This window comes from Opisthocomus hoazin, chromosome 6 (assembly GCF_030867145.1).
Source record: "Opisthocomus hoazin isolate bOpiHoa1 chromosome 6, bOpiHoa1.hap1, whole genome shotgun sequence".
Taxonomy (NCBI): Eukaryota; Metazoa; Chordata; class Aves; order Opisthocomiformes; family Opisthocomidae; genus Opisthocomus; species Opisthocomus hoazin.
Genome location: NC_134419.1, coordinates 50,629,912 through 50,702,000, shown reverse-complemented (window position 1 = coordinate 50,702,000; position 72,089 = coordinate 50,629,912). Strand labels below are relative to the sequence as shown.

At 41.2% G+C, this 72,089-nt stretch overlaps 1 protein-coding gene across 1 annotated transcript; it reads left to right on the top strand.

The window, feature by feature from the left end:
- The first annotated feature begins 29,849 nt into the window (after positions 1–29,849).
- On the top strand, positions 29,850–43,857 carry TMEM26 (transmembrane protein 26). The gene is made up of 6 exons (XM_009935103.2): positions 29,850–30,040; positions 33,306–33,384; positions 39,136–39,249; positions 39,781–40,001; positions 41,040–41,116; positions 43,415–43,857. Exons 1-6 carry the CDS (start codon positions 29,850–29,852, stop codon positions 43,828–43,830), a joined length of 1,098 nt encoding a protein of 365 aa, XP_009933405.2. The 3' UTR covers positions 43,831–43,857.
- Positions 43,858–72,089: the final 28,232 nt, after the last annotated feature.

Below are 72,089 nucleotides of genomic sequence, written 5' to 3'. Positions count from 1 at the left end.
ATTTAACATGATTCTTTAGATCGCTTCTGTAATGCAATGTCCTAATTACAGTAAACGTTCTCTGTACTTTACCAGTAGCTTGATAAAATTGATTTGATCTTTCTTTTCATTAGCAAAGGAAACAAAAGAATTAAAACTATGGTTACAGACAGGTTGGAAGACAGAGTTGCATTATGCTTAAGAACTGCTATGAAGAGAAAAGTGGAAAAGAAGGAGAGGCCTAAAGAAATCAAGTATTTGTTGTTACCATAACAAACAAATGTATAACCCACTTATAATACATTTTGGGTACATATTAATATACTTTAAAGCTTTCAGGAAGAAAAAAGTGCTTAATTACAGCTATTTGGTGCTGCATACTCACAATTTCATACAGAAAAGACGTACTATAAAGACACTGGCTGTACAGTCAAATACTCTCAGTCCACTGGCCACAAGGAGAAACTCCAGCTGGTGATCCACCTCTCGTGGGGGATTGTTTAAAATGGTGACATGAAGGCTGTTGGCCACATTCTTTGCTTTGGAAGATAAAAGGAGCTCAGTAACAATTTCAACAGCGTGCAGAACACACTCCACTTGCGCTGTTTCATTTCTGCAGATGTGTCCTTAGGTGCAACGCCTACAGCAGCATTTTGGCTACGAGTGACCGGGACAGCACCTGGGTTCTGTGCACTTCCCCATGGACAGGACAAGGTGCCTCACTCTCTCATTCTTACGATGGTTGCTAAACCACCAGGTAAGGTTTCTGATGTAGAGTCTAAGGTGTGTTTTTGAGTAGACTAAAAAAATGTTAGAAAAATACTGTCCAGCAGGTGCTGCTAGAAGGGAAGAAAGAGCATGCACTACATCTCTTTTGCTTTAGCTCCTGTTCACTACTAGATCATAACACTAAACCTGGTTAAACTGGAATGTTCCCACTTTCCATCCAAGCCTCAAAGGCCAGACATTTGCCCATACTGTCAGCAGGCTCAATATTCACTTTTTAAAGGAACGGTGATGAGTTGGTGGCTTTGTGTTCCACATGTTCAATGGCCTGTCATAGCTTCCCCCGCCATATGGGGAAGATAGGAAAGATCCTCCTGGCATTTATGAAAATCACAGCCCCTTTATAGACAAGCAAAGACTGGCTTCTTAGCAACAGGTAGCTGAGAAAAATAAGCAAGGCACTTCATTTCCTCTCTCCCCCTCTTCCCCACCTATTTTTCAGGGTTGAAACTTTGTCAGCTCTTGCTATTGTGAAAATAAAGTCCATTTATGCTTATGAAGCACTCAGTCACTGCAGCGACAATGGCCATATGTTAGATAAGTGCTTTCTGTGAGAAAGCATTTTTTAAGTTGTGGATCCCGAACAACTATTGAGCTAGGAATAAAGAAACAGGGTAAGATAATTTCTCTACTATCACATTTTTTTTGAGTGTTACAGTAAGGAGAGAAAAAAAAAAAAGTCACTCAACTCTAACACATCTGACAAATAAGTATTACCCAATTATCTCTATAAAATTTTTCCATTCTTCTAATTGCTTTCCCTTTTAACATCCAAACTTGCAAACTTTTCTCAAGCACAGCTTGCTCTACAGGATAACCGTGTTTTGTTGGGGAAAAGATTTCAGGTCCTGGGCACTATAGTCATATAAATGAGGAATAAAGTGCTCCATGTGAATGAGTTCAAGATAAGAAATAGAGCAAGTCTTATGTTCCATTCTGGCCTATGATTTGCTGTTCACTTTAACAGTGTCAAATCAAGACAGGTATTTAAAGACATTATTAATTTCTAATGCAAAAAGATGATCCTGAGGTGGAAATGAAGAAAATAGTTACAAAAGTTGTTGTTTTTTCCTCCTATTTCTGTATTATTGTGTTATTTGATTAATGAGAATAAACATCAATTTCATCTGTGTATCCAAATATGTCCAGAATTATCACAAGTTTACCTGATGTCTGTGTCCCCCAGTGATATATTATGTACCTTTATTTCTGATGACACTAAAGATGCAGCCAGAAAAGTGCTATTGGCCCAACAGCTGAGGAGAGTCAGGAGGGCAAGTTATCCCAGCTAAGAACAGAAATAATTTGTCAAGTCCAGTTTTTTTTAGTTGTGTTTGTTGTTGTTGGAGTGTGGCAGATGAGCTGGCTGCTAAAAGCTCCCTAAAGACAGAAAGAAATATCAGTGTTGGGGCAATCCACCCTAGAGATGTGGGGCACAGAGCTTGACCAAGGGAATGTCAGTGCTCCTGGGGTAGTAAACCTCTGTAGGAAGAGCAATGTGTGGCATGGTGCAAGGCACCAAAACGCTGTCTGTGCTCATCCGCCACAGCAGAGCTCCTTTCCCAGCCCACCCTCCTGGCGCTGGTGCCTGGACTAGAGAACCGGGATCCAAGGTGAGCCTCCGCTGCTAAAAACAAGGAGAGGAGTGAGCTCTTGCTCCTTACTCAGCAAGCACACTGTTGCTTCCCTCACTTTTTTCTCACCAATAACACTGCAGCAAGTAAGCCTGCAAGCATCTCAAAGGGCTTTTGCCCTCTCAATCCTATGCAGAAGCATAAGGGTAAGGCAAGGCAACAGGGATTCAGCGATAGAGCTTTTTAAGATGAAAACCTTTGGAAAACTGCTGCTGTACTTTCTCTGGAGCTCTATTCCTCTCGCTATAGAGAGAACATAAATATGAGCTCATTTCCTATTGAAGCACACAAAATGCAAAATAAATATTGCTCTATATGCAGAGGATTTCATCTCCTGTAACAGCATACAAACACCCTTACTAGTGTTTACCTCACTACCCCAGCTCAATTTTATTCTTGAGTAACAGAGTCAGGTCATCAGTTTTACAGGATATTCTCTCAATGAGTTGTCAGACACATGCCAGGATATTTCAGGTGGTGTTACTGAGCTATTTGCTGGCCTGCCTAAGCTTCAGTGCATGAAACACAAGCTGAGGATAACTAGTTCAGCATGGTGCTCCCTACCCAAATATAGACTGCATTGAACCAAAAGTATTGGGGTTTTTGATTAATTATCACCATTCCATGAGCTGTTTTATCTGATGCTGACGATCTTGAGACAATGACCATTACCGTAAGTTTAGCCTACATTCTCATCCTGCACACACACAGCCCTGATTTCACTCTGCGCATTTGGCAGGGCTTGGTGCCTCTCGGCTTGTTTCACTGTCCGGAGGGCTCTGCCTGGCCTCCCACAGCAGCCCCCGTCCCTCCTCGTCTCCCCTCCAAAGGCACAGGGCTGAGATGGCCCCGTGGCGTTTGGATGGAAGAGGATCTCCTGCCTGCGCAATTAAAGGCTGCAAGAGAAACTGACTGCCTGGGATCCTTAGCCCTGGCTCTGCTCCGTAGTTCCCGTTAAAAGATCAAAGGTGAGGGAGCGAGAAGAGGCTTTCGCTGGATCTTGAGATGAAATGGCAGGCCCCAGACCTGAACCATTGCTGCTCTCATCTTCTGTAATCATTCAGCTACTTTGCACCTGCCCTGCCTCTCTGTAAAATCAAGGAATGTAAAGGAATGCATTTGGCCCTAAGCTATTACTTTGCTTTAATTCCTTTCCCAAAGAAAATTCACTTCAACAGTTTGATATGGATTTCTTTTTTTTTTTAAGAATAGATGATATTAGCTGCCTCCTGCAGATAAGACTTCTGAGTTTTAAAGCTCCCTGTTTTCATTCCAATACTTTGATTAAAGGTTTCAAGAGATTCATTTTGGTCATTTTAACTTCTTTTCTCTGGAAAGTGGTAAAGGCTACAGTGAAAAAAAAAAAAAAAAAAAAGAGACAAAAGTCTTGAAACAGGACTTCCATTCCACTTTTCTGTGTTAGATACAGTAAATTTTCAGTTGGGCTGATAGCACACTTGGCAACCCACATTCACCCTGTGTGAGTCTTGAGAGGCAGCCTGAGAATGGGAAGATATAGGTCAGCTGAAATCACTGGAACTGCACTGGTTCAAATCAGGAATGGCCAAGAAGTGGTGGACTTACGTGCAAGCTTTTGTCAGACTTGAACTGCTGGTAGAACAACAACAAAAACCACCACCCCAAATCTTGAAACACAGAAAAAGGACCTATCACTCTGGGGCGATAAATTCAGGACCTTGTCAGGGTAGGAAGAAGAAATACCAGGTTACAGGGTCAGGCGCTGGGATGTGTAAAGACAGTGCCGCACGTCCCGCTCCGCACTCCTGGCATGGGAACAGAAGATATCTCAAGACGTGCAAAAAACTGGCCATTCTTGCCGTAAATCTAGAGAGTCCGACTGACAGTGTTTCACGTGTGTGTTACTTTTTTGATTCTGTTCACAGGCTTAAGGGTTGGGTAGCACCTCCCAGTTTCATCTTATATAGCTGCCCTGATTTCTGCAATATTAAACTTATTTCTGATAATAATAAATTAGATTTTGCATGTGAGTACATGCATGAAAGTCTGTCCTTATCAATGCTGTTTTTAGAAAAGTCTTTAGCCTTCCCAGCCCAACATAAAAACATATCTTAAAAATTGCTATAGAGGAAAAAAGTGCATTGGAATGAAATTATTTTTTAAAATCGTCTTTTGGAAATATTTTGCTTAAAGTAACATAAATTGATCTACAAGTGTTATTTCACAGCTTGCCAATAATAGCAAATATAGCATGCTCCCCACTAGTGTTGCATTAGCATTCAAATATTTAAATCCAATCCAAACAAAGAGTAAACAACAGCAGCTACTACTTAGTTCTAATGCAAATGTGGTTTTCCTTTCCTTGATCACAATGTTTGCTCCTTGCAATGAAAAACGGCTTATCAGTTTCACGTCAAGTAAATATATAAGTAACCCATGTCTTCCAAATGAAAATCCACTGTGAAACTTCAAAATTTTGATGCATTTTTAAAATTCCATACCAAAAGTTTTTCAGCCTGGTATTTTAAAGAAATTGCTTTTTGAGAAATTCACATGCCACTGCTATACAAAACAAAAACATCTTTTGAGATACCTATTGTATATAATTTCTTCTATAAGTTCTATGAGTACTTTTCTCTTTAGCTTTTATTTACCTCATGACATGTATTTGACAACTTAAAAGGGTTCAAAAGATGCTGTTTTCTTCCACAGCAAACAAGTTTTCTATCTAATGGATGGCAAGATACCCACTACAAATTCATATCCACCATTATATACAGGAAACTGGAGTACTTGCATTTAACCTGAAAATCCTCTTTAATCACCACCATTCAAATAGTACCTGAAAAGGTATCCCTTCATCTGGGAAATGAGAAACACATGTATAATAGTTTTCTGGCTCAACTGCTGTGACTCATTATTCCCACACATTACAACCACAGTTCCTTTGGCCCAGAATATCTCCTGCATTATTATGCTGCTTTTCTCTTTCAAGAAAGCCATCCGAGTACTACAGTAATAACTGCAGTGCCTGTGGCTGCTGAGGATTACTGCCTCCTTCCAAACACCAAGTTAAGGCAGACAACAAAGATGAGAGCAAAAGGAAAAATAAAAACAAAAAATGAATAAGCCAAACAAGGGAAACAATTACTTTGGGGAGTGTTTCCATTTAAGCTAGTATGGCACATATCGGCCACCCTCCCCTCTCTCCCCACCCCTGCCTACCTTCCTGTCAAGGTGTTTTCATTGCAGGTCCTGTTGTTTATATGTTTTATATCATTTGCATGATATTGAAACTAAGCCTCTCATTATATTCCGACTTCGCTACTGTCACCAGCAGCTACATCTCTCCTTGTTTGTTTCATATGGGTAATCAACTTTTTTACCTCTCTGGTTGCTTTTTTCCCCTCCTGGTTCACAATAAGAGACATGAGATTTCTTAGGCCAGCAGGGAAGGCAGAATCCATCAGAGCAGAAGGAAGAGGTTACAGGTATCAGGCAAAGCTGCCACCTTAAGCTTGAACAATTATAGTTGTTCTCCACTGGTGACATGGCTAACTTTCTGTTGCTAGTGTAAATTGGCCTAGCAATAAATACTCCTCATTTACATTTTTGTGATGCAAAAGCTGTACGATCATCAGAAGGTTTTGATTTTTATCCTGGTAACTTCATAAGGGATTTTTGTTTTCCTTTAAATGCTCTCTCTTCACTTTCACTAAACACTTTCATTGCTAAATTATTCCTGGATGTTTTGGTTTAAATAAGCATCGCATAAGTTAAGCCTTAATATCTATTTATTTGATTGTTTTCTCTTATGTTGAACACTGTTTCCAAATTATATTCAGATGTTCCAAGGCCTGCATATTTCAGTTTTAGGGCACAGATATGAACCCCTTTTCATTTTGGTGGGTGGTTTTTTTTTTTTTTTTTTTTTTTTCAATCTATGACTTAGTTTTTTCCTGGTGGTTTTGCTGGGGTATTTTTAAAGTCATAGAAGTCCATAAAACCATCCCCTAGATACATGGCACAGAGCTTTGAGAAACAGGTTATTCTCTTTTGCACCCTATATCACAACAAATAAAAAATTCACAGTTCCCAGACTTACTCATATAACTGAAATTTTCCCTGTGGGCACAGGACTGCAGAACCTTAGTTACCTTCCTTGACGTTATTTTCAAACAAGTCTGTCTCATATTTTTCCGGGTTTATTTTTCCCCAGCTGTCTCTGGAAGTCACAGACTGTCCACAGCAGGGGGACCTGCAGCTCAGGAGCTCTCGGCCAAACACGGCAGAGCACAGCCAGAGGACGAAAGCAGTGGTCAGGCTCGGAGCCACCATTTGCCGAGGAGGCAACAACCAAAATTACTGCCCCGGTGCATTGCCGGCCAGTGCAGGAATCGCTGCGTGTCAGTGTACTCTCCCTCGCTGCTCCCTTCTCAGTAACGTACTGTTGGGACAGACCCTGTTGGTTTGGCTTACAGATCTCACACAGCTCTAACCTTGCAGGTGTGCTTTTCTACAGTTCAAACCTATGTTCTTAGTGAAGATCTCAAAAACCACTACCTCTGAAGACCTGGCAAAACAGCTGCTCTGATCCGTGCACAGATGCCCTCTCTGCACTGCTCTTTTTTCCGCTGCTGCTCCGCAAGCCTGCCATGAGATTGCTCGTCACTCATAAAGACAGCATGGTTTGTTTCCCAGACTGGAGTTCGGCTAGAAGTCTGCCGAAGGATATTCATCCAGTGATGTTCTCAGAGAAAACTGACAGCATTTTTATTCCCATCAGAACTGGTCACTTAGTTGATTGTGCTACACAATGAGTGATAGACTGAGCCACATGTTATAACTCGCATTCCCCAGTGACTCAACATCAAGTCTTTCAGTCTCTTTTCAAAGCTTGTAGAAAAAACAACCCTAAAAGCTCCACTCCATCAACAGTCCGTTTAGGCCAAGATGAAAAGCAGATTCACATTTATCAATCCTTGAACAAGAAGACTATCAATCACTGAAAATACTTAATGCAGAGCAGCGAAGAATGTTTGCTAAAGGCAAACAGTAGTGCTCAGAGTTACTCAGGAATACAGGGGGAAGTCAAATACCGATTGTCTCTGCAGATACACACAACCTATACATAACACAAAGACACACTGCCCTTTGCCTAAACAAATCAAGATCTATAAATCATGCTGATGCTCACCACAGTTTAACTCTCTCACCTGAGAAGTTACAGCATTCTTGCTGTTTATGACTTGCAGGGGTACAGTGGAATAGGGTTTGCCCTTGTGAAATTTAACTGTTTGCAGGGTATTTTCAGAGGTCTGGTAATATCAGAGAGCCTTACCATATTGCTGTAAGGAAGGAGTGATGACAAGTTGTTGCATGGTATGCAGTGTAGTTATTGCTGGAACAGAGTACTCGCAATTTTTGCCTTGCTGGCCAGCAAAGGCAGATTTAAGACTGCCTGTTTATATGCAGCAATGTATTTCTCTAGAAGAGTTTGCCATATTAACTCTCATTAGCCAATTTTAATGAGATCAATTTGTACTGAAAAATGGATTAATGATACAAGGCAATTACTTAGCACTGCATGTGTGCAAGTAAAACAACTTTTTCAGGAAGGGAATAAAGTCAGTCACCTCCAACAAGGCCTGTGCACATAACCTAATCTCGTTTGTTCTGTGGGGTTCCTAAGATGTCTATTATAATGATATCCAAATTTGGATTTCAGTTATTTCCTGCATTCAAAGAAACCAGCTTTCTATTGACTACACTGATATCTCAGAACAGGAAATGCAATGTATTGCAAATACTAAGGTCCACAGACAATTACCATGAGCTACATTTACTCAGTAAGTCACATACTTCAGTTTCCACAGTGCCACGGAAGTCTTTGAAACGTGTCCCAAGCAACTACAACAGTATTTCAAGGACCTCCTCAAATCCCCACCAATTTTGACACAGTGATACCGAGCAACTGACATTCTCCAAGAGACATTCCGTAGAAAAGAACTTTTAGACAATTAAATTATCAGAAAAATAATCAGGAAAATAATCAGAAAGGGTAGTATTAAGAAACCAATTTATTCTGCCCAGGGAACACTAGCAGGGTAAGAGACTTATTTAAGATTGGTATGTTGCAATTGATTGACTTCAATATCTGGGAAAGTATATCCCAACTTTGGTTGTAGCTCTTCCTACTTTCCTGTGACTTTCCCTGGTATCTAACAAGCTTGTCTCCTGGTTGGTGAAACCTGTGAAAACTTGATGATCTCTGACTTCCTTAATTCCATCAAATTTGATCAAAATTGGCTAACAGTTATTTGGTACAGAACAATAAAAAATCAGACTTGTTTGTGTAAGTGTAAAACCAATCCAAATACCACGGCAACTTTTAAAAGAACTCCAAAGGTTAGATTCAAAAAATGTTGACATATATACAAATGATGACACATTCATGATTGCTTGCAAGCTATCAGGAATATTCTCAACAAATCATTGAAGTACAACAATTTTTCCTTCATATTCAGATGCTCTCTGACCAGGCATAAGTTTGCTCTCAGCCCTGGATGGTTTAGATCGGTCCTTCTCAGCAGATTGGGTTGGAGCAGTCTAGTATACAGATGGGGCTGTTCTAACAGAAGCCAACTAGCTCTAACCTGACTGTACTGCCAGCTAGCTAAGGACCATAACTACCTCCAATTCTGATTACGTTCCAGTCATGACTTAAATGAAGGCACTGGTGTAGCATCAAGAGAGGCGAGTACTTTGTCCGCTGGGAAAATACAAGAACTCTCTTATCAGCACCTTGCTGCAAGATCAGTAGAAACAGAACAGAACAAGAAAAGCATTGGCATGCTAAGTTGATTTTTGGGTATGTGCCCCCCGACATTTATGTTGATTTTCTCCCTGCATATGAATCACACACACAAAAACCCAAAGCACAGCTCTCATTCTAGTACTGCATTTTGGGGCCAGCACTCAGCTATGATTTATTCATTCCAAATGAGCTATGAGCACAACTCAAATACAGCCACATGGCAGCACAGTTGAAAAAGAGAAGCCTATACTATCAGAATGTGAGGAACTAGCTTAGTTAAGTGAGAGCAGCTGCATTTTTGGTCTAAAAACTAAAACAAAGTGAACATGCATTACTGTTGTTGTGGAAATACTTGTTAAGATACCTATTTGCTTTGGTTCCAATTTTGGCAAAGTGTCTAGCGGCAGCATTACAAGAACAGCTTTTGTAGCAGAACTTTCAATGAAGTCGAGGTGGGGAAATGCTGAAGTTCTCATGAGTAATACCTCACTCTCGTGACACTTCTGCCTTATGTTTAGAAGAGAAGGGACTGAACAGGCATCTAGAATGACTAAAACCAAATATTTGATTTGTTTCTTCTAAATATAGAGAAGCAGAGAGAGGAAGGTGCCACACAATGGTCACTTGAATCGCTTTAGTTTTCCTCATTATTCACTCCCAATTAAGTCAAGAAAACCGCCAAAGGGAATGCCTAGCAGAAGTGTTTGAAACGTCAGCTCCCTGGTGACCTGTATATCCTTATGTGGTTAAATAGTCAACTCATGTCAATCACAGCAGCACTGATTTTAAAGAAGACGCAATGTTCAGCATCTGTCCCAAGGATTTCACTTTTTTTTTTTTTTTCTTCTTTTGAGCAGAGCCAGTAGCACCCATTTCTTTCCTTATGGTGGGTAGCAGCTTCCGGTAAGTAACAGTTATGGTGACAGTCACCCGTCATGACCAAAACTATTTATTACTTGCATCATTGTGCAAATATAAGTGGAATCCAGGGTATGTCAAAGTAACCAGGGAGATTCTTCTTAGGCTTCAGCGCTGCGTCATACATAAACCAGCTTCACTTGCTAAAGCTGTGCAGTGAAAGAACGAGGTCAACACAAGGAGAGAAAGGCAGAAAACAAGTTTACAAGACCCCGAGGCTACTGAAAAGGAGAGGGCAGGCACACAACCACTTTGTACAAAAGGCTCATTTAAAAAACACAAATTCAGTTTGTCTTATGTTTGATAAGGTGTAGAATAAGAAAATTTTAATCTGTCAAAAGCACCTGGCCTTTAAGCTGGGAGATAAGGAAACATCAGCAAGAGAAACAGAAAAAATCTTCATGCTTTTGAGCATGATTGTCATTAGGTGCTCTGTAATTTTCATTGCTGTTTGCTGAAACTACACTTTCGGTCAGTTTATCAATCATAGAAGAAATAACCAAGGGGAATCTTTGATGGGTATTGCATTTCATGATGCCAACATTTTGTTCTCAGTGCATTTCCTGAGGGTGTTGCTCATCACCCCCTCGCTATGCTTATGCATTCCATGGCTACCTCTGTTCCAACGATGGGCATCCTTCCTTTGCAGGGCTTCAGTGTGCACCTCCATGGCTCGCATGCCTCAGGTCAAAGCTCTCAGTAAAATATTTGAATTTAGATTGATTTCTATTAATCTGTTATGAAAGAATTGAAACTCGTGCCTATGTATTATCGAAACGTGATAAATACGTCATGTAAGCATCATATTTGCCTTCAAATTGTCACTTTATACAAAGCAGGAATTAATCACAAAGGAGGGTTCATCACAGCAGACCTGCTCTGCCAGGTACTCGCATACAATGGAACCTGAAGATACATGGATGTTCGGGCAGAACAGCATCAGAGAAGAGGAACATGGCTTTGGCTGCCATGGCTGCTTAAGGCTGACTTCAACTGTTGCCTTGATAGTAACCACACAAAACACTCTTAGATTCCTCTTCAACCCAGGCTAAGATCTAAAAAACGCATAGAGTGAAGAGGCCCAGAATCTACTGTGTTTAATCCCTAGAAAGGTCCTGCAGAAACAGCTTCCCCAGCCTGCCTTCCTACCATCCTCATCTGCAGCAGCACGTTCTCCAGGTGGGCTCCTGCGTGGAAGCCCAGTGCTCCAAATGAGGGGGTGTTTCGTAGAGAGGCACTAAGCTCATCTCACCCAGAGCTCTCAGTAGGAATTTCCACAGCACTGTTATCAAGGCTGGCGATTGTAACTTTTAGGACACAGGCTATTATTACCTCATTTACTATCTTCATAAAGCTTTGAGAACATTTCAGGTGCTAGGCTAGATTTAAATGGTAGCTACATGTTGTCTGCATTTCACTGTAAGGGATGAAGTAATCTAAGCAATATTTACTAGCATTACCTGTTCATCAGCAATATAGTAAAAACTGTAGACTTAATTTCCAAGTACATTTTTCTCTAGGAAGCTAAAGGGTTATCAGAAAGGGGTTCTTCCTTACAGCTTGGATGATCTGGGAATGAGGAGGGTCGTTCACCTATACCTTCATTTGTATCTCAGAAACATGTGAAAAATATCTAGCGCTTTTTTTTGTTTAATTCCTCCGCTAGCTGATTTACAACCTTTTTTTTTTTTCCCCAGCTTTGTCAAATCTTAATTTCTGGCGGTTTTCATAAGCTGCACTACAGAGCTCTTCCATCCATGTAGTGACCATCTCAGAACAGCCAAGATAAACAATTATAGCTATTTCATAACATTTCATGTATCTCTTGAGAATTTCCAGATTTTCCAATTCTTATAAAGCTGGTAACAAAGTATCATGCATTTTAGTGATCTGCTGTTTCTCTCAACAGCTGTAATGACATGCTCTCCAATTTAGATTCTTCCAATTTACATTAAAGCTGCCAGGCCTCTGATTACACAGGACTAAAAGCACTCCTGAATTGGCAAAATTTAAGATCTACTCCAACCCACAGTTAGTGTAAAGAAAAAGATTTCAAATAACAGCATTTATTGAACCATTAATTAGTATTCTGCTTCACTGCCCTTTTCAGAATGTTTAAGGCCCATGGAAATAGAGACTTCTTGAAAAATGAAAGACTAAAACATCCACTTTAGTTACACACCAGTGCCATAATACTCCCTCACATATTAATGTATATATCGAGAAAGAAGCAGAACAATTCTGTTCCATAAAGCTGGGACAGACAGACAAGTTTAGGCAATGACGTTAATAACACTAAATATTTTTTCCAGCATCAAAGACCAGTGTTTTCAGATGATGGGAATTACCCTATACCCAATACCTGAAAGAATTAATAAGGCCATGGATTTAGTCTCCTAGCCTTCAGATTTAGGAGTCTGAGTTTAGGGTCCACTTTGGAAAAATGAAAAGAAAAAAATGAAGGTAAAAATAATATTCTGTACATAGTTCATGCTCTGAAAGTCTGAGACTTCGATAACTCTGACTCTCTGATAGCTTTGAGAACAGATACTACCAGTTAAGGCAAAAAAATTCCAACTCATACTGAGTACATTAGTGTAACTTATGCATTCATAAAACTGACAGACGCATTTCTGAAAATCTTTAAAAATAGAAGCAATAATGGAGCTAGTCAGCAGTTTGCCACTAGCAATTAATCACTCGCAATATTCACAGCATTCAGTTTTGTTCTTGTTATTCGAGGAAGTAATGATTAATTGATAAAAGTTTAGCAAGTACACTAATAGCAGGTGCTCCTAATTGCAAACTCTCAGGGCTAATTTGATCTGAGCTACTTTATGCTAATTTGTACAGCATTAGTCATAACAGTCTGTAATTTTACTTTTAGAACAACTTTTTCCTATAGTCACTATAATCTAATTAAGAATTTTAACTAGTTACTTGTATGGAGAACATTGCTGAACTGTAAATGGAGAGCCTAATTACCATAAAAAATTAAAGAAGAGATCCTTAAAAATATGTCCACACCAATTAAAGCCCTTGCTAATGGGATTCAGAGATAGCTCTGTTTGAAAGTACTTTTAATGATGACATTTACCCTCATCTCATACAGGTAGAAACCCAATCCCATTGTTTGTATTGCCCATCTTTTCTGAACTGAAGTTTCCTTTACGAGCAAGTACTCCCCTCAGAGGCTTGAACAAAATCAGTGGAAAAAGCTGCGTTCAGCTACCTGTTCTCCATTTCTGCAGTTGCTGTGCACCCAGAAGGCGCACTGAGGTAAATGAACTCAAGTTACTGAGCAAATAACTGTTTGCAAGCAATTAGATAAACGAGCACTTACTTACAACAGCCAAAGAATTGGACAATAGAATTTTTTATTCAGTCATCGGGCAAATCAGCTGTATCAGCTCTTGTTCTGTAAAAAAGTCAGGTTATTGTGCAAACCATTTAATATTGTACTTTTCAAGCAAACCGTGGTACTTGCCAGGAACCGCTACATTTTCGTATGTGCCATCTGAGAGGTATCTGAAACCATGCACCAACAGCACTGGGGTTCAGACCCGTGTATAGCAAATATGATGGGAATTCACCCCAGCTCCTCCCTTTCTCTAAACCATCTTCCGTTCCCCTAGTCATCTCCCTGCCTTGGATTCCCCCTTGTTTCTGGTGTCAGGCAGGTAAAGCTCTGCTTAGGTACACAGTACTTAAAGGAGTTAGGTTATACCAAATGCAATTTGCATGCATGAAAATACCGCAACACCAGCAAACTGCAGAAGGATGATCATAAGTGCTGACAGCGTCAGCCAGCACAGCAAAACCTTCACACGGCCACGAGTCGCAGACGGACCACAGAGCCATGTGGAAGCGGAGCAAAGCGGAATCACGGCGCTCTGCAATCCCGTGGCTCCACTGCGGGAGGGAGCTGAGCTTGACTGGTGGCCGAGGCGCAGTAACACTGGCTTCAGCACCCGTCTTGCTCCTGCCCTGCGTCGCCAGCAGCCCTCCAGGCAGCGCAACCCTGCTGCCAGGGCTGGGAGATGCTCTTGCCTGGTCTGCCTATAAGCTGCCACAAGTCAGAGATCTGGGAAATCCCTCGATGACGTGGTAAGGCCTTGTGGATGTGGTAACAAGTCAAAATCAAAATACTCCCAGCAACCAGTCCTTTTTTCCATGCCATTTCACAGAGATGGCTGCTATTCTTATTTCTTCTTTGTAAGAAGAGCTAACGCTGCATAATTCTACATGGAGCAGGTAGATTTTTCACAGGGCATTTAAAGACCTGCTTCGATGTTTACTGGACTTGAGAAATGCTCAGGTCTCTTCCATGATACTGCATGAGGTTTTATCTCCTCAAAACATGAAAATAAATGGTCAGTTCAAACACACTTGGAAATACTTTCTGCATATACTCAGTTTTCGTGTAGAATTTCATGTTGTGAATTATCTGACAGCTAAAAGCCAAGCTTGGTGAGTGCTCTCTGCTTTACTGGTTGTCCCATTGCTGCGCAAGCTGATCACACAACAGAACTGGAAGCAAGCCACAGCTAACTCCTCTCATCTGCAGTTCTTAGTAACAGTGGGGAGGTAGGATGTGGTATTTGGTTTGAAACCAAAAGCAGCTGCAAAACAGATGTTCTTGCGGAGGCATGCAAAACTTTGTGCTATACGTCCTCAACCAAAGTGACAGTCCAAATCTGCTAGCTAGTGGCTAAACCATCATCTTCTGGAAGGCTTTAGGAAACAGAGATGTGATACAGACTAGGTTGTATATAAGAATTATTGAAACTTGTGGCTAGGATGGGAACTTCTCTTTGGGGTGCCAAGGATCTCGCCTGTGTTTTCATTTACCCAGTCTACAATAAATAAAACCACAACCTAGATATTGTCAGATGACTGCAAGAATAGGTGAAAATTACAGGCCTAAGCTCCTCTCTGACAAGGGTCATGCCACATGTGCAATATCTAGAATTTAGTATCTGAAGCCAGTGTTTAATCTAGGAGCCCGGATCTGTCTTTTGTAGAACAGCTCAATAAATACCCTGCAGAAGGAGCACTTCAGCTTAAAGCTTTTTTTTCCCCTGCATTATGGTTATTGAAATAGATACATGTACAATAGGGGTCCATTAGCATCTTTATCAACACTGCAAGTGGGCCAGGGAAGAACATTAGAGACTTGCTTCCCTCGGTAGCTCTTCGAATTTTCTCTTCCTCTTCACACACATGCACTTCTTGAACTTCACCATTAAGGACTGGATCTCAAATTCCCTTCAACACAAATCATCTATTACTAATGCACCGATTTCGAACAGAAAAATAACTTATTTTCCTGCCTGAGATCTGCCCTTCATATGGCTTGAAAATAATTGTCAGCTCAGTGGCTAAAAAACTGAAAGCCAGTAATTAAGTTTAAATACCAACATAAGATCCAGTTGCATTATTATAAAACTTCTTATGCCATAAACATCTCCATAGCACCCAAGTGCCTTCCAGTAGTGTACGAAGCAACCATGACTAACATCTGTCATGTGTCATTAGTACTCTTGTCCCTCAAGGGCAAAAGCATTTGCAGTGAAGTGTTTTGTTTTGGTAGGAGATTAAGAGAAAAAACTGCACACAGCTACATGCTTATCTTAGAGGAACCAAGATCAAAGAGATGTATTTTGTACTCAGAGCAGAATATGATATCTGTGAGGGTCCCTAGCTCTCAGGGGAGTTTATAACGTGGTCTTACACTGCCCTCTTCAGAAAGCGTGCTTGTTGGCACAGGCCTATATCTTGATCATGAGAACGTTCCATTAGGTCTGAAGAGAAAGCTGTCAACCATAATGTTGTCAGCTGCCTTTCAGCAGGCCTGAGCCTAAGCCATAGGTCTCAGAATAGCAGGGCCAAGGAGCTGAACTTGATTCAGTGCCAAATAGTAAGCCCGCATTGTGGAAGAGATGGGCTTGATGTGCTCAGGGAGCTCATGGTGGTGAGGAGACTCCTGTGCTCTTCGGAACTCCTGAGACTCAAAAGGCTCTATGGTGAGGTACCGCTGAGCTTCCCTACAAAGGTATCTCACCACAAGAGCATCTACAAATGCTCTTGTCAGCTACCTGGAGTCGTTGCCACCTTGCTCAAGTTTAGCTTTTCCCATCTATTATTCAACCATAAAGCTACCTATACCATGTCGCAGTGGCATGGCATTTGGACCGTGGGTTTTGTCATATGTAGGAAAAGACAAATAGGACATTGTCACCTTTGTCGTACAGCCCAGTCCAGTCCTCTGCAGGCAACAGCAGGACAAGCAGAGGAGAAAGTTGTACCAAATGTAGAAATCAGGTGGTAGTGTGTAACAGGAGGTCAGTCGTAGCTAAATTAGGAGCACAAAAACAGATACAACTTCAGATGTGCTGAAAGAGATGTCTGTAAAAGAAGTGAAGCTGGACAATGAGAGCTAGACTCTGAAACAGTTCGTGCTGACTGTTGCTACACATTCAAGAATCTTCCAGTGTGGTGGCTGGATATGCGTTCTTGGCCTTGCAGTAACAGTCCGTTCATGAGCCCGACTAGGAACCAGAGGCAAGACGTGTCTGAGACTTCAGATAAGGCAGAATTTGAACTGTACTGGAGATGTTAAAGGGCAGACTTACAAATATAGTAGGGCAGCAGTGTTTAGGATGATATCAGTAGTGAAGCATGAGTTAATATATCTAGCAATAAATGCAGTACATTGTGCAGTATCCTGAAGGGACATACTGCGTACTCTGGAGGATGTGGATGAACTGTCCACCCATTCCTGGCAAGCTCCACAGTTTTGAAGTCCTACGTACCAAGGTTACAGAACTGAGCATTTAAAAAATGAGGCATTTGGGAACTGAAACCAGAGCTGCATTAGGCTGGAGATAAATATGTTTACAATGAAAGAGCTGAGTAAAATAAAGAGGAAAAAAAAAGGTAGGCAGAGTTGGTTTCTCATATCTCGAGTCCCTGGCTCTTCCTTTTGTATTTCAAGGCAGTTACCCAGAGGAAATAGAGAAGTCACAGGATTACTGATTCAGTGGTAGCAGAGACGTTTTACAAACTCAGCTGACACAGGGTGGGGTGGGGGTATTGGGCGATTTTGTTTGGTTTTTTGCTACCAGCTGTACTGCAGGTTTGCACAGCCCCTCAGTCATCCTTTTGTGTCTTCCTTCTCAGTAATATGAATAGATTCCTAGTACCAGCTTTTCAAAATGTTTCTTTCAGTAGTGCACCTGACTGCTTCTCTTCAACCCGTCACTACCAGAAGTTAGTGAGCGGGGAGGAGGTTATGCCCTCCCATGTTTACTCTTGATGCCATTTACCTCTCAATATCATATTCCAAAAGGAAGATTTTATTTGTTTTAAGAACAAGATATTTAGTCACTGTTACCCATGTACCATACACTAATAAAACTGGCAAGAGGAGAAGTGTCACTGTAAAACATACTAAGAGACACTGTGTGGAATATGGAAAATATCACCATAAGTCAAAAAAATTAGCCTTGAAAAACTGGCAACTGCTATTGCTATAAATACAGCTGCACCAAAGAGGTTAAAAAAGATGTCTCCACAGAGGTATTTAAAGGTACTTTAATACTTCTGTCACCACAGTAACTACACACTATCCATGGGGGCAGCTGTAAAATGCTCACATGTATGAGAAAAGAGCTAAATATGAAATATCTAATAATAACACAAACTTATACATCTCTTTTGCCAGGTATTTATTGTATAAAATAGAAACATCCTTTTAAAATACAGGGTCTGTGTCCCTGACAAACTTGCAAGGACTTAAACTGGTAGCTCTGAGTGGATTCATTCCATTTCTTGCATTAGCCTCCAAGGGCCAGCTTCTAATGGAGTTTTGATCTCTCTTGTGTTTGCACATAAGCAGCTTTGAGCCCCTGCAGGAGGGTAGGCAGAGCTGGTCGATGGGTGCTCTGCAGGGACCTCTTCTAGACATGACATCTGCGTGAGCAAAAGCAACCGGCATAGGAAAGGCAGATGTGCTGTAAAGCTTTGGCAGATAAACCATTGCTATGTCATGATGGTGTCTACTGGATTGAAAGTGGTTTAGTGCATTTTTTTCTGCTGGTCTGAAGCCACTAAGGAAGTATCTAAACATCAGACTAAAAATAGGTTGATGAATCAAAACCCTTTTCTGGTTCTTGAAGAGACATATACCAGGAAATCCCTGCAACTGTCTGGGGCAAAAGGGAAAAAGGCACCTGGGTGTGGCTTTACCATTTGTCATGGATGATGCTGTATCACCCCAGGTTTTCAAGGGCAGCACTGTAAGCCAACATTACACACAAAGTGATCAGCTACTGTGAAATTACAGGTTGAGCCTGCATTGCTAAACCAGAGACCAGTTTTCAAACATTTACTCATAAACAAAATACTGCTGGCCAAGTTTGAAATAATGTAGTTGAAGCTTCATACTGCAGTCCTAGAACAACCTGGATTTGGGCCAAGAGGTGAAGCTGAACATGTTTTAGTAAAACTGTGGGGATAATCCTACTTGGAGGGACTCACCCTGGGCTTTGACAAGCACTCTCCAAGCTTAATCAAGTCAGCTAGTCTGAGGCTTTCTTGGTGGATACTGATGAGAGGCTGCACCTCCAACTAAAGCAAACTCTTTCCATTCCAATACTTGTCCTGCTGTTGCCTGCAGAGGACTGGACTGGGCTATACTACAAAGGTGACACACGTCCTATTTGTCTTTTCCTACATATGACAAAACCCACTATCCCAATGCCGTGCCACTGCAACATGGTGCAGGTACCAACAGCCAGGAAGTTTATTCAACTTTGCATCTTACTTCAAATCAGAGTCCCGCTACCCTTAAACCCTTTGAATGGGTGATCTGGAGTAAAACATTTTGGGATAGTTTCATTAAATGTACTGTGCAGAATAAAATGGTGTCACAAGAAAGCTATTAACCTACAATGACAAAAATATGAGGATCATCAATGAGAAGTGCTAGTATAGTCCTCCTCATACTGTCCTATCAATGTAATTAACAAATTCCTAAATAATAATGACAACAGTAAATAATTAAAAACCCTGTCTTTTTGGTGGAACCTTCTCCATTCTAGAAATGCATTATATCTGGAGACTATCCATTTGTGCACGACATTTCAGACTTATAGCTAATTATTACTATCAAACATGCAGAAGACAGTTGAGAGAAACACACACCTCAGAAGCTCTAGAGATGAATTAAATCAGTTAAAATACATATATAGAAAGTTTATGCAGAAACTGGAGCAGTCCAAAACTACTCTATCATCCATCTATATTGCAACATCAGTATCTCAGAATGTGGATATCATTTACAGGTATTATGTTTCCTCAAAGTACGCCAAATAATAATTTATAGGTCATATGCTCACAGGCCATTCACTCTGTCAAACTAGTGCTTCAGTTTTGGCATACTGATTTCAGTTTCCAGTTCTGGAGCACCAGTGGTTTACTTCATTCAGTACCCCTATATATCTACCATGGCTGAGTAAGTGTTACTTACCTGACTTCCACAAGAGTCATGGCAATTCAGGGTCACAGAAGGCAACATTCCTTGCTACAAAGACCAGGAACCAGATCCTCCCCACACATTCTGTGAAATTAAAGAATAAATGTTGTTCTGAATCTCAGAGTCGCAAAGTTGCCTCCTGCTAGAGTCAGGCATATCTTAAGAAAAGCCTGAGATTTCACAATATGCTCAAGAGAAGCACTAAATATTCCCTGACTTACCACAGGAATAAAAGAATTGGCAAAGTGTCTTCTGTTTATAGAGTACTGTAAATCAGGACCCTGAGCTCCTGGGCATTTTAGGTTGCATTCCAAACTAACGTACCTTACCATATGATTTATATTACCTCTGTGCAATAAAAGTAGTTCTGGACAGCTTGATCAGGCTTCCATCGTCCTTGCTCACCTCTCTTTCTCCAGTTGCTACCTCTATCAAATAAACATACACTTCCCAAAAAACATACCTGAAACACACACATAAACCTCAAAACACAGACTAGCTGTAATTAGTAAAGCAAGGTTTTTCTGATGCAACTGTAATTGTGGCCCATTTTTGTAGAACTTCTGAATACAGCAGCTCTCTCTTTGGGCTGAGACTGAGCTCTACATTTATTCTAAAAAATTTTTGTTTTACTTGGTGCAGTCAATAAAAACTTCTTCTGTGAAGAAGTTACCTCTCTCCTCAAATCCTCCAACAAGCATGTCAAAACTGTGCTGTCCACCTTTGAGATGCTGAAAGGGACTTTCAAGTCTAGAACTGAGAGAATCTCATGTATTCTCTTCTAGAAAGCTCTCTAGAAAGAGGTTCTCTGATTCAATTACCAACAAAAATAATAAATTTGTAGGTTTTCTAAAAATATACTACATATAGATAAGCTTTGATTTCCACAAAGTTAATGTTAAGACGCTGAATGAGTAGATCCCAATCAAACTTCCAGAGCTGGGAATCCACAGCTCCTAGTCAATAGGGAAACTGAAGAATACTAATCAGCCAAGGCATTTCAAAGAGCACAGGACTACCTTCCCCCATTGAAACTGTTCACAGAAGCTGGCATAATTGAAATACTTCAGGGGAAACTCTTGAATGAAATAGTTAATTTTTGCTCTTAAAAAAAGAAAAAAGCCTAATGGGGCTTTATTGGTTTTTGTCCTCTGACTGTCATTTAGTACAGTAAGTACTCTGATGTACTCCTAAACTTTTCTCTGAAGGAATCTGAGGGTGAAGCTGCCCTAAACACATACTGGATCTATCGCAACAGACCCTTCCTTTATTCTTCTCATTTGAACCCTGTAGTGCTGTTGCTAGTGTATACTAAAGACGGAAAAGTCAGCAGATAATTACAAAACTCAGTCTAAATCTTTTCCTTACTATTTCTTATCAGACACTGAAGATTCTCTTGTCAAGTAAGATTTTGTTATTTCAAACACAGTTTTATCAGACTCAGCAAATTCATGAGAACTAGTAGCCATTCACTGGGATCATTAGTTGTTTTTTTGTTTTGGGGGAGTTTTTTGGGTTTTTTTCAACTGTCTTTTCCATGAGTGACTTTTCCCCATCAGCAGTACTCAGATTTGAAATTTTACTTCAATGCAGTTTAAAGACCATTAGGAACATACTGTGACACTGCTGAGTCTAAACTCCAGCAGACATTTGCACATGCTTGTGACACCATGTAAGCTCTCTTTATTCAAGTCTCTTAAGTCATTATGCATACCAGGACCAGCACAGGCAGATGTCTCAAATAAAGAAGGGAAGTATCATCAACAGGATAAAGCACTCAAGAGGAGGCAACAGATAACATTATTTATAAACAAGCTGGTGTTAGCCATGCAGTGGGTGCACACTCATTTTTTGATACTGTCAGACAACTCAACAATATTGTTTCACTCAATAAAAGAAAAAAGTTGAAAATATCTATGGGTGTCAGATAGGTATTAATAACTTATGGGTAAACATCATAAAAAATATTCTGGCACTCAGCATCTCTTTTTGCCAGGAAAGAAAAGGATTGAGCAGATGGTTTGTTCAGAAACTGCAGCCTTTGTGAAGAAGTTTGTTTATAAAATTGAATATATTTTGCAACTAACAACGATGTGGAAATTTTTCTCCTTAGGAAGTTTTCCCTGTTAACAAAAGGGCATGAAAGTCTGTACAGTATTCCAGTTCAAAAAAGAGCATTGCTAATGATACTACCTTATACTACTTTTTTTTTTTTTTTTTACTTAGCAGGTCTGTGGCAGTCAAATGCAACAGAAGCACATAATTAAGCATCTTGACAGCTTTATGGAAGCCTTGCTCTCAAAGACCCACGTCACTATATTTCCACTGCAGCGATGATGAGTATGATTAGCAGATTGTGAATGAGGGTTTTTTTGTGGAGGGGAGAGTTGTTTCCTTTATATATTGCCCCTCCCCATGTCTGCATTCATGCATTAATTTCCCAGTCTGCCAATCTGTATTTTGTGGTACAGTCCAGTCTTTCAGTCCATTCCAACACAGAGACTAAAAGCCAGCTTAACAAATTAGCTTGGAGAAATATTAAGGTGTTTTGTACACAGCTTCAGTATTATTTTCTTCATTTAATTCTGAACATGTCAGAGGACAGACAAAATACATACATACATACATATGCAGATCATCACTGGACCCCAGTATTCCTAGGGAGGAAAGTGGTTAATTAGGACCATAGCCAAGTATCATTGTTTAACTGTTATAAGGGATGATGGCAAAGGCCTACACAGAACCTCCATATCATGGAAAATATATATAAAAAAAGATTTACCAGCTGATCAAACTGTCTTACACTGAGTTTACCAGAGGTATAGAACTACCAAGCCAACATGCCCAAAGAGATCAAGCTCTAGTGAGACACTGGCTGTATTAGCTTGGCCTCAGACCCATTAGCTTACGCTCAGTGCTGTAGTAATTACGTCCATAGAAATTCCAGGGAGTTCAGATTGTAAAGGAAGAATTTACTTGTAAGATGCTATGCAGAGGTACCCACAGTGTAAACAAAAGCAGTTGCCATTAGCTTTGAGCTTACAAACTTATCTTGACAACTGTCTTCTAAAGCCTGAAACATTTTGCCTGTATGCATCGTGTTCCATCTGCGAAACGAGCTGACCTTTTCACCAGCAATAGCTGCGCCAGGAACCTGTGCCCAGCCACCATTTCACTGTGCCTCAGACTTGAACAACGTATTTCCTGCGGGGTCATCACATTATCGTTACACTAGAAAATAGGAGAAAGAATGAGTAGAGAGACCATTCAAAGGTTTCCCAGCCAAAACCAGAAAGTTTTCCTCTTTGAGGATGAATGCTATAGGTTTGCAGCGTTTGTAACTTTAGCTATCCCAGTTCAAGAATGGTTGAAGCAGAGCCTGCAGAACAAGGTTGCTTCTATTCTTCTTCAAAATAAGCAGTGCTGCAGAACTTCTGTGTGTTCTCAGAAATAGAGCCCAGACTGGAGGAGGGATTACAAATCCTCAAAAAATACCTGTAACTGAGGTTTTTTTCCTCCTAGGTCTTTAAGAAAAAATGGTCTGGTCCAGAAGGCTTTTTTTCTGAACTATAAAACCAACAGAAAAGATGTATAATGGTAGAGAGTTATAAACCGCTCATATGCTTTCCCCTGGCTTTAAAGAGAGGGGAAAACATAGCCTCTGTGCCATATTTTGGTGCTGCAGCAGCTCTGATGTCAGCAGAGCTCTGCCAGCGCACACCATCTGACACTGTGGCCAGGGGCCTAGCGCTCATTGTGACCCATGCCCACTAACAATTGACAACGCCACGTAGCATTTCGCTTTCACCTTCCTTGCTAAAAGGCCGTCCTCACAATGCATTTAAACGTGAACTGAAGTTTGTGCCCAGCTCACTGTCCTGAATCAGATCTACACCTTGAAAGGCAGTGGCCCACAACAGGCGGCAGCTATCCAAACCAGCCAACCATCTGATGGGCTTCGTCCACCAAGAAAGAGGTATAGAGAAAGAGAGAAATGACTACAAGCACAAAAAGGGAAGGATGGAGTGAAAGTTATAGCCAGGTTATAGAGGTGAAAGAGAGAGCATGAGAACAAAGGCTGGCCACTGGAAGCCTCTTGCTCTCTTCCATTGTACGGTGCAGTTTTGCATATTGGATAAGTTGTACAAGTATTTTTTGAGACTTGATTCTGCAGGTTGTGGTGTAGGTACAGGGTAGGACTCAGACCGCGTCTTGTGGCTTTTAGAAACTTAGTTGCAAATAGATGACCAAAAATACTGGGGACTGGACTTCAGATGGGTGTATTCCTTTGCATGCCTCCTTTCCTCCGAACAGAGGCCAGATGGCTTGCTAAAGTGGAGACCGACGAAAGAATTTTTTCAAAAAGGAATGGGAAGGAGGGGCAGAAGCAGGTTTATAAGAGACGAGCCGGGGTTTGTAATGTTCATGCAGCCAAAAGCTAGGAAATTAGACAAAAGGAAACTATCAAGAGGTATATTCTCGTGATTACTGAAGCAGACTGCAAAGTTCTTTTTAAGTGAATTATGATTTACTGGATAACAGATATAGAAAGATTTCACCACCACCACCACCTGTAAAACTGCATTGGTTTTTATCAAGTAGCTCCTGTTGAGCCCATCTAGTTGATGAACATTCTTATCAACTAGCAAATATAAATGACTTATGGGGATAATATTTCAATATATAATGACATTGATACATCTCAGATTCTTTTAAGATCTGGGTTATTAAATATTAAATATCAAAGCTGTAAATTATTGTAGCAGCTTTATACAACTAAATTAAATTCAAACAAAACCTAATTTCCTTAATCATTGACTGTAATCCTCCAGGAACATATGCTATTAACTCAGCTACAAATGGCACAGAAATTGTATGACTTCAGTTAAGTTATTTTATATCAAATTCTAATCCAGAGCAGAGTCCTCAGTAAATCTCCTGCAGGGATTTTAATGCTTCTGAAATAATATTGATTCTTTACTGGAGAGCTAATCTTTTTATACTGTATTTTTTCACTCCTTTATCCCTTTCCTTCACACCCTTACTAATCTAGCTAGCACCTTCTACCACATATCATGTTTTCAAAGATTTGGCTTTCCCCACTTTGATTGGCAAGAGTCAGGCTTTCACTTTGGCTAAAGTCAGACTGTTCAGTTTTACACATGAAACAAAAAAAAAAATCTCTCATTCATTTCAACATGTATGCTAATTGCTATTTGTTGCCATCTCTCTACAAGACTATCATAATTATTCACAGTTTGCAGTCAAACATTCAGAAAACAAAACAATTTCCTCCTCTTCAACAGCCCTATTGGAAGGAAAATTAAGTAGATTTAATTTAAGCAAGAAACTTCCTCAGAGACTCAAGACAATGATCAGATAATAAATAAACTTGAGAGTCCTAGGAGGTGAGACTCGGAGAAACCTCCAGAGAACTTCTAGTCAGCCCTCTGCCCCACAGCGTGATCAGCTAAACTGCTGTCATTCCTAACAGAAGTTTCCCTAATCTGTGCATAAAAGCTTAGAACAGTGGAGATTTGACATCTCTCTTCACAATCTATTTCAGTGCTTCACTGTCCTTCCTAGCAAGATACATCTCCAGACACCTGATCAGCATTTTTCTTGCTGTTTAAGCTTTTTACTTCCTTCCCGATGCTTTGGGATGGGGAAACAGGCTATTCCCAGCCTCCCTGCAACAGGTTCCTGAACACTTGGCCACTTCCATCTCTCCCCAGTTTTCTCTTATTTAGACTGAAACACAGCAGCCCCTTTTTCTTTCCTCAGCAGTCTTGGTCATCTCTTGGACACTCTATCCCGACAGTTTTATCTTGGAAATGCATCACATGAACCAGGGTAGTTTAGCTGAGGTCTTTTCCAGCAGCAAGGAAGGCAGAAGTAATAGCTCGCATCTGGCAGGTTGCAGGCCTGTTCATACATCCTACTGTGCCGCCTTCATAGCGGAACAACATCGCTGACTCACACTGAATTTATAACCCATTCTCATCCCCAGTCTCTTTCAGCTACTTGTTTAATGCCCTATAATTACTTCTTAATGAATATTGTAAATCAAATGTTTGACATCTCTTGAGCTGAAGATGGCAAATAGCCATTACCCCCAAATTGTAAGTCAGCAAGAGAAGTAAATTCTGAGACAAAGTCCTTTGTTCAGAGGTCCCCCCCCAAAAAAACCCACCGCTCATGATCACCAAAACCCTCAGAACTTCTGTACCGGAATTCCTCCTCACAGGATTTCCAACCCCTACACCTCTATCCAAACTGGAGTCTTCCAGGTGCATGAACAGGGGTCTTTTGATTCTAGAAGCACTGCAGCCTAACAAGGATGTCACTTTTGCAACCGTTTATGCAATTTATTCACTTCCTACTGTAGAAACACTCTTGCACTTCTCCACTGGATTCTCCCTCATTGACCAAAAGCAGGGCAGACTTCATCTAGGCCCTTCCCAAGTGCAGGACAGCAGACACTTGGCAGGTTTCAGTTCTGTGCCAGCGTGACCATTCATTTCACAACAGCATGGTACTGCTGACTTGCATTCAGCTTGTAATTCATCCCCAACCCTCATTTCTTCTTGGGAACTGATGCACTCTGAAATTTCTAACAGTTAGGGGGTTTGTTTAGTGAAATCAGCATACTGACTCAGCCTAAAAGCAGAAATTAGACAAATGCATACACAAAGACTCTGTGGCACAGCTTTTTTCAAATGCCAGACAACTCAACCAGTGACCTGCAGAAGGGTCCTGCAGATTTCCCAAATGCATCAGGCATGCTGCAATCAGCTATTACATGGAAGAAACATGCAGCAGCTTTTGCCAAGGTATCTTGGATGAAAATCTTACATGCCACCACGTTTTCACACCTTTGTGTCCAGATTTGCAAGAGTATGGCAGCTCACCTGGAAGCATCTAACTCTCAAAGGTTCCCAGATACAGACAGTTCTCAGCATCCACACGGACAGTTTCCAGACAGAAGAAAAAAAAAAAAAACAAAACACACACCATATCGCTAGCAGAGTGCTCTGTACACACGCGAGTCTTGCTTTGAGCTTGGATCCAACCAACCACATGCATAAACCATCTGCCTCGCGCTCCAGGTCAATTTTCTTTAGAGACTAAAAAGTCTCATCTCTACTGGTATAGCCATTTTTGGTCAGAGCAAAGGTCCATCTATTCCACTATCTGCCTCCAACAATGGACCTAACTCCATGCTCAGAGAAAGAGTACAAGAACAAGGTAAACACAAAGTTTCTCTCCCAAGTACTCACCAGCCCATGATCAATTAGCCTAACAACTGTAAGTTGAAAATTAGTAGAAACTGTGAAAAGAGTTGAATTAGTGGAACAGTGGTATGTATAATGCCATGAGGAAAAACCCCACTAATTCTATAAGCTTTTGTGTAGGAGTCGGTGCTGTCCCATGCTACAGTGTACATCTGTACTCATGAGTTCACTGCAAAGGACTCCACAGAGTTCATCGGCTCCTCCTGTACAGCCTTATTGCTCCCTGAGGGCCTCTGCGCCACCTGATCATCCACTGACCCAACAATTCCCTGGCAGACTTCCTGTTCATGGTGTGTTTGAACAGATCACAGACATTTTAGTTAAGCTTTTTGCCAATTGTCCCTCACGCTCCCTTCAGCCAGCATTATCAAGTTTGTACATTTAACTTGCCAGCGTTTATCAACTTTTCAGTTTTCTTCATCTGGACACAGCTTCAGCTTTTTGAAAGATGTCATCTTGCTCCTGCAATCTCACCCTGCCAATGCTGGCTTCTTTTCACTCTCAAGTTTTTCTTGATACAGTTCTTTTCTCTGCACTTCTCATGCGATTTACTGAAGCAATGTCCGTACTCCTTGCAAAGAGTTAGGTCCTCCACCTGTCTTTCAACATGCTTCCTGATCTGCATCTAGTTTTCGTTTTTGAAGTTGAGCACAATGACGGTAGAGAACTCTGGCTTCTCTTACTCCTGTGAGGATGCTGAGTCTAAGTACATAAGGTCACCATTTCAGGGGAGCTCTTCAGCTGTTACCTTCTACGTCATACTCTGTGAACCACTCAGGATTAAAGTCAAGCATTGCCCTCACAGACTCCTGAACCAGCTGCTCCACCAAACAGCCACTAAGACATCTAAAAAAATGTACTCTGACAAGTCTGGATGTAATTTTTGCCTCTTCTAGACTGAATAACTAAAGTCATCCTGACCTACTTACTTCCTCCCTCTACTTAGCCTGTTGTGTTGCCATCATGGCCCACTGGTCGGCTAAGCAGAGTCAATATCTATTCTTCCTACTAAAGTTTGGGACTTCCACCAATGCGAAGCCTGGATTGTTCATTGATGAGATTGCTTTGTTACGCAGTTCAGCTCCAAAGTGTCTTTAACATGCAGAACTTACTAGTAAAGCTCACCGCATCCTTCCTGAATACACAGTATCATGGGAATGTCCCACTGACCATCATCTTTCCAAGTTTATGACGTCTGCGCTGTTAGGATCTCCGTGCACAATCAGGCATACCAGCTCCCCCATGTCATTTCTTAGACATCAAGCACTCTCACAGAGGAGTATCTTGTTTAAACAATCTCTCAGTTCTGTCTGTTCCCTGTTTCCTCTTCAACCAGGTTTGACCTTAACACCCACGGAAGGGCTGTGAATCAACAGCACTCAAGGCACGATATGGCAGGGTGGCTGTTGGCAAGGGATTATCAGCAGTAGGCCCTCGACTTGAATTAATTTTCCTCTGAGCATGAGGAACTTCATTTTGTTGCTTCAAAAAGGCACGCCGCACAGTCCATTTATTTACTCAGGCATTTCCCGAGTGATCTATACTGTGGAATGGCCTTTTGCTTTTCTTTTTCTCTGGGCAAGGTTATTTTTAAGTAGTCTTCTCCCCCCACCCCCAAGGATATCAGCTTGCCAGCTTCAGCACTTCGTAGAGGAAGAGGCTTGGTTCTGCAGCGAGGAAAACTTGGATCTTAGCAATGGAGAAAAAATATCTTACAAAGTTCACAACTCCTAGAAGAATATTTTCTTGTGTTTAAAGTAGAATAGGATATTTAAAATTAAATCAGCTAGGAAGTTGGGACCTTCGGAGTGCCACAGTAGGTTACATAAACTTGATTCTCCGTTTGTATTTTATAATGACATATCTCAGTTTAAGTGCTTTGGCAGTAAATGAACTCAAAACCGGAGCCACACAGTGACAATTTTGGTCAAGAGGAAATTTCTCTTTGATTACCCAAGTGTAAATTCAAATAAAATTTATAGTCACTATGAGAAATGTCAAAGCAATTTTTAAACATACTCTGCACATTGTAAGTGGTTGCCACAGATGATACTAACGGTCACTCTAGAGATAACTGACCTAACAGTCAGACTTTTGTGTGGGTTTTTTTGTCTATGTCCCTCTTGGCCTATCCAGTAACATTAGCATTCGCCCAGATTTCAGCCTGATTTCTGGAGTTCCTCACTGGGGCTGCTTCTTGGTCCCGAGGCGGGGTGTAAATTATTCAATATAGTGTTTTGACTAAATTTCAGTCCTGGTTAGCTTTTCTAACTTCTGTTGCTTTTTAACCCTGTTACACATAGGGATTGCAATACTGAACTAAGTACACAGTTTCTGCTTTCTGTAGCGTGATGTTAAATGAACAGTATTAAAAGCTCCCAAATATGAAATATATCTCTCCGGGGGAGAGGAGAGAAAAGAGGGTTTTACAGTCTCAGTAACACAGCGGAGCTTTTAGCAAGGAAGATTCAGATTAGCAATGCTTCTTCGCTAGAAATCCGCACGCCGAGAGCGGCAAGTGGGGCTAGCAGAGCGATGGTAACTGTGGGAGAAGCCTCCCTGCCATCAGTCATTAGGCGGGTGATAGAGCACGGATGGAGAGAAACCCTTCACACCCCTGTCCTAGCGCGGTCAGAGCCCTACCGAGCATTGCAAATCACTGCAGCCAAGAAGCATGATTTCCACCCCCCCCCTTAAGCTTAAAAAGTTCTCAGGAAGTCTGGGGGAGGGGCAATGCAGTTTCTTTTTTGTTATAATGGGCCCCTTTGTGGAGATGGAAGAGGTGACGAGGTCTGCGTGCCTGCGGTGCGCAGGCTTCCCAGTGACTTCCCGGCTAACCACCCAGGGCCCCGAAGAGCGGTGGGCCCCCGCGGCGTGGGGAGAAGGGAGGGGGCTGCTCCAGGATGGAGCTGATGGTGCTGCTCAATGCTCTGGTTACTCGCCTGCTCTTTGTGTTGCACTCGCTCATCGGGGTCTGGAGAGTGACTGCAGCGAAGAAAGAACCCAAGTACTGGCTGCTGGCCCTGCTCAATCTTCTCCTGTGCCTGGAGACGGGGCTAACCCTCAAGTTTAAGCAAGGCAGAGGCTACAAATGGTGAGCATACCCCACCGGCTCCGACGGAGCCCCTCTTGCTTCTTTGCATGTACTTTGCTGGAGATGCAAGGCTGCCTTCTGCGGCCGCTGCCCAAGAGCACTGCTGCCTGGCTTCGCTGCTGCCAGGTTTTCAGGGGACTGTGTTTTCTCCCCGCTGCAGCTGGGGGGGGTGGAAAGCTGGTAAAAGCCCTGGCTAGTCCATGGCCAAAGCCAGCAGGCTTTCAGGAGGGGCAGTTTCGCGGCAGACTGCTTGGGAGCCACTCTCCGTACAGTTCTCTGTCTGTATCCATACTAACAGCCGAAAAACGGGGGAAATGTAGCTGCAGGCATGAGGTCCATGCTCTAGAGCTGCCAACCCAGAGGGCTGGGGTAGCAGGGGGCATGCACTCCCTCAGTGTCACTGGGCACCTCCTAACGAGTAAGGTGTCAGGGACAAGATGCATGAGGTGCAGAAGAGAGCTGTGGGTCTCACACAGGCTACTCCGTGCAGCTACCTGACATCTCTTACCCAATCCTGCCATGCCCTGGCTTGCACCTCCTGCCCTGGGGCGTACTCCTTGTCCCTGCTACTTGCAACACTGCTAACTCCACGCTAGTGCATGGAGCAAAACTTAGTGACAAATAAAAGATGGGCAGCAACCACTCGTGCAAAACGACAGGAGTGACTTAAATATTTGGATTTGAATTTGAGAGGCTATTCCAGAGGGAAACTTTCATGCATGAAAGGCTGCCTGAGAAATGAACGAAAGAAGAGTTAGTCATAGCAGAGTTTGCCCAAGCACATGGGTTTTTACATGCATCTGAAGAATTACTGCAGTCATGTACAGCTCATCAGTGCTCAGTCAGCCAAAACAAATGCTCTGTGAAAAGGAAGTGGTCACGTAACTAATTGTCAAGACTTCATTAGGACCTTTTATTTTTAAAACTCAAACTGCAGGCAGGCCCAGAGACAAATCCGGGACAAAAAAAGCCCCAAAGTATTTCAATGATCTTAAATTCCTGCCCATTACAACCTGTGAAACTCATTAGAACAGAAATAGTGTTGTGTGACAATTCACACAAGTGTTCCATGCTCTAAATTGGAGTGTAATAAAAGCAGCGATAAAGTCTGGGACACAAGAAAATTTAACAACAGCAGAGCTCCAAATGCAGAGTTATGAGGCAGAGCAAGCAGACCACATTCACTGGGGAAAAGAGGCAGCAGCAGAGACTTCATGAAGAAACACTTCCTACAACAGGCTTTTGGAAAATCCAAAGAAAAACAGATACAGAAAGCAGATCCATTTTAGATTAATACCTGTGCTAGAAGACTGGGCTAAATTTAGCTAGAAGGAAATTTTGAAACTGGATGTGGTCCAGCACTTCAAGAAGCACAGTTAAGTACTTTATAGGTACGAACAGTAGACAAATGGCAGCATCTATTTGTGTCTGGATAACTTTCTGCTCTGGTGGAAAACACTTACATTCAGAATAAGCAGTATCATCTGCATTTATAGAAACACCTCCATAGACAATCACTGATCCAGGCAATGGGCAGCCCGTGCCACAGAACTCTCCTGCCTCCAAAAGCCTCATATTCTCTCCATTCATTATTGACGGAAGACTGTTACTTATTACACCAGCACATGAAATTAAATGGCATGTGGAAAAAAAGTATTATTGTGGGCCTGGCCATGTAATATTTCCTCTAGATTGATCCTTGTGAAAGAAAGGCAAGGTTAAAGCCCCTGAAGTCTCCTGGCCTGATCTGGTATTGTTAGCTCAGTATTGCTAACCTGCCAGCTGGATGGATTTTTATGTGCTCAAATCCTACAGGAAATACTGTAAAATACGTTAGCTCTCTCATTCAAATGAGAGGTATGCTCTCTTCAAAAATAGCCAGGCTAAAACCCCATAGAATCACTAACTTGGGGGGGGGGGGGGGGGGGGCAGGGGGGAGGAAAACAATGAAAATCCCACCACCAAAATGAACACCACCACCTCCTAACCCCCACAAAAAAAAAAAAAAGGTCACACAAAACAAACACCCAAACAAAAAGACCCAAAAAGACTATCTTATTTAGGGGGGATTGATTGAAACATTTCATAGCAGCTCAGCAACCCAGCCAGTTTTCCTGAGCAGCAGGGTTTCTCTCTTTTCCTCTATACTTAACCTCCACTGGAAAAGTCATGATTACAAAAACGGAGGTACACTCCTGATAGGAACAAACAAAAATAAATACAAAAAACTTGTGACCAAAACGTTGCTGCAGGTACATACTTAAAAGCAATTTAAATTCAATGCGGAATGTGCCAATGACAGGACAGAGGGAATCAGGCAAGTAGCTGGAGTTTGACTCCACTGCAGTGTCCTGAGCCAGTACAAATGTAAAGGAAAGCTTGTGGTGCGTCCCAGCAGCACTGCAGCAATGCTCACTCCATACTGTGGCACAGCTACATGGAACATTAGTGGCATCAGACCTCATTCCTACTTCAAAAGGGTAAGAATTGATAAACCACCGCCACAGTGGATCAAGCCCAAAACTGTTGTGTGTTTCATAAGAAAACATCAGCAACCCTCACAAGAATCAATGCTTGTGGAAGGGGTGGTGAAACCTCTCTATACTTCTGAATAAACTCAGCTCAAGAAGCTGAAGATAATAAAGCTTCACAAGTTATACAGAGGACTGGCAGGGAGAGAAGAACTAGAGACAGAAACCCTAAAGAATTATACAATTCTCAGCACAAGTGGAGAAAGAAGGCCAATACCCATTTCCAAGAACCATTTTAGTTTGCGCTGAAAAACCGCCTCCTTAAGGAATGCTTGTTTTAGGCAAACTGATGCTATTTCTACCTTTCCTGTGTCAATGCACAGGCTTCTGATCAACAGCCCTTATCCCGCCATCATTCAGTGAAATAACTCAATGTATTAATTCACCCTTCATGAAATCAGGAAGAGCATGTTAGCTAGAAGCTTTTTTTTTTTCAAAAGTACAGAGAATGCCATGATGTAAATACAAACAGCAAAGTGCCTTTGGTTAGTTCTTAAAAAGATATTTTTAAATACACTTCCATATATGATCTTAGATGAATGTATAAGTAAACCTATGATTCATAATACTGACAACATGAGGAGTTCAGCAGGAACAACCGCTCTTATTTACAGCTACCCTATTTCTTAATATCCCATATGGTAGAAGGCACAAGATATTTTTCAATGCAGATGATGATAGGATATATGGCATTTACAATACAACAGTAAGCTATCTTTTCTTTTCCTTCACAGGTTTTCACCAGCAATATTTTTATATCTGATTTGCACAGTACCATCACTATGGCTATTAGAAATTCATCACGGGACTCAGGTATTTATTACGAGACAAGATGGACTAGTTTGAAATTGATGCATTATTCAGCGGGTTGGATTTGGGCATACAGACAGAAGCCTGCCAGGTCTTGTTCCAATTTTCTGTTTTATACTGGTGGGTCTCCCAGTCCAGCTCCAGCTATACTGTACAGTACCGCACATTTCCTAAATATCAAATCAACCACCTCATTCCTAGCTAAAATGAGACTGTTTCTCTGTATTTGGCTGGGAAACCAAGGACTAGAAGTTTGAAAAATACCCTTTCACCCCAAGGTTACCAGCTTGAATCTTGCTCAGGATGGTGAAAGAATTTCTTTGCTTTAGAGGCCTTTGTAAAATAGCGTATGAGTTTCACAGCACTTACAAGCAGATATCACAACTCTAAGCGAGGCAAAATTGAGGCAGGTATCAGTGAAAGGAGTCTTAAAGTCAAATTACCTCGTGTTTGCTGCAAGCTAGGAGAGTACTCACAAATTGCTACCACAGACAGCAGACACGGTAACTTGTCGGTGTTTAGTACAGAGCACAAACAAAGAAAGGATATAATCTGGGAGGGGGGGTATCTGGATTCCAATTCAGGACGAAAACACATGGTAAATTTTTTAAAAGCAATTGTTCTTTTGGCAGATGGAATCAGTTAGAGCCAGGACAGAGCCGTTTAGCCCAGCAGCCCATGTTGGGTGAACTACCTCCCCATGCGGGCTACTTTCAAGTCGGGCTACTTTCAAGTCCCCATAGAACTTCCACATACCGAAAAGGGGATTTTGTCTGTCCCATCATTTGCACATACGCAGTACCTTACAGCCACAGCAGAAGAGGGCGCAATAGGAACAAGAGCAAAAAGGAACAGAAGAAAATACATAAATTAGACTAAGAAGACATAGTGCCTCATTTTCTGCTTCGAAACATTGTTAGAGCCCACAGAAGCATAATCAAATATTCAAAATTGTGTTTACACTGAAAATGCCTGAGGCTTTTTCTAAATACAGCAGCAGGAATTTATTGTCTTCTTGTTTCACCAAATCTTCTTTAACAGTCGCAGACAGGTAATGTGGATATTGAGAACATTTGTCATAGTTAAATCTGGTCCAAGAAACAGGCTAATTCTGTAGTCAAAGGCAGCAGTTTATTTCCCAAAATGATGTTAGAACATGGCATACTTTGTTCTTATTGATATACTGCTACTGTGAATTAAAGAGGGAGTATATCAAGTTAACAGCTTAGTTTATACCTGGAGAGACAGGACAGAGAGTTCTGGAAATACAATCTAATAGATTCAAAAACAATACCTCCAGATGGGGAGCAGCCCTCCTAATACTTAATCTCAAACACAACACCCAGACTAGTACTACTCACTCTAAAGTATCACTGGGATTTTCCTTGTTAAAATACTAACAGAACATGTGATTATGCAGTTGCTAGATCCCCACGCTTAACATATCCACCATGAAAACAATCTGAGGTCTTTAAGGCAGCAGAACTTTGATCTCGCATTGAATCTCTGACAGGAAACATCAGCTGCTTGTGTCGGTGCTGTTATTTAGGGCATGGGCTAATACGCAGCCTCTCCTCCCGAAGGCAGAGGCAATTCTGCCTCCCAGTACTGCAGAACTGGACGCGAGTAATACCATTCATATATCAACAGTGAAACACTGACTGCATAGAAAGTACTGCTTTGTGGTAAAGTATTTGGGGATGAAATACATGTTTGGGAGAGACTATAAAGTAAATTGAGTGAAAGAATTGCTGTCTGCAAAACAGAGTGGCAAGAAATTAAAATAGTTTTATCTATTAAAAAATCCAAACATTCTTTCTTCATAATGTGTAAGATCTCAGATAAACAAATCCCTCCATTACCTTTTGAAATGCCTGATGCATCACTGCCACAGAAAGCAATAATTGACCATCTTCTGCAGGGCTTACCTGACTACTACTGCTATAGTTGATGTTGGCTTCCCAGTCGGTAATTAGATAGATACTTGGTAAACCTTGGAATTACTTTAAACCACTTTAACTTGAACATTTTAAGGACATAGTCAATATTACTGCTCATTCCCTCAGCCTTATTCTGAGGTGGAAGTCTCTTACCAGCTAAAATTCTAGTATATCGCTCTTCTAAAAGTGATCTTGCATCTTTCACCATTTCTTCCCTCCCATATTCATTATCTTCCTCAATTCGTAGAACAGCTTAAGCAATCTCTTCTCTCTGCTTTACGCTTCAGCTTTCCTGTACGAGCAAAACGGAGCAGTCACGGTTGCTTTGAATTTCTGACACCACACGTGTTGCTATAGGGACGGCACCACAGTTTCCAGCAAGAAAGGCTGGAATGGCAGGGAGCAGGCAGGGTGCCTCTCGCTTGGCAGAGGGCCCGCTCCCGGGAAGGGCCAGCCTCCTCTTCCACAACGCAGTCGGGCTGCCAGCCGCCACGCACCTTAACAGGATTGAGGGAGCTCTGCCCCGGTGTTCAAGGGTCAGTTCTACCGTCTCAATGCTGGACCCACTCTGAAAAGTTTTAGCCAACCTCATTTTTTATTTGGGAATAATGGATTGTGAATAGCATGCAAAAAGAAATTTGCTGAGTTAGTTCAGTGTTTCAGGAGCTCTCTGTGCACTGGCAGCGAGCTCTCTGCAGGCCACGCAGTAGGACAACACCATGTCACGAGACACGGTTTCTGTTTTGATTAAATGTCTTATAAATCAGAGGAATGTAAGCTTTATCTCAGAAAAAAGGTATTAAACTGAGCAGCAAAAGGTGCTCATAAATGCAAAACAATTTCTTCCTGTTTTATTTTGCACTGTAAAAAAAGGCATTTTTGTTTAGCTATGCGCAGTCTCCATACCTAGGAGTAACTGGGCTCTAGCAGCGAAGAGGTAAACCACGTTTATCAACTGCCCATGAAACTTAGTGTTCACTTTGTCCTTGTCACATTCCCATTAAGTCACTGCACATACATAATCGGCGAGGCAAATATGCCTGGCACTAACAGTCCTATTTACATGCATATACATGATGAAAATAAAGGCTCTTCTCCGAACTTCCAAGTGAATCACCACCACAATGACCACTTAATGAATATTCAGAGAGAAACAAACCAAAGCAAGATAGGAACCTACTTAAATTAAAAATCAGGAGCCTACTTAGATGTCTGGCTTCGCAGATGCAGTTTGCCATTTCCTGCCTCGTACAGCTGAGGAGGGATACGGACCCAGCCCCGAGCAGTGCCGTTCAGTCCGAGCTTGGGGGGACTTTGCGCTGAAATCATAACCTCCCATTCAGCTGAGTAGTTGAAAAAATTACATATAAGGATCCTACAAGACAGTGATAAAGTGAATTAGTTTTCGTGAAGTGTTCTCTGCACCTTTGTGCCACCAGAAAAATAGAAAGTGAGCCCCCTTGCCAGCCACACAGAAGACGTGGAGTGCTTTCCTCCTCCGGACCAGCCACGCTGGTGCCGTGAGAGCTATCTGCTCTCTGCTGTTGGCACAGGGAGAGTCCCAGCATCTGCTGATCGGCACCCATGCACCTTGCTACCCACACAGTGTAACTGCTACACACTCCCATTTCAGTCCCATGCTTCAGCCACCCGATTTACTTGCTGGGCGTTCTCACAGTGTTCGGGAAGGGATTTCCCCTGTCCTTGCACATACAGCAAACACAGCAGGCTGCCCTTCGCGGGTCCTGCCTCAAATTCGGCACATTCCCCTCTGAGCAACAGGGCTTTAAAAAAACCAACAAAAAATTCCCAAACTCTGATGTGAAGTTCAATGCAAGTTCATGGCTCCCTTCCTCCTGCCCCTGCCAGATGAGGCAACGGGGCAGAGGAGCAGGGTCAAACACAGATTCAATGACACACCAAAGGCTGTCAAGGTGAATTAGCCTTCCTCCTCCAGCGCAAGTTAGTAGTCCCTTTGACTTACCCAAGCTACTTGTTACAAGGTAGATACTCACTTCTTAGTATTCTAGGGCAGCTACCTGAGTTGTGCAATGTTTTTAGGCCATCGTCTCCTCAGCCGACTGTGTCACACTGCCTGTGGGGTTACTCAGAAAGGCTGAGTTTGACCTTGGGGGCTGGTCTCCATAGGATTCAGACTTTTTCCTACAATCAACAGGTAAAAAGGCTTCTCCAAAGCACCAGTTAAATTTCGTTTCTAAAACATCCTCTGAATAAGCTGTTCTCTCTCGCCTTTGAAAGCAAAGGGCTAACTGAGGGAGATCAGACCCACGAGGCTGTAGCCAGCAGAGTACCAGCCCCGCTGTCTCACTGCCCCCATGCCCAGAACTTGTCTTCTCTCCTCCAAATGGAAACATCATGTTCTCTACATCTGTGTTGCAATCTTTCAGTGCTCTCACGCCCACTGTCCAAATACAGCAAGCATTCAGTTTAAGAGACTTTAACACCAATTATAAAAGCAACAAGCACTGACTTATTTTCCAGATTTTCCAGACCACGGGAAGTTGCTCCACTTGTCTACGACAAGGCCAGGCAAGAGGCAGTGTTCACCCAGATACTGAGCAACATTATCAGAGACCAAGTAAAGTATCAAAGCGGAATCTCAAATTCACTGAAATGTGACATTTGCTGGAAAATGTTGCCTGTATATTGGCAGGCATTATGCTGAACACAGCTACTCAATATGCACTAGAAGACATTCCAATTGTTACACAAAATCACTCCCTGTGAAATAAAATGGTAGGGAGCCCAGTGGAGAAACACAAATCAGCTGGCATTCTCTGTCACAAATAGGACAGGATGAAAGTCTTTAATAACAGCATGGTTTGATTTTCTAATTATCCCTTTTTTATTACAATCAAGAGGCACACTAAGGGATTGTTATGAAGATGAATCTTAGAACCCTACCCCAGTTACTCCAGGGCCAGTCTTGGGGGTGAAGGTAGAAGGCCAGTGTGATGCTGTGGACCTCGGGAGTCTTAACACAGTCCCACCACTGGTTTGCCGCAGTTGAAGTAACAGTATGTTTTAGCCAGCATCTGATTTCCCAGAGCACTGGGAGAAAGTAAAATATACCCTTTTTTCTACTCTGCAGGGGTAGGCAACAACACAGGCCCATTTTTTCTTAATTCTTCCTTAGTGTCACCTCTCACATTATGAATTTCCTTACAGCATAAGGCACAGCTGGGGGGCAAGGGAGGAAGAGAACACAACCCAAACCTCCTACCCCAACTCTATTTATTCAGCCTTGAGGGAAGTCATACAGAGGAATGAAACAACGGCATTTTTAGAGAACTTTTTCTGGATAGTAGAGATGAGAAGCAGATATTTTGAGAAAGAGTTTGAATATAGAGACTGACCATGAACATAAAACAGCAGACTGACCATGACCAAATTTTACCCTATTTCACTGCTTCAGCCAGAGGGAGACTATGTAGGAAATCTAGGAGCTTTTTCAGGAGAGCTGCAGGCAGATCGCATTCGAAGAGTGCAGTCTTAACAGCACAAAGGTGTCACCCACTCCATCAGCCTTTGAATAGATATCCTTTTCTACAGTAAAGTCCTACACTTTCTCAGGGACCTACCAACACATCACTCCTCTCTTCATGAGAGGAATTCCCCTCTTGTTCAGAAGGGAAGAATGTCATTGAGAGTGAGCATGTATCTTTGTAAGCATCAACTAGCTTTCACAAATGAACCCTCTGCAGTTCAGCAAAACAGAACTGTGTCAGCCTCAGAGCACATCTGCTCCCTGTGCAGGAGGTTCATGCGGGTGTGATGTTTTTGTCCACAACAGTACTGTGGTAACGAGCCCGGCGCAGTTCAGGTGAATGTCAGCAACCAAGACTTCAATCAATCCAGAGACAGCAGTCATGGAAGTGAGGGAACAGATCACCACATCATTCAGACGGTGGGACACCTTTTCCTATTCCTAGTAGAGATCTTGTGATATTAGATCAATTAGAGAGGACTGTTGTGTGTCTATTTGGGCAAGCTCCTCAGACAGAGATTAAAACTAAAAAACAGAAAAAGGAAAACAAATAGTTGCAGAAAACCATATTGTGAAAGTGGCCTACAGCATGCTGCATGCTAAGTATTGTTGGTAGGAAATTTTTCTGTGGGGAGACTCTCCTACCATTCTCTTCCAAATCTCAGTGACTGAATTTAGAAAATGTCCGGGTGATGATTCTGCAAAGAATAATGCTCAGCTGAAAAAATTAGAACAGGAGGAGCAGTACACAAAGAAAGACTTGCTATTCATTACCCCAAATTTGTACTAATGTGCCTTTTTCAAATTATGACTGCCACATAGAAATAATTTGCTCTAATACAACGTGAAGGGGAACAAGAGCAGGCTCAAAGATGTGAATACAGTCTCTGAATGTACCTAGAACGTCAGTCTCCTGAAGTTAGTTTGGTATTATTGTTGTCTTCTACACAGGCTAAAGTCTTCGTAAATCAGCTCTCTACAATCTGCGAGACTGTATGGACACTGGCCCTCCACCAGACTTTTCTACTGCTACTAGTAGTCGGGAGATGGCTTCTCCCCATTGGAGTTGAAATCACCCGGGATCAATTGTCTCAGCTGCTTCTCATGTTTGTGGGAACTGCAGCAGATATACTTGAATTTGCTAGTGAAACCTTGGACATCGAAGATGTTCGGTGAGGACAATTTGCTGACATAAATAATTTGCATAGTGCAAGATACATGTTTTGTTTGAAGATTTGTTTGTGCCACCTGCGGTGTTCAGAGTAGTGGAACTGTCTTTCCCACAGATAACAGAAGGCTACATTCGAGGCTCCATTTTCCTACTCTCACCTTTCCCTCTGTAAAAAGAGCTAACAGTCCTATGAGCTTTTTAAGCGAATACTCGTCTGTTGCCAGCAGAGAAGCAGGTTGTATCCATCACAATAAAAGAATACAAAGAGCCAAACAACTAGCATAACTGTCACGTAGTGACAATTCTTGCAGCTGCAGGAGCTGAAACGCTGGATACACAGCAAGCCTCGTGCAGGTGAATGAATTGCTTTAGACTAGCAAGGAAGCAACTAGAGTTTTCTTTAGTGATTCATTATCCAAGTTACTACTTTGGTTATCTCATATGTACTTTCTTCATGGTAGAATGACAAACCTTTGAAAGATAAGAAGAAAGAGCACAGCATGGTCTGGTGTGAATTTCCAACATTCTGATCTTTCCCAGAGAAAGTAAGCCCATCTCCCCCTCACAGCACGGAGATGAGCTGTGAACATCCATCATAAAGAGAAAGAGTCACAGACGAGGTTCATCCTCTCTTACAGACATATTTTTGTTTGTTGGTTTAAATATCAAAGAAAATGTTTTGCAGCAGGAAAAGAGGTCCCTCCCACTTGGCAGAGAAGCTTCAGGCTTGCAAGGATTGTGTAAGCGCTACAAGGGTAAAGATGTCTCCTCTTTGAGAAACAGTCTATTTCCATACACTTATAACATTAGCATCAGGTATTTAGTGTAATTACACAGCTGGAACACGCAGCCTGAATAGCAAAAAATTCTATACCAAAAGGTGCCTCTTTGTCTTACACCTCAAGAGCATGCATTAATCAATCACTGTTTTACTCAACCACCCTTTAAATGGCATTCCAAACACTACAGGAAACATTTTCGTTGTCACATAAGGGAACTGCATCTTCATTGTTACCACTTTTTTCCTCCCCTCCCATAGGAAGAATTACGCTCTCATAAATGCAATTCTTGCTGTATGGACGTGGAGTATGTTACAGTTTCCACTTGATCTTGCAGGTAAGTACTTGCACATAGACAAGAAAAGAGAACAAATGCTTTAAGTTTTTGCTGGCGTGTCCTGTGGCTGTGCACACGCTACAGGCTATACCTGCTTCTGGTGGAGAGCAATTCATGTGACAACGACGGCTTTTGAAGAAAGCCGACTGTGGTTTCTTTTGAGGAAACACTTGTTTCTGGCTAACCTCTGATCTCCCTGACAAAAACTTTCTACTTCCAAAAAACTAGAATAGCAATATTGTATTGGAGCATCTGCACCAGTTGCCTGTTACTGCCTTAAACTTCTCTATGTGAGCTCTTGGGTTAGATCTGGTCTTGGATTATATTATGGCTCCAGTCTGGGTAGGTTGCTAGACCCTGTAGAGAGGCAGGCTGTTGTCAACCATAGGGGTCAACACAGCCAAGAGCACAGAAGCAATTATCACAGGAGAAATTACCTATTCACAGGGAAACTAAAGGACCATGTAATTTTGGGACTGTGCACCCTTATCTTAAACTAAAAGGCCCAGCATTCAGCTAGCTCAGGCTGGTAGTTGTCCCTAGGCAGAAAGTGCTTCTCTATATCCAAGAATGATAATGAAAGCCACCTCAGTTGTTATCCATTCTGGCCATTTTGGCCTCTACTCACTCCAAGTTTGCAACTCAACTACACCAGTCCAAAGACACATTATCCTTACTAGCGTCTTATATAAAATTGATGACTAGGTTGGCACACTGATTAAAATAATAAATGAATAAAATAATAATGAATAATGATTCCAGGAATTTTTCATTAGCCTTTTCTTCACGGACAGCACTAGGCTTTATTTTCAACACTGAAGTTATGAAAATATTTCAGCATTTGAGTGCAGCAGCTCACCTGAAAAGACTGATGCACAGCATTTCAGATTTATCACAGCTAAAATTCCTGTTACTGGTAAAATATATCCTGCTAATGATGAACAACACTCAGGTTTAAAACAAACAAACAAACCAAAACACCCAAACCATCCATACACATCACCACTATCCAAATAAATGAATGCTATGATTGTTTAAGCACTGTTTGAATTCAAAAGTAGTAATCTGTCATACTGTGAGTTTTTTCTCTGGCTATTGTTTTTCTGTTTAGTTACATTTACTGGTTAAAAATTAAGTTATTGAACACACATTGCCCTGAAATTTACTATGGATACTGTTTACTTCAGTTAGTTCCATACAGTCACACAGATACTACTTTTTATTCTAGCACAGTATGTTTACTAACACATTAAACGTGACAAAATAGAAATTTGTAGGCACAACAAATTTGTAGGACTACAGCAATGCAGTTAGGACTATTAAACAGCAATGGCTCAAAAACATATTAAAAAATTAGCTGCTGCTGAAGCTTTGCCTAATGGATTCAGCAAATTTCTGCGTTCTACAACTCATTTTTCACTAGAGTCTTTTTTTTCCCCCCCCAGTGTTGACTCAAACAATAGAATTATTTTAGTAAGCTGAAATGTTTGATGGCTGTTACTGCATCACAAGTAGTTGTTTTTTTTAAACTAGCGAATCCCACCGCCTGAGAGACAGGTTAAGTTAAGCTACACACATTTTCCTAAGAGGCAGTTGTACTTACCACACACACTCCTCCTTCTGATGATCCTTCTCTAGCCACCATGCCACAAAGAGCATTCTGTCCCACCATCACTTCTACAGCCCAGGAAGCCACATGCAGTTTCATACCCAGAAGACTAAGAAAGAGTAACTGTGGCTCAAATCTTATATGGCAAGCAGTGACAACAGTTTCTTCCTATCCATAATATTCGATATTGCCCCGCACTGATATGACTTATTCTTACTATGACGGATGAAAAAGGTGATGGCTATCCGGTGAATCTTTTAAAAACAAGGTCTTAGACAGCCTGGAACAAATGGAAGTGCTACAGTTCAGGCTGTTCCCATTCAGCATGGTACATTTTTATTCTTAAATATACCTATCAGCCGATCATGTTGTATTAACAGAAGAGTGTCTGGGGAACTTGCTACAGAAAGAGTAGGTGATCTTCTACTGCTTCTTATTTTAAAGGTGTATAAATACTGATAGCTTTGTGGAATAGTAAAGGGGAAGTGGGTTTCGGTCCTGTTTGGAAGATTGCGTAAGTGCCTGCTTAATGTGAGCTTAGTGTGTTTTGCTAAAACAGATCCCAGAAATTGGATATCATCTATATTGAACTGTTCACAGCTGAGTGCATTTATCATCCAGGGTACCCTGGATTACAACTTCCCTTTAGGCCAGTCCTGGGTTTTAACATAACTGTGTTTTATTTCCAGTACAGCACATTGGCTGCAAACCAACTATGTCGACTAGGCGGATCCCCAGCCTGCTGTTGTGCAGGTACAGCGCAGAACTGTGGAACATTGGAGTCAGCCTTTTCATACAGGACGGTCCCTTCTTCATTGTGCGTTCAATCCTGATGGGCCACTTCAGAATATTCAATCAGATGCTGGTGTTTTTTACAGCCAAGAATATCTTAGTTGTGACTCTACAGTTGTATCGTTTGGCAGTGATAACGTTAGACTTCCGTGCTACCATTCTGCAGAAGAGCAGGAAAGGAGAAGTCAGCTGTTGCCCATGCGAGCCTTGTGAAGCTAGTACTCATGCTACCGCTGACCAAGATACCAAAATGAAAGAGTTTGTTGCTTTTCCTCCAAAACAGGAATCAAAAGCTCCATCAGAAGATCAGTGAGCAGTTATTGACTTGAAAGAGATTGCATTTCCCACAGCTTCTTGAGAAGGACTCAGCCTATTTCTATGATCAAACACACCTTGACTGAGTGTCTAATTCATCTCTTCCGCCAACAGATAAATAATTTCTTCTAAATTTTAGGGGAAATTTCTGAAGCAAAGCCATAGAAATGGGACATTTTTGTATCTATTTGTATGCTGGGTTTTAACTAGTTCCCTATTCTATTATCCACAGGGATTTTGTAGCCATAGTTTGTAGTAGAAAGAAAGGTTTGGCACACTAACAAAGTTGGCTGTTACCTTTGGTGGCCTTGCGCTAACATATGTACTCGTATGTATTCAAATAGAGGGACAAGCCTATCCATTTACAGGAGGTGTGAAAGTGTTTAGCTCTACTATAGCCTGACTTCAGTGGTTGGGCTATAACTAGTGTGATGAGCAATATGTTCACCATGTATGGTAGCAACTTCAGCAGAAACAACTGTGGAGACATGCAGCTGGAAGGGGGTGACAGATTTCAACTGTTACTGTGACATCGAAATATTTTTCATTCAAGAAATTTAAGAAAGTCATGTTCAAATGTTACCTCATCCTTGGCTGAATTCAGTTAAAAACTATTCAACATCACAAAATAGCATAAACAAAACCGTGTCTTAGGACCTGCATGGTCTGAATAACCTAAACCTTACAAATAAAAAAAATGAAAAGCAGCCCACAGACCATTAGAAGACAACTGCATTTGTCAAAGGGATTTTCTAAAGGTACTTGCCTTTATATTTCTACCAATCACAACACAAAAAACCCCACCCAAAACATTTGTAAAAACTTTTCCTGGTTCACTGTGCTTGCAGTTGAGACAAGCTTAAGAGTGTTCATTTTATAGGACTTTTAAAAATGGCCTGATTGAGGCCTATAATCTAACTAGAAAGAAAATGGCACTGCTCAAGTTAGACAAGACAATCTAAAAAAAAAAGGATTCAGGTTTATGCTTCATATTTTACAAAGCAGCACAAGGTCCCATGAAATAATTGGAGAGATTGTCTGGTCTGTTGAGCATCAAGATCCTTTTTAAAAAATGGCTAATAATTACTCATTTACCACTTTGATGTTTGGAGTGAACAACACAGGGCCTGATTAATTTCTCCCAAGAACACACTTCACATCTGTGTAAGATCATTGACTTTACTGGGCTTAGATTATAGAAGCTAAAAGTAAGATAAATAATTTTTGAAAATCTGCCTAAAAATTATATGCTCACGGAAAATAGCAGGTGCTTTTACAAATTTCTGCATCCATTCTAAAAGAGTACAGAAAAGCATATTTAAAAAATTCTAGCAAATATTAAATGACTTAAGGCAACCTCCCTTATTAGAAATTCCCAGCTAAACCTTATTTTCTAAAGCCTTCACTATCTAAAGGCAGAAACTGGTCTGTGTAATGAATAAAAGTCTTTCTACCACTGCAGCAGCTATATGCTTATTTATCCATAGCTTGATAAGCAATGACACATCTACCCTTTGAAAGGCTAACCTGTTTAAAAATTTCAACCCCCAAATGTGAACCTGTGTTTATATTTGTGAGCTGTTACCATTCTATGCAGGATCAGGCCCTTCCATTATGAAAGAATAAAATACATAACTGTACAGAAGTAAGGAAGTCTTATATACTTCATTGCCCTCTCTAACATTTGTACTTTAGTTACAGTGTGCAACACCTACTGCTCTTCTTATTTTGAGCCTTTTCCCAGCAGAAATTAAAAGCCAATCATCATTCACCACGGCACTGTGAGGTAGACACATGGAGACTGGAATGCAACTTCATTCAGGGTTTTAATTCAAATCTAGAAGAAAATAAGCTGGAGCGCTGCTGCTGACCAGCTGTGCTGTCTGCAGCCTTTCACGCTAGGGTGAGCTTCGAATCGGCTGGTAGAACCGCAACAGCTCTTCCTGGTTGATGCAAGCCAGGACTACTCACATTCATTTTGAGTTTACCACTTGCTGATACAGTAATTATCCTGTTAAAGGGATCCTTGCTAATTAATTTGAGTGTACTGAGCTTGCTAGAACTTCATTCTAAATTCATCAGCACAAAAATTGCAGGACATACTTTTTTAAACTTGCTGTCTATTTAAAGGGCTTAGTTCAGCAACAAACTGCCTGTGAGGCTCAGCCTGCAGCAAATGCAAGATCCCCTAGGGCCAGTAACACAGACACTAGTTACAGCAGGAATATTTTAGAGAACTATATTTCCTGGTCTTCAGGCTGCTCCATTTTAAACAGCAGTAAAGCTTCTAATCAGATTTAAATAACTCACTCCAGTGCTAGGTTTTTACTACTAGATCCCATCCCCATTCACTCACAGACAAAATAAGCTAGATCCTCCATCACTCTTACGATAGGGGGGAGGAAAAAAGAAGTTGAAATCTATCAGGGGTGACAACAAACAGATTGTTTAAAGAGAAAAGAAAACCCAAACAGACAAAGCACTTAAATGGTGTGTAGTGTCCCTCCCCACCTGTGTGCAGAGGGGAATGACACATGCCAGGTAGCAGCAGAAACAACATGCGGTTCCCTCTACTTTAGTGAGAAGCCTTGGGAGGGCAATTAACTCTGGTAGCTTGCTTGTTTGGTCACAGGGGCCAGCCTCAGTTGCAAGCCCTCCTCACCTTCCTCCTGCAAATTTTCTGAGAGGGAGGGCGACAGCACTGGTTTCCCAGCAGGCTGTTTGAGTCGGCTGAATCAGCAGCTGGATGCGGGGAGCCTTGTGTCACCTTGCAGCCTTCCTGAGCTTTGCACTGTGCACGTGGTAGAACGCGTTTGCTCAAAGACCTGCCAGCATCTGTGGTTATCTAAAGAACAACTGATGTCATGCTTGCTATTCAGGAAAAGCTGCAGTAAACTTCCAGACCAGGAAAATTCAAGTCTTCAGAATGGAAGGATTTCAGATCATTTATATTAACCATTATTTACTCGAGGCAGGAGAATTGCATTACTAAATCTGTTCTACAAATAGATATCTAGCCATTTACTGTTATTTATTCTCATTGTTCCTGCCTTGTCCTTCTATATTATTCCATATTAAACCTCAGTAAAATGTTTTACCACTTGTCTTTTCCTAAGCTTAAATGTATTCCTCCTTTCCTTTGGACATTGGCTCAAATAAGTTCATAGCCCTGAGCCTGAAAAAAAAGAAAATAACAGCTACCATGATTTTATTGCATTCCTGTTGTATTTGTACTGTACTATGTTCTCTGAGACCACGTGAAAATGGAATAAAATGTGAAATTACTTTTTTAAAAATTCCAACTGTATTTTGCAAATAAAAGGCAGTTACCTCAGGCATAGCTGCCAATTTATTATGTGAGAGCTGACTGTTGTATATTCCCATTAATTACATCTTCCACATGCTCCTTTTCCTTTCCATCCTTCGTAAGTTAATTACTTAGGCCAGATTCTGACTGCAGCTATTGCTTTGAAAACCCACAGCAACTGCAGTAAATTCCACTCTATTCTGGACAGGTTCTTTATTCAGAACCTTCGCCTCCAAGTATGCAAGTCACAGCAAAATCCCAGAGAGGATGTGTTTAATATCTGCACACAGGATGCATTTTACAGATGCATACAAATACATACATGCATTTAGATGCACCTGGCAATGCCTAATACAGACATACTGCTTTTATTTCTGTTCCAGTGTGTGAGATTGCTGATGAAAACACTCTGCAGATGTCTGTAAAACTCTTACAGAAATACCTAAACATTGCAAATATCTTAAAGCTTAGGGCTCTAAATACTCAGCATACAATACTCTCTGAACAATATACATATTTTAAAAAAATATATTTGATAAATTCCCTGGAATACACTCCTTCCATGCAGGTTTCCTCAGTTGAATGAGGCCTACCCAACCATTATTTCCCCCTCAAAAATAAAGTTTTTTGGAAAGAGCATTAGAACAGAACACTAGCATCTGAAACTGCACAAGGCTGTTTCTGCAGTTCTCTGTCTATAGAAAATGGGCAGGCCTTGAAATCAGCAGGTTGGAGAGTCTTTGGCCCTCTGGTCTTTGGGTTCAATTCTCCATCTTTTTCCATGCTGCTTTATGAGGAAGGAAACCTTTCCTTCCTTGTGAGAGGAAGGAAAACAGGTTATTCCTAATCTGTAATGGTGAGACAATAAAAAGCGTTCATGACAGCAGAAGCAGCAGAGATGTTTGCCCAAGACTGGTCATGGCACCAACAGGGAAATACAGCAATACAGACCCCTAAATGGAATAGATACTAGATACTGAGAAAACCATAAGAGCTGCGTTCTGAAAACCTTCCCTGACCCTTCAGAGCCAGCACAGGAAGAGTTCTCGCCACCAGCTCCACTGCAATGATCTCCAGCAAGCTGCTAATACAGGAATTCCAGTGGTCCTGAGTCCGTCTTGCACGTGACCCTAAAAAGCTTTATGCAAACTTTTCTTAAGTTGGGCGTCATGCACACTGTACAGCTGGGGGAGCTGGCGGGGATAAGCGCTGCTCAGGAGAGAGCTGGGCATCAGGCAGTAAGAAAACTGCACTGTGCATTTCTCATTTTGTGTATTCCTTTTATCACTATTATTGTAATTTTCCTCTTCCTTTGCTGTTCTGTTAAACTCTATCCCAAGCCACGAGTTTTGCCTTTTTCTTCCAGTTCTCCTCTGCATCCCACCAGGGGGGAGAAGTGAGAGCACAACTGCGTGGTTCTTTGTTGCCGGCTGGGGCTAAACGAAGACACTACTACAGAGAGAAGAATGTTTTCCTGAGTAGTCTTTCTGTGAAGGATTTGCTTATTCAAACAGCAGCACATTTACTGTAGCCCTATGGATTATATCTCCTTCAAACAACCTTAAGGTGATACAAAGTTTGAAACGAGGCCTTCAGACTGTTCGTGAAGGGTGGTACAATGAAAAAGTGATGCCCTAAAACCCAGCATTTTTAATTTTGGAAGGTGGGAAAGGCCTCCAAGCTAAGTAAAGCAGGCCTGCATGGTGTCATCTGTAATAGCAGGTTGGAAGATCTGAACAATAAAGTTACTCTAAAGTCTCCAGTCCCCTATACATCTAACTAACAGTATCCTAAAATGATCATACAGAATAGATGTAATCACAGTTAACACCCAGGCCTCACAGAAGACTCCACAATAGCATTAGAATAGATTTACAGTGCAAACTACTGGTTGAGTGTTGCTGTTCTTTCATTTTATATTATTCTGAATAAACTGATGCTTCACATTTGAAGAATCTGTTGGGCTTAATTTTATCTGGCATCCTGCCTAAGTGCTTCACAATTTCAGTCCCTTGGTAGAATTCACAAAAAGCTTGTCTTTCACAACAAACTTGGTAGAAGCCTTGTTGAAGCATCTTTTAGGATTGCAAGAGACAATAGTATGCTCAGCAATCACAGTACATGAACCAAGACAGCTGTCAGACACTGTAACTCACTGTAGGCCTAATCCTGCTTTCAGTAAGCATTCACAATGCCACTGCTGAAGATCATTACCGTGTCTATAGTATTACTAGAGAAACATGAAACCAGGACTTAGTTTCTCATGCAACCAATTCTAATGTTTTAAGAAGCACCTTCCAAAGAGATTTATCACAACTGTCAAACCACAATACTGTCTTTTACTCATTAGAGGTCAACTCTGAAGTGGTTAGCCTTCTCACAGAATCACAGAATGTTCGGGGTTGGCAGGGACCTCTGTGGGTCATCTAGTCCAACCCCCCTGCCGAAGCAGGGTCACCTACAGCAGGCTGCACAGGACCTTGTCCAGGCGGGTCTTGAATATCTCCAGGGAAGGAGATATTCTCCCCAAGTGAGGGGGAAGGGGAGAACTTTGTCTTCTTTCCTTCCCCTTTCTCCTTCCAGATTTCATGTTGAGGTGAAATCTAGTTGTCCTGATCCAATAACAAACCAATGTAAGTTTACATTCCACCTTGTGAGCTGTGTATCAAGTTTAACTTAATTTAAGCTCCATTGTGGCAGAAAAGACTATTTTGTAGTCTAATCTAAGGAATACTAATTCATTAAAAAAAAAACCCTCTTAGATGCAGAAAAAGGAGAGAATGCATAAGTAAGAGTTGCCACAGGGGTAGCCTGAAGCCATACGCCAGCAAGTTACTCTGCTTGTATATTATGAGAATTTTTATCCATCTAATCAATAAGAAATGAGTAGTTACTATGGCAATTTCTACAATACAAGGTACTTGTGCTGCAGTAAAGTATGTTCGAGAAGAACAAATACACTTACCACTCTTATGTAGATTTTTGCACCTTTTACAATGTTGTTATGCAGTGTGTAGGCTTCAGAAAGGTGAGAAGAACAAACTGAGTTAAAAGATAGTGGTGGTTATAAAGGACTGCTTGTAAATTCTTAAGTGACTAATAGATGCCAGGTTAAAGCAATCCACAAACATTCAAATAAATCAAGCAGTGATTTTGCAGATCTTTAGCTTGAAGTCAGATATAATGAAACTAAGATTTCACTACTGTATTTCTCTTTGATTATCTTCCTCAAAGTTTAAACTGATGGGGCTAGAGTCTAGCCTCTCATACCACTATCAATTCATACTAGTATTGATTTCAAAGAATAGCAACACACTTCGCAGTAGCCAGGACTTATTACAATGGATGTATTCCCTTACAGCACAATACTCCATAACCCTGCAGGGACTGCTGATACTTACACACACAGAACAAGGATAAAACTTCTCTCAAGATACAGAATACTACAATAAAAGCGCAAGGTTCTTTTAAGATGATTATGATCAATTAATTTTAAACTTTTATGAAATACAAAGAGAAAGTACATATGCTGCCTACAAAATCTTTATCCCAATTCCATCACATTATATTTTGCAGTATTTATTTTTTTTCGCTACATCTATTTTCAAAATATTATTGTTTTTCAGGTATTAGAACACATCGGAAGGGACAAATGCTAAGGAGAAGCCTAAACACTACAGAGGCAGGCAGTTCCCTTAGAGATGTCTGACAAGGCAGAGATCTCATGGCTGCATACAGAGACAGATTACGAGTCACCACAACTGATGAAGATGGACCAATGATTGTAGCACAAGCCTGCCAAAAAGATGGTCAGGAAAGAAACCTAGATAAATTAGCAATTGGGCAACTTTAGATGAAAGAAACAGGCACGCACACATGCAGGGGCCTGAGGACACTTTAAAACCTCCATTAACATCTCCTGTAATCCTTATACAAATAATACATGGTAAAGTTACCAATGTGTCCACTTCTGACAAATCCATGGACCTAACTGAAGTTCATATTTTAATGCCTTTATGCAATTGATCAGTGCTGAGTACTGAAAGCTAATATGACTAAAGGTACTTGGTTCTTCTCCACAAGTCAGATATGTTTTATGAGTACAAATACAATTCTGAGTCTCAAATTACATTTTAAAGAAACACTAATTCCTACATAGGAAGGCTCTGGACCTCACTGTAGTAGCAAAGACATGACCCCAAAAACCTCACAGGAAGAAAATAATTAAAAGAAGCAATAAGTATAACCCACAATATGTACGCACATTCAAAAAAAGAGATCTTTGAAATGGGACAGTCCCTTTGAAATCTGAGAAGAATGAAAGAAAGAGACCTTATGTCAAAAGACAATACACTTAAGCAAATCTTTTGAAGGCTGGGAAGTTAAATGATAGTTGTATATCACAGTCTAAGGTAATGTGTAAACATGCAAACAGAAATCCAAAGCGCTAACATTGTGCAGGGGAAAAACTCTTAAAATAGAAAGGCTGTCTAGGAAGCTTACCCTGTGCACACCATTATGAAGGAGAAGACTAAGAGGCTAGGCTGCTCCTGGAGAAGAAGCTCAACCTTTGCACTCTGCCTGCAGCCTACATACCACAGTAGCCAACCTTTAGCCCCTTGAAATTAAGGCTAAGTCTGTCTGGATACAATTTTCTAGGACTCTCAAAAGGACTCAAAATCGGACAAGAAGGGAGTTTAAACAGGCTCTTTATTTTTCCCCAAACCTGTTACCTCAGCAGTACTCCCATCAGATGATTTCAAGTCCATTTCCTTATTGAAAATGATGAGTTACACCAATTTTTCCACTACAGAAAGAGTGAATGAAACAAGAAGTAGACTGTCCCAGAGACAGTTAATGTCATAAAACTAGACTTGGAAAAGGCTTTATTCTCACCTCTTGAAGGTTTACTGGGGTCCTTAATACCACAGAGAAATACCTCAGAAAATACCACGCAACACAGTTACCAGTAACATACTTCAGAAGTTACAGTCTTTCCCTTCACTTCATCAGTTGGGTATAAAGAAGTAATATCTTTTTAAAATGATCAAGAACAGAGAAGGGAGATTTTCACAGCATTGTTTCCTTAACAGAACTTTTTCTTCAGAAAAGCTTTAGGGCAGCCCACTTGTATTTTAAAAGTCTATTTCTGTAGATGGGATAGCTTACATCAAGCCTCTTGGTTTGAATCAAGTGAACTGAGCAAGTCTGAAACCTTCAGCTGATCACATTTTATTTTGCACCAAATGTTTTTCAGTCTACCGCCATACGTCTCATCCTGGACAGAGCTGTCTTACAACAAGTTGTCCTTTTAGCTAGCTCTGCAGCCAGGGTTCTCTTTAAATTACCGAAAATAGAAGAAAACGTGGTCTGTAAGGAAACACAACAGGAACTGACTATGCATCTAAGCTAGTTCTCAAAGTGGCTTTTCTATGGAAGCATTTCCAATAAAGAACTTCAGCAAGTTTCCATTTTGCAATTTAAAGAGCCTGTCACTGTGTTCTCAACAAATGTTCAATAGCACCAACTATTCACATCACACAAAACCCAAAGCTTTTTAGAAGAGCAACACTTACTTCATTGTGTCGCACAGAGAGCGGGTGCCTACTAGGGACTAGAATTTACCCTGGAAATAGAAAAAACCACCATTTGTCCCATAGAATGGTTAGGTCTTAAAATAAAAGGTCTGAAGGATGCCAGCCACTCTTGGATGTCCAAGCTAGCATATCCAAGACAGAGCATAAAACATGTCCTGTGAGTTGTGAAACACCATGAGCTCTCCGCTTTCAGTATTTTACACTCCCTAGCCTCTCATTATATAATTTCTATTTTGTAATGTCCTATTTATACACTTCAGGCTCTTTACCAATTATTTTATTGTCATCAGTAACAACTGTTTGTTGCTCGCACTACTTCCTTACCTCAGATTGATACTGCCCTTGCATGCTCAAGAAAAAACAACAAACAACAAAAAATCCCCCAAACCAACAAAACAACTCAACCCCACAACACATAACCCACACTTTCATGGTGTGGTGGAAGATTTAGCAAAACAGCTATCATAAGCACCTCGTGAGATCATAGGTCTAAGTAGCAAAGGCAATATTAAACATTATACTCAAATCGGAGTATGGAAGAATTTATTCTAGAATGAGTCACTGCTAAACAGTTTAATGGAACGTAAAATCTTACTCTCTGCAAGTGTTTAAAAAAAAAGAAGAGGAAAAAAAGAAGAAAACGAAAAATAAAAAATTCTTTACTGAGTCATAGCGGCAGCAAGGGAAATTAACTCTCTTCATTCTACCTTCCTTCTATGTCCCAAGATATTCCTCTCATCCCCTTGCTCCTACACAAACTTGTTCCAAGGAGCCTCACAGACAAGGATCCCTTGTTACTTACAGTCATTTCTGAAAGATGGACCACAAGCTACACAAAACCTCAGAATAAAAGTGAGTAGAGCCCAAGATTCACTGCCTTCCCACTGTATCTCACAGCGGTACAGAACATCGGTTAAGGAGAACAACACTGGTTAAGGTTAATGCTGCACAGGCACCCTTGTCCTGGTGGAAGCTAGGGTCACTGTGAATGGAGATAGCATTTTTTTTTTTTTTTCTTTCTTAGGAGAAGCAAATAGTCACCTGGGACATGGGAGAAGGGACAACACCACAGCTGTTGACTCAACTACATACAAGAACATATAGCCAAGCCCTCTATTTGCACCTTTCAAGGACACAGTGAGGGACCGTGTCTTTTTTCAAATACTTAGTACACTTAGTAGCATTTCAGATGATACTAGATGTGGTTTGGAAGCACTTTGCTTATACACACACAGCTATTAGAACACAGCCATGGGCACTGGGAGGGAAACAGGAAGAAAAGAATGGTACTTGGACAGCCAGAAACAGGGCACACACTTGCACCTTACTCTGGGGCAGGCAGAAGTCTTAGTTAACCCTGCAAGAACTTCAGCACAATTTTGCACAGCCGTGGGGTAACATGCACCTCTTCACATCACGTACCTTCAATGATGCAAAAGACAGGTAGGATTCACCAGCTCTACTTATCACACCCTTGCTTCCAATCATCCTGTAAACAACAAGTCTGCAGATAATCCTTCAGGACAGACTCCAGCAGGACAAAGTCCCGTTAGAAGGGGTTATCCTCCCTTCTACTGCATTCAAGATATGAACAAATCCTCATGAAGCAGCCAGCTTAACAGATAGTGAACTACTTCTTTGTCTTCCCTGTCTCTTCACTATGGGACTATATATGTTATCACCTCCATCCCTTCTGTTTCTGAGCCCATCCTGACCAAAGACATAGGAAAACAACCAGCTTCTGAATTCGAAACTTCATTACCAACACATGAGAACAAAAAAACATTCTTACCATATCAGGGCAGTCCACTTCACATCCAACTTTCAAAAGACCAAGAATACAGACACACAAGCATTTGAACTAATCCAGTCCTCTACTTGCAACAGAAAGAGTTTTCACCCTCCCAACTGCTGATTCGCCAAGCCCCTCCCTTCCCTTCTTGCTGCTCCTGGAGCTCACCTGATTGCAGTTAGCAGCTCCTTGATTCAATTTACTAATTCAGCAAAAAACTAAGAAGCAGAGGCAGGGGAAAGAGAGGCACAGTGTGTTGCTGCATTAACTCAGCTGTGCTGCCTAACTGCGTGATGAATGACAAGTCACATAACCTGATGGGAAAGAGCCAGATCGGGAAACTCTTTCTATACTTAACTGTTCAACAGTTAGGCTTGCATTTAGTGGATCATTACTGTCCTGAAGCTCTCTTTTCTCTGTTGCTGACTCCCACAATCAGATAGGAGGATTATATAAGGGTATCTCTGTCCAGTGCACAACATAGAACAGAACAGCAGAAAGATCTTTAGATTCACTTGCACTTGGACAGGTTCCTAGGAAGGACAACCTGCAGCAGCAGGATCCATTCCTGTTTCAAGTGGAAAGAGTCTATCCAAAATAGCTGCTTGCAACTGGAACAAGAGACTAGGAGACACTGATGGGAAATCGGAGTGGAAGATTGACCAAAGGGAAATGGACCCTTTCCCCAAGTAGAAAACAGAAAAGGGCAGCTCTGCCAGTTTTCTATTGCTTTTTCCACGTCTCTGTATTCGCTTAATAATGAAAAGGATTGGGATCTCAGATGGTAATGATGGTTCAGACGTCTTTGGTCTCATCCACTTTGGGCCTTGACTGCATTCAAATATAGCTGGGAAAAGGACGATTAACTAGAAGAGTCAGGTTGGCTCATGGGAAGAAGAAGAAAAAAATTGCATTAAATCACTCTTTTAGAGGCAGGTCTGAGACTTGGGAGAATTTTTTTACAGTAACTTGAAAAGTGACTTAAGGCCCCCATTTTCCTTTGACAATTTTTACAAGATACAAACTTCTTCATTGCTCCATAGCTTACCTGAATACCAAGTGATTCAGCAAGTTTGCCATTTGTCTATATTCATATTATCCGCCACAGTGAGAGGAAGACAATAGAGGCCAGATACGAAGAGCACAAACGCAGCTGTGCAGTCAGGCCCTTCTAGAACCATCCCGGTCTGTCAGGCCACAGCTCCAGAGTAGTCAATAGTGGCCAGTTCCCTGTTCGTGCTGCCCTACAGCTACAACAGCCTATCGAGCAGCCTCTTACATCAGGTAGACATAAGTCTCCCTGAAGATCAATGACCTTTTCTGACAGTAATTACTCATATAAGGGACAGGGAGTTGCGCACCTCAGCCTCCAACTTCACTGTTTTTGACAGCTTGATCTTATAATTATCATTCTGTTCAGCGTCATTCCGCATGCTTCATGCTGGATCTTTCAGCCTTCTAACAACAAACTAGGGGGTCCATAAGACCCAAGTGTTTAGCTGCCAGGCTCTCCCCCCAGGCTCCCTCCCTTTTATCACCTGGGTCCGCAGATGAAGTTCTGTCCTCCGGTATGGAGAAGATGCTGATGCTGTTATTGTGTACGGCACTTCAGCAAGCATTTATGCTGTCGTGCTTGTAACAGATTGGTAGATTGCTTCCATAATGCTCAGGAGAAGGAACAACAGTGGTTGTTTGTTTTTTTTTTCACTTGTAGTTTACTTCACACGGGGGGATTTGCCCTAGACTTGGGCTTCTATGATAATAGCACCAGCTGTCACACTGTAGACAGGAGGTGTTAGACCAAGTGCTAAATCTTGGTTCAGTATATTGCAAGACAAAGAGATTTTGTTAGATTAAGTTCAGTAAATGATAGATCTATATCTTGAAACTCACATGCATGAAGAAATTGAGCAAAGAATCTGTAGCGTTCAAATGAGGAGTGGCCTGTTTGCACAGATGAAACAACTTCGGAGGTTTCCAGAGTTCTGGTACTGGAGGATGACAGACCTGTTACAGCTCACACACAGTCATACTGATTACGCCTTCCTCAGATTCTTTGCAGCAAGAAAATGACAACCCCTCAGGTTAGCTGACAGCCATGGGGATCTTCATCTAACATTCCAAGTATCGTACCTTATTTGTTAAAGCTGACTGTCAAAGATTCATGCAATATCTAAGATGACTCATTGTTTTCCAAAGGTTTCCAACAACATGAGTTGTCTGAGAGAAAGAACCTGTAAACAATCTTCACCTAAGTGAAATGAAATAAAAAGCAATGTAGTTATTAGTAAAAGGAGCAAAGTGCCTGGGTAAGACACTTATCTCATTTAGAACATGGGATTACATCAACCACCATACCATTTGTACTTAAAACCCATGCAATGTCTTGCAGCTCAATTCAGTACACACATCAGTCTAAATGTGGCTAATCACATTAGTCTGTCCACACAAAATGAAATGACCCGTGACTAATACTAACACAGATGAAACTGAAGAATATTATTTGTAGTGCAATGTGGGCATCTAGTTGGGCTGCACTGAGTTCTAACTGGTTAGGACGTGAGGACAAGGAAAATAGGACCCTTTCTTATGCTCAGCAAGGCTGAAAGTTCAGCAAGCTTTGCACACACAATAAGAAATTATTTTGCCAAAAGACAAATTGTTCAATATTTTTCAAATATTGTTTTGCCCCCTGAAGGACAGTTATTTGGTTTGATATATTCCCATGATCTCCAGGGAACTACACAGAAACAAAGGTGCGGATAAAGACAGATAGAACAATAATGAAGTCAGATGTCCTGGGATACTGACAATATGCTCTCAGGTCACAAAGTAACTACATCTAATGGCACTTTACTTAGTAGAGATATATACAGTTCAGAAGTAGAAAACTGGAGATGTCTGTGCAAAGGCCAAAAAGCTGTAATAGTTTATACCGTCTGAGGGTGTGGTCCAATATACAAACATGTCCTCATTAAAGACTGGTAAAGGCTACCAGATGCATTTCCTAGAGGTAGATAGGTCAGGCAGAGGAACAAACATCAATGGTTATAAAGGCCTAATGCTTCCTGAACACACATCAGCATCAATGTGGGACACTGCCGTATATGCAATCAGTATCCCAAGCGAGTCATGCACTTTGATGCTGGGGATACTAGTGACTACCTTAGGCTCTGTGATTAAACAGTTACGCTTCTTCTACTTGTAGGGATTAGGCAAGAAAGAAGGTTCCTAGTGTCCTCGTCATAACACACAGAAAGTAAAATTTGATGCCACATATGTTAATCACATAAGGTAGCCTAAGGAAGCAACCACAGATCCCATGGCAAATCCTTGTTATGCCAGAGACAAGGCTTTTCCTAGTCTGAGCTGTAGTGAACAAATCAACCTTGCCAAAGAGTCTGGAGAATAGTAACCTCACATCTCTTCAAGCTGCACATTCATAAATGCAGATGCAAAGAGAGATGACTAAGATGAGTTTTGCACCAACATCAAAATTTGTTCAAACAGGAACTAGCAATCAGGACAGATCATGGCAGCTATGTAAAACCTCTTCTGATGATGGTAGCTATGTAAAACCTCTTCTTTCTAAGGCCAGGAACAGAAAGAAATGTCCTAGAGCATCTGAGCTGGATAAGCCATTTTCCAATATTCTCCTGAATAAAATACAGTGAAATGGACTGGCTCTCTAGAGAAACTGAGCACGTAGATTGAGTACCAGCCAATAGTATATGTTTGTAAGCAACAGCCTTGTTCAGCCAAAGATTTCTTTTTGGATATTTTTGTTCTTTAAATGAGGAAGAGAGAAGCTCCTGGCAGCTTGCCATTGTAATGTGATATCTTGGCAGGAAAACGCTTTGTGTTATATCACAACCATATGGTGGTGGAAAAGATTTTTTTTTTTCTATTAAGTTCCTGTAATACTCCATTCTCATTTTTAACATAGCTTTTCTGCATAAAAAGAATATGTTTGCATCTTAGTTCTAACACAAGAGTTTTTAGTATATGACTACACTGTTGTATCTAATAATGGCAAACACAAAAACCATTACAGGTTCAGAGGTACAATTATCTTTTCTATTGTGAAAAGGTAAATGAGCACACTGATGGAATGTAGCCTCTTTGAAGAATTAACCCTGGTTTCCCTTAAGAGGGCTTTCTTTTTTTTTTCCAGTGGATGAGAATACTGTCCAAATCAGCTATGATGCTATGATCAAATGAGGTCTGGCATTCTTTGGGAACAGTGAGGACAGGAAGATGTGTGGGAAGTTTTTGCTTGCAAGTTAATGCTGTAGGAAACTGGTTTTCACACATTCTTGGGACAGGCTCCTACTCTGGTCCAGCTGATTTTGTCCCTTTACAAGTCTAGGAATCAGCAGATACCAAGATCAGTGCATTCAGATCTTTTAGATTCATAAGTCTGCAGGCTTTGGCTTTCCTGTTGGGATAAGTTGAGGCTATGAAGGAGTTTTTGGCATATGCTTACTCCCCAGAACCCAGTACCAAGCATGTGTTACTATGCTGCTCATGTTTCCAATTTCTGTAGTCTTCTATCTTTGCAACACAAAAGTGAATATAAGTCCACAAAATTTCTTTTCTGTTAACAGCAATCCAAACACCACCACAATCATCTCTACCATTGCCTTTTTTTTGCTAAGGAAGCTGAAATACAAGATAAGACACAGAAGTACTTATCTAACAAAGCTTTCTTCAGCATAGCAAATAAATTTCCATTAAGTGTTCCTGAGACTGCTCTGTGCAGGATCCTAGGTCAGAACACATGATACCCCTGCAGCTTTCCCTTGCCTGGACAACTCTGCTTGTACTCTTGGGAGCGCATAAAGCAGCGAATGGGTAGTTGGATTCTACTTCTTCACTGAAGTTCTTTGGCCCGCTATGGTTACACTGAAGAGCAATAATAAATTTAATAATGCCCCTGAACTCTTCCAGACACTCAATGTGAACATTTATGCAGTCAGGCAGATAGGATGATTCCTGGTATGTTTCTAACCCACACAAAACATTCACCCTTACAACCCCAAGGTGTATGTTAGAGTCATGATGTTCCAGGAGCTGACCTCAGCTGGTAGTACTTACACATGTGGAGGCCCAGAGTAATTCCAAGCGTAATCACATGCTGTTCTGTGCCAGCAAACCTCAAGGCCATGATACTTCCATAATTTCTAACAGATTTAATTTAGTCGGAAATATGTAAGCTAAGCAATTCCGACTGATTTCAGCTATGGACTGATGTCAAGAACTGCATGAGTGAAAGGAACAGAGTCTGGCCTGCCGTTGAATTTGCCCCAAGTCCTTCATGGCATTGTGATGATCTGGATGCCTACAAAAAACAGATAACAACAGAAGTACTGAACTCTGGAATAAAAACCCATAGGGAGGAGTTTGTGAGAAAATGATGGAAAATTAAACTGCTGTGAGTTGTCTGATGGCAGCACTGAAGTTTCTGTGCTCACTCCCTGGGCAGAAACATCTCCAGGGCAGGTACAAATATAAGACTATTTCAACAAATGGTCCATAACTTGACTACGTGTTAGAATTCAATTTTCTCTACTTTCATGTACCTTTATTGCACTTCTTGGAACATAACAACCTAAGAGGTTTCTCTTTACGGCATGGAGCATGTTATAAAAGAGTATTTACAGCAAAATATCCTCAAGAATTATTTACATTACTGTCAGCTCTTTGAGACACTTAGACTAACCCTGTCTTTAGGGATTTTCCTTTTTAAAAATGTCCATGTGCCTTGTTAAAGCCCTTCACACTTTAGCCAGAGAAACCACATTTTGCTCATATGATGTATTTCTGACTGACAGCATAGTTTGCAGCCTTTTAAAATATTCACATGCAGTAGTCAAAACACAGCGTGCTTGCAGGCCCTTGGAATCTTAATTCCAAGTCCGTCTAACTTCCTGTCAAAACTTAAAGACTAAGCAGTAATCAGAAAGATCTACCATGAGAAAGAGTGAGTTTTGCAGGATCCAATAAGACAAAAGGGTTTATCTTCTGATTTTCCAGAGCAGAATTGCAAAACAAACAATGCAGCCTCAAAGCAACAAATCTGAATTGGTCATGGTATAGCTCAATGGAGAATAAATACCCTCTGAAAAGAAAATGAGAGATGAAAGAAAGACTTGACTGTAATTTACATTTGTTAATATGGAAATTATGAAAATAAGTAAATGCCTATAAAAAGGCATTAATAGAATTCACACAGATTTACTGTTTGAATTTGATTCTGTCATTCCTTCTTATACGTAATCCAGAAGAGCTCAAGCTGCCTAAAAAGCACCATTATTACAGTAATAAAGAAGTCTGCTATGCTTAGTCATGAAGCTTAACTCTGCCAGTGAATGGTATACCAACAGTAAATGGACCAAGAACACAGACTTCCCCTACCTTAACTATTAACCATACCTTCAAGCAAATATGCCTTGAGTAAAGCTTTGTATTCTGCAGGCATTATTACCAGCTCTTTCCAAACTGTTGCTTTCAAGTCAGCAATCAATGACATTGAGAGTTTGCAAATGTTCCCCTTGAGATCAGTGGTGAAATCTGCTTAAACTTTGTTGCTTCTAGGAGCATAATGGTACGTGGGAACACTCCAAAATGGCTACAACAATATAGCAGCTTATGATTCCCACTACAGACTGCTGGAGAAGTAAACTGAAGTCTCTGTTTGGGTCCCAGCTGTAAAGTGAAATCCAGACCCACCTCATTCAGAGATCACCAAATCAAGACACAGACACTTAAAATCATAGAATCATAGAATGGTTTGGGTTGAAAGGGACCTTTAAAGGTCTTCTAGTCCAAACCCCTGCAGTGAGCAAGGCCATCTTCAACTAGATCAGGTTGCTCAGAGCCCTGTCCAACCTGACCTTGAGTGATTCCAGGGATGAGGCATCTACCACCTCTCTGAGCAACCTGTGCCGGTGTTTCACCACTCTCACTGTAAACAATTTCTTCCTTACATCCAGGCAACATCTACCTCCTTTTAGTTTAAAACCATTACCCCTTGTCCTGTTGCTACAGGCCCTGCTAAAAAGTTTGTGCCCATCTTTCTTAAAAGCCCCCTTTAAGTACTGAAATGCCACAACAAGGTCTCCCCAGAGCCTTCTCTTCTCCAGGCTGAACAACCCCAACTCTTTCAGCCTTTCCTCATGATGTGTTCCAGCCCTCTGATCATTTTTGTGGCCTCCTCTGGAGCCACTGCAACAAGTCCATGCCTTTCCTGTGCTGAGGGCTCCAGAGCTGGATGCAGGCGGGGTCTCACCAGAGCAGAGCAGAGGGGCAGAATCCCCTCCCTTGCCCTGCTGGCCACACTGCTTTTGATGCAGTCCAGGCCATGGTTGGCCCTGGGCTGTGAGCGCACCTTGTTGGCTCATATTGAGCTTTTCATCCACCAGTACCCCCAAGTCCTTCTCCTCAGGGCTGCTCTCAATCCCTTCATCCCCCAGCCTGTATTGATAGTGGGGGTTGCCCTGACCCATATGCAGGACTTTGCACTTGGCCTTGTTGAACCTCATGAGGTCCACATGAGCCCACTTTTCAAGCTTGTCCAGGTCCATCTGGATGGCATCCCGTCCCTCAGGCATGTTGACTGCATCACTCAGCTTGGTGTCATCTGCAAACTTGCTGAGGGTGCACTCAATCCCGCTCTCAATGTCATTGATGAAAATATTAAACAGTACTGGTGCCAGTACAGACCCCTGAGGGACACCACGTCACCAGTCTCCATCTGGACATTGAGCCATTGGCCACTACCATCTGGATGTGACCATCCAACCAATTCCACATGCTCCAAACAATCCATGCATCTCTCCAATTTACAGAGAAGGATGTTGTGGGGGACCGTGTCAGAGGCCTGACAGAAGTCCAGACAGATGACATCTGTAGCTCTTCCCTTGTCCGCTGATGTAGTCGCTCCATCATAGAAGGCCACCATGTTGGTCAGGCAGGACCTGCCCTTGGTAAAGCCATGCTGGCTGTCTCGAATCACCTCCCTGTCCTCCGTGTGCCTTAGCATAGCTACTAGGAGGATCTGTCCCATGATCTTCCCAGGCACAGAGGTGAGGCTGACAGGTCGGTAGTTCCCAGGGTCAATGGGACTTCTTCCAGTCACCAGGGACTTCACCTGATTGCCATGACTTTGCAAATATCGTGGAGAGTGGCTTGGCAACTACATCAACCAATTCCCTCAGGACTCTGGGATGCATCTTGTCAGGCCCCATAAACTTATGTATGTTCAGGTTCCTCAGGTGGTCACAAACCTGATCTTCCCTTACAGTGGGAGGGACTCATGTGCACACAAGCACAGTGAGGTGAGCAGGCCTGGAGACAGCAAAGTCACAAGTCAGCATGCCTGTCTTGATAAGAGGCTAGACAGATTTGTTCAAAACCAACTTATACTATGCCTAAGAGCAACTAATTTTCTCTTCTTGTTCATTACATTCTCTCTCCTCTTTATGTGAAAATGATCATTCTGACCTGCAGAAAAATGTTTAATTATTGCTCAGTTTCATGGTCACAGCATTAAGTTTTTTCAAAGACATCTTACAAACTAAGAACAAAAAAAAAAAAAAACAAAAAAGCCCTGTTACCTAAGAGCCTATTGAAATTCTTGAAGTCTCTGGGCATGCATTATGTATTCATCAAGTTTGCTGCTGGTGATGTAAGTTAGAAATTCTCCTGCTGGTTTTGATTACAGCTGCAGAGTCACAGACTTGAACAGCAGTAGACAATCATTTTTCTGAGCCTGCACATAAATATAAAACGCTTCCTTTTTCCTTATCACATAAACCTTCCACTATGATTACTTCAAAATGAATTCCTGTTTTCTTCAGATTTTCTCCACTTATCGTTTTACAATTAACAAAATGTATTTCATCCAACAAAGCTCTATTATTTGCATATTCAAAGGTCACCACACAGGTTAAAGTTATTTAACTATGAAAGAGATGATAATTTCACAATCTTTTTACATGCAGATAAAATACAAAATTACCTCTGGGTTTTTAATTTGCACATTTACAGACACATGATAAAGAGTTTTACGATAATGGTATAAGCAGTGTAACGAACTTTCAATTAGGCTGTGACAGCTCTTCCCTCTAGTCTTTGCATTGTCATTTTATTATTTAAAACACTGTCATCTCTTTAAGGGAGCAACAAAGAATTTTACTTACTACATCCATACTTTGAAACCAAAATGGCAGCTTCTCCCAAGAGTGCTGCTGCAGCGTGTCAGCTCGCACGTGTGCACTGCTTGGCAGGCAAGTGCTCCTTGCCAAGCAGGTTGGGAAAGAGATGTAATCACATAGAATTAGATCAAGAGAACATCAGGTTTTATGGGTGTCCCTAGCACTGAACAGTCGAGATCATCAGATCAGAGCAGTGATAAATGGCAAACATAAGTCCCATATATTGCCATAGCACCCTTGTGGGTTTTTTTGCTTTATTTCGGATTGCTTTTGTACAAACACAATAGAAGTCCTTCCGGACGTGAAACCTAAATTATTCCTGGAAAAAGCAATGCTCACTGATTCTCCTCTGAAAAGGTAACAAAGTGAAATTCTGCCCCCCATCTAAGAAGTTCTTGGCATAACTCACAGAAAATTAGATTCCTTGGCATGATACTTCACCTACTTCAGGTAAACCAATGCAACTGAGCTAATTATGAGTCCAAGCCATTCCAAAGTTACCCTTTTTTCAGCTAGCACCGTGGCCACAAGCCAATACAACTCTTAGAATGAGCAAGCAGAAGACAAGCATTTCTTAACATTATGAACTACTCCAATGTCGTTTGCTGTGACTACTTGCTATTCGTGTTGAAAGCCAACCACGTCAAAGTCATATTTTGGTTTTTGTCCCCAAGTGTCTGCACTTTTAAAGCAGAAAGTAATTGATTGCAACAGAGCAATTTCTGTACTTTTAGATGTCTAATCAAAACCTGCTACTGCAACTTGAAAAGTCCTAGAGACACACGCAGTAAAAAATATAAAAATTATGTGAAATTCATGAAAAATAAAATCCTACAGACTTCCAGAAATTGACATTACATACTGAAAATCACAGGTAATTTTACATCTCAGCAGACTGCAACAGAATGCAGCCATTTCTGGTCATATCTGATGTAACAATATTGCACACCAACGGTAAATCTTTTACAAATGGAACAACTTTGAAGGGTGCACAAAACAACAGACAATTTACTTCTCTTTTAAGCACTCTGAACAGAAAAGAAAGGTCAGAGGCCTATGTAGGCAAAGGAATACTTCTATGAAAGTCACAATAACACAAGTGCAACAGGTCTAGAATAGCTATTGAGCTATTCCACTGTCAGAGGTTTTACCCTCCTTGACATGTGTCTTCCTTGTCTTCATTTGCCATGAATCCTACCTGGCCTGGAACTTGCACAGTTCAACAGGTTACCCCACCCTAAGACACCTTAAAAGACCTCTGCATCTTCTCAGATTCATCTCATTTAATTTTTGTCTCAGTTGTAGATTGTTTTATAGGGGGAGGAGAGGAGGAGGCAAATGCAAGTCACAATGAATAGGATCCTAATTGTACAGATTACAGCTATATGCTGTCCTCCCCATAGCAACTGACCCCTCCAAAAAAGAAGATTCAAATTAATAATACAAAACACACAATCTTAGAATGCAATTTTTCAAGACTTCTACTACAGGAAATACAATCACATTCCTTCGGGGTTGGACATGAGAACCCCAATGACAATATTACAATAGCAAAACCAAATGCCATGCATTTAAAAGACTATTTAGAAAGATGTTAAGAATGTAGAAGTCTGGTACACCTAAGACTGTGTAAGAAGAAGTAACTTAAGATTGACTGAAGTGGAAGTCTTAAGATGAACTGAAACTTTGTAGAAGTTGATAAAAATGAGAAAGCTGGTAAAGTGCAATTCTCTTCCTGATTTCATCTGGAAGTGGATGTGTGAGAAGCACTACAAAAGACTTCCATTTTTATTTCATGTCAGATAAGGCTATAAATCATGTTTTGGAGAACTGGAAGTCTTGGGGCAAGACAAAATTGCCATTGTAGTCCAAAAGAGGACTGTATATATTTTGCAGGTGAGAACCTTACTTAGACTGACTCTTTACACAGCTTGATACAACATGGAAGCTGAAACTAACAATGTTAAAATGTCTGAATTTTAAAAAAAACCTTCTTATCTTTCTGTTAGCATTACAGGTAGGACAGATTTCACAGTCTAACGAAATTCTTGTGCATGCAATATACAGGAACTAGGGAACTACCAAGCTGCTTTCAGCAATTCATCCTGGAATCCTGTCTTTAGTTAGTGCTTTACTGCAGAAAGCACCTTGAAGCCAAACTCTAGCCATTGATGCAGTAGAAGAAAAGAGTAGTGACGTGTAGTTTGCTATCAGCGCACATTTTGAAGCATGAGATTTCATATAGCCTAAGGAGTTTGAAGTATTATTGGTCATAAAATTATTCAGCCCTTTTAAATTATCCAGCTACAGTATTAATCTTGGTAACCTTCCTTGACAATGAATTAAACAGACTTACTAGACACTGAATAAAAGTAGCATTTCCTTGTCTTGCATACACATTTATTCTATTTAATATCATCAATTTTATTCTATTTAATATCATCAAGTTCACATATTATAAGAAAGAAAAAAGGAGGATTCTGTTTTCACTATACATTTGTGAACTTGATGTAGATTTTTTTTTTTAATTCAGCTATTTCCCTGCCATCCTGCTCAACTGTATGCCTCTTCAGATTAAATAAAATAGTAATAAAAAAAAATTGCAGGAGTCACAGAAGTTGACCCTCAGTCTTCTCCTAGGATACCTGCTGCCTTGGTACTCGTCTCCATTCTGAGATATGAAAGGCTCTTTGAAGTACACTATGACATGAGCTGTATGCCTGGGTGGTGGAACAAAAAAGACCCACTGTTCACCAAACTGTTTATCAGCTATGCTGAGGAGTAACCAAGGCTACTGAATGGAACTGGAAGAAAATCTTTTAATAGCTGATTTGACAAAGAAATTGAAGTTCCAGCCCAGCTCTCCAGAAATTCATGCCAAATTCAGAAACATTTTGGCTTTAGAAAAAGGAAGAACACACAAGAAAACAAGACTTGTGTGATCATACTATGCAAACGTTTGTGTGCCTGTCCATCGCTGCCACCATTTTCTCCCCCTAGTAACTTGGACAAGCAATAGCCAATGTTAAATAAAACTAGAACAGCAAAAGCAACTGAACAGAAAAATTCCTACAAGTTTCATGAAAAAAACCAGCAGGCTAAAGGAGGGAGATCCTATTAGCGCACACACTGAGGGGAAGCGTCTGACATGAACTCCTGTAGTAGGTACCAACAGCTCCACATCAGCAAGAGCAGTTGCTTGTGCTTCTGTTCTGACTCACAGCATGTTGGACACCTGGGAACCAAAACCCGAAGCAATGAGTCCTATGAGTTCTGCCACTTTCAGGATGGAAATCAACGCACAGAAAAAGAAAGCCACTTCTTCCAACAGTTCCACCATCCAATGGCTAAGCTCCATGTGGGGGAGGATGGAGCAAGTCCTGGCTCCTCACTGGCTGAAGCAGCCACGTAGCCTGCACATCTAGTGGATGATGAAGGAAAGGCATTTTAGTCATTGCTCAAACTTAAGTCACAAGGAAAATTCTTATCCCACCCCCATTAGGGATCGGTCAAAGAGGAGAAGTGACTCAGAGGTGCCTTACTGTCACAGAATCTCCATGGAGCCCCAGCTCACGTGTTACACTTTGCTCAGGCCTCTGCTTCAAGCCACTGCATCACCCAACAGGTGGTCCACATCAGGTACTACCTGAACACCAAACCACAACACATTTTCCAGGAAAGAAAATGGACATATTATTATTTTAATGCATAGAAGTACCTTTTCCTCTGTATCTTACAAGTAGCTCTGAATTTCAGCTATTTTCACATCTATTTTAAACCTCTGCCTTCAGGTCATTTGATGAATCTTGGGAAGATTTTGGAACAACTTTACACACTTATTTTTTCTCTTTTAATAAAGCCACTCTTCTTTTTTATCGTCCCTTCACTTGAACATTTTTATGAATACAATAAAAACACAAAAGAACCCTGTATTTAAATGCTCAGCTTGTGTTACAGAACTGTACTCTCATCTTTCTTAACCTGACTGCATATCGGTGCCACAGAGCTGGATACAGGAGGGCACAAGGCATTAGCTTAGCACAGGCTCCGTTAGATCCTGGGGCTGAGGGCATGGTAGTACGCAGAGACTCACCCATTGGAAAGGAACCAAAAGGCACAAAATGCTGCCAGTTGCACTTAAAGGCAAGTTTCCCAGAAAAACATAATCCAGAGTTGGAAAGAAAGTAAAAAGATCTTGGCCAAAGACAGAGTTCCTACATTCTAATAGGGAGACTGTGGTTGGAACTTCCTCCAATCTCTTCCCCTTAGAACAGTGAGAGGTTTTCCATGCTCCCAGGACTGAAGTGATGGGAATATAGAGCTACTAAAAGGCTCCAGAGATTAGATATGGAAGAAGAAGCAAAAGAGCACAAGGTAGAGCATTTTGTTTACAACTGTTACCAGCATTATTCCTTAGAGAGGGGGAGGAGTCTTTCTTTTCTGGAGTGTGGGTGGAAGAGTTAGTGGAAGGCATTGTGAGTCAGATCAGATCAAGATACTGCCAGGCTTTCCAGTAAGCCTTCTGAAGCCCTGACATTGCAAATGACATTTCTCTTGGGCCTCAGTTTCCCAGCTGTAAAAAGACAACTTGCTTCATGGAAGTTGAAAGATGGCTGTTATTTAGTGTGGGCCCTTATAAGTAAGCATTGAGGAGTGGAAGGTTCCAGACAAGACAATAGGCTCTGAAAAGCAGAGATTATCATGTCTCAGTGCTGAGAATTTGTTATTTCTCAAGAACCATACCCAGTAGAGCTTAAAACTCTCCCAAGTCTTAATTCCAGCTGAGTATCAAAGCTTGACATTTCAAAGATTCCTGTGGACACAAAACATTCTTAAAAGTAACCTTTTAATGTGGGAAAACATTCGTTCTGATTTTTTTTTTTTTTTTAATGTGGGGGAAAAGAGGATGTGTTTGTCCATCTCCAGGGGTTCCCTATGCTGCACTCTAGTAGGAGGCACTCAGGATATTTGGACATAAGGAACTTTTTAGCTCCTTTCCCATGCTGTGGTAAGAATAGCCTAGAAGTCCTTGGAATCTTCACTGAGCTGAGGCTCTCAGAGTATTCAGTACAAAGACAAGAATATCACGATCCCTGGTTGTGAGGCTCCTTGCAGCAAGGATATCAGACCACCAGAAGGTTTCCAGTAGCACAAGCAAGCCAGCTGGTATTGCAGCATTTCATCCAGAAACCTGGCATTCTGGTCCAAGTTTCCTGAAACCCACATAGTTTCCATGAAACGTTCATCTGTGAGTAAATTTATACTGCCTGATTAAATCCATTTAACTGAGAAAGGGCTTGCTATCGATTGCCATTCATCCCTCTACGGAGAAGGGAATGGACAACAAAAATGTTTGTGATAACATTACAGAAGGAGGCTCAGGTGAAAAGAATGGGAATGCAGGGGGGCACTGAAGTAACAGTCTTTGCTCTGGGGATTAGGAGAAGCCCCATGCTCTCCACCTAGAAATATTTCTAGGTGTACCTTACATAAATCCATCCAATTTGTCTCTCCTGTGTCTCATGTTATATCTGCAAAAGAAGACAGACTGGCCAAAGGAGCCAAATGCCATTTAGGACAATATTAACAGTGTTACCACAGGCTTTGAAGGGAAGTTTTTCATGATAGTTGCCATAAACTGAACTCCCTGCCTAGCTCGATAGCTATTAAAATGTGGTTCTCAAGCAAATAGCCTAAAGTGAATGCAACAAATAAACAGAATTTAGAATTGAAAGGAGTTAGTTTACTAATTATACACAAAACATTGACATTCCAAAAAATAAACACATAAAATTAAGTATCAGATCTCCCGAATAATGCTGAAGGCTTCATTGCCTGAGCATAGTTATAAGCTCTAAGATACGCATTGAGTTTCAGACTTCATCAATATTTTCCCGTACTCTTGGGAAACACACTTACCATGTTCTAATCCACACCCTGTTGAGCGTTACTGCTGTTTTATATGGTACAGATTCAACAAACTGACAACAGATCAACCTTAACAGGAAAGGCTGATTTTGAAACAGCAGCAAGTCATCTTCTAAATGTAAAATCATGATGTCTAACATTAATCCATTAGTATCCTTAGCTCATTAAACAGTAGAACAGTAGAAGCTACTCTGATTTTTATTATCTTTCCATTGTTTTTTTCAAACTAGCAGCACAAATTTCAGAAGATACAAACTCTTAGAAAGAGTAAATCAAGAGTTATTTAAACACAAAAGTAATTTGGCAGTACTGCATCACTTCATACAGAGTCTTCCTCTCAACTTCTAGACAATCTATTATGTTTTGAAAAACATGGTAATTTTTATTGTATCTAAACCAACCTTCATATACAATCCTTGAAAAAGCCTTAATTATCTATACAGCTTTCAGGGATAACACAAATGAGACAGTCCTACCTCTTTTTTGAATTCTTGTCTATTTTTCACCATGCCATAGGTCACACTTGGATATATACACTTGAATCCTCCTTTAAGCAAAATCATCTCTTTAAGGCATGCTGCAGGACCAAACTATCAGAAAAGCAGTGATGACTAGCAATCATTGTGTGCTATCATTTTTCCCACAAAAATAAGTAGGAGCAAAGGTTGTTTCCCATATTTGAAGGTGATAATATCTAATGAACATCCTCAGCAACAGGCACCGATAACCACAATCTTTGCTACAGAATATAATTCTACATCAAGAGAGCACGGGGAAAGCACATAATTTCTTTCTTCATGAACCAGTATGTGCTAGATAAAAATAATAAAAAAAGGCATTTTAAAACCTTGCTTTCAGATGCTGGATTTTGCCTTGACAGTTGAGCCTTCTGAAGGGAAATTTCCAGAGTGAATAAAGCTGAAATTAGCCCATTGAAACAATTACTTGAAACCTGCTTGTCACTTAGGGGTTCAGATCCCATCAGTGCCCACTGTAGTCACTCTGGAATGACCTCATCATTAAAGGTTAAACTCTAATTATGATGGCAGATCATCTTCTAGATTCAGTTTGGTTATTCCTTTGCAGCTGATACGCCTTTTCTTAGGCTGGATTAATTCTCCTATGTATAGCAATGCTGCTTGGTAATGGTATTCAAGCATGATCTATATGTACTGGGTTTTAGCCCTCAGCTAACTCCTTTCCAGCTGGAGCTTTGGTGTGCAGCAGGATGGCAGCAGCAGTCCTTCCAGAAACTGGCTCTGTGGTTCCCCTGGATGGTCCTTTAGTTTCCAGACTGACTTCATCTTTTGCCACTCTGACTGACATCCAGCCTGACTCTCTGATAGGTGATACATAGCATTAATGGATATTTCTGGCAGGGCTTGTGACCCCGTGGGAGACCCACGCTGGAGCAGCCTGTTCCTGAAGGACTGCACCCCGTGGAAGGGACCCACGCTGGGGCAGTTCGTGAAGAGCTGCAGCCCATGGGAAGGACTCATGTTGGAGGAGCTAGTGGAGGACCTTCTCCCGTGGGAGGGAACCCATGCTGGAGCAGGGGCAGAGTGTGAGGAGGCCTCCCCTGAGGAGGAAGGAGCGGCAGAGAAAACGTGTGATGAACTGACCACAGGCCCCATTCCCTGTCCTCCTGCGCCACTTGGGGAGAGGAGGTAGAGAAAGTTGGGAGTGAAGTTGTGCCTGGGAAGAAGGGACGAGTGGGAGGGAAGGTGTTTTAAGTTTTGGGTTTATTTTTCATTACCCTTCTTTGATTTGATTGGTAATAAATGAAACTAATTTTCCCCAAACTGAGTCTGTTTTGCCCATGATGGTAATTGGTGAGTGATCTCTCCCTGTCCTTATCTTGCCCCACAAGCCTTTTGTTGTATTTTCTCTCAATTGTCCAGCAGAGGAGGGGGAGTGATAGAGCATCCAGCCACGGTCAACCCACCACAGCTGCCCACTGAGAAATTGTTCCTCTTCTCTTTGTGTAAATGAAAGCTTTAAAGAAAACCCTAAAAATTAAAATTTAGACTAAACTCCATTGGCTTTATGTCCTGAACTGCAGCAATGTCATTATAAAAACAAGAACTGGCTGTAGTGTACAACATACAAAAAAACTTCAATCAAGTAAAAACTGAAATAATAGGAATCTATCTTAAAATATACTCCCAGGGATGTTTCAGCAAAATACTACAACGACCACCTCCCACAGCTTAACAAAGCTTTAGAACCACCAAAAGAAAAAACAATCTCTTCAAATAAAACACTGAAAAAGGGAAATAGAAGCAAAGTAAATATTAATCCTGGTTACAATGGACCCTTACATGTTTCATCAGGCACAGCTAGTAAACAACCATTGAGTAAAGTTACACAAACTGTATGGAACCATGCTGGCTCTGCCTTTTGCCAGTGTACCAT

Coding starts and splice junctions, on each gene's coding strand:
- TMEM26 (XM_009935103.2), top strand. CDS start 29,850: ATGGAGCTGATGGTGCTGCTCAATGCTCTGGTTACTCGCCTGCTCTTT. Junction 30,041..33,305: donor CAAGGCAGAGGCTACAAATG/GTGAGCATACCC, acceptor TTTCCTTCACAG/GTTTTCACCAGCAATATTTT. Junction 33,385..39,135: donor AAATTCATCACGGGACTCAG/GTATTTATTACG, acceptor TGTCCACAACAG/TACTGTGGTAACGAGCCCGG.